Consider the following 60,948-nt stretch of genomic DNA (forward strand, 5'->3'; position numbering starts at 1 on the left):
CAGACCGGCCTTCCTCATGATGCACTCAGCGTATAGGTTAAATAAGCAGAGCGACAGTATGCAGCCTTGTCTCACTCCTTTCTCAATCGGAAACCAATCAGTAAGATCATGCCCAGTTCTGACTGTGGCCTCTTGCCCTTCATACAGGTTCTTGAGGAGACAGATGAGGTGAATTGGAACTCCCATCTCTTGGAGAGCTTGCCACAATCAGCTGCGGTCTACGCAGTCAAACGCTTTCGCACAATCAATAAAGCAGAAGTAGAGGGGTTTCTGGAACTCTCTTGCTTTTTTCATGATCCAGCGAAGGTTGGCATCTGGTCTCTAGTTCCTCTGCCCTTGCGAAACCCAGCTTGCACGTCCGGTAGCTCCCGATCCCCATACTGCTGCATCCTACCTTGGGGATTTTCAACATCACCTTGCTAGCATGCGAAATAAGTGCGATCGTGCGGTAGTTGGAACAATCTTTGGCGCCGCCTTTCTTTGGAATGGGGATGTAAGTAATCACAACCGTCTTATGTTGGGTTTGGTCATCCGGGTCCTTCTTGTACAGTTCATCTCTGTATTCCTGCCGCCTCTTCTTTATCTCTGAGGCTTCCGTGAGGTCCCTGCCTCGTTTGTCCTTTATCACTTCCATCGTAGCATAGAAGCTTCTTTTGATATCTTTGATTGTCTTATACAGAGCTATTGTGTTCCTCAATTGGCTGTTGTCCTCAACTGCTTGGCACTGTATGTTCAGGAAGGCATTCTTATCTCTTCTTGGTATTTTCCGAAAATCCGTATTGAGAACCTTGTATTTTTCTCTTTTCCCCATAACTTTATCCATCCTCCTTTCCTCAGCTATTTGCAAAGCCTCTTCAGATAACCAGTTTGCTTTCTTGCATTTCTTTTGCTCTGGAACTACCTTAGCAGCAACTTCTTGTAGTATATCACGAACATCAGTCCACATCTCTTCAGGATCTCTGTCTTCTAGATCTAATTCTTGAAATCGATTCCTCACTTCCATAGCATATTCTGATGGAATTTGATCCAGATCATACCTGAAAGGCCTTCTAGTTTTCTACGTTTTTCTCAATCGAAGCTTAAATTTGGCAAGAAGAAGCTGATGATCGGTGCCACAATCGGCCCCAGGCTTTGCGTTTACTGCTTGTATAGAGCTTCTCCATCTCTGCCGGCAAAGAATATAATCGATCTGATTCCTGTACAGACCTTCCGGTGAAGTCCATGTGTACAGGCGCCTCTTGTGCTGTTGAAAATGATTATTCGCTATGGTCAGGTTGTTTTCTTGACAAAACTCTACTAGCCTCTGCACAGTTTTATTTGGCTCCCCAAGACCGAACTTGCCTGTAATTCCGGATATTTCTTCACTCCCCACCTTGGCATTCCAGTCTCCTGTGAGAAAAAGGACGTCTGATGATGGAGTGCAGTCTAAAATGCATTGCAGGTCAGCGTAAAATCTCTCAACGTCAGCTTCTTCAGAAGTAGTGGTTGGTGCATAGACTTGGATAACTGTTATGTTGAAAGGGTGACCTTGGATCCGAAGGGAAATCATTCGGTCGTTTTTGGGGTTGTACCCTAGCACTGCTTTGCCCTTTCTTCTGTTTACTGTGAGAGCGACCCCATTCCTTCTCCTGGATTCGTGCCCACAATAAAATACATAATGGTCGCCGGAAATAAATTCTCCCATTCCGGTCGACATGAGCTCGTTGATACCCAAGATATCAATGTTCAATCTGCCCATTTCTCGCTTGACGACATCCAGTTTACCTTGCGTCATAGATCTTACATTCCATGTTGCTATGTGATATATCTCCTTGCAACATCGGACTTTCCGGTCGCTTGCCGACACATCCACAACTGAACGTCCTTTTGGCTTTAGCCCAGCCGCTTCACTCGTCCTGGAGCTACTAGGAATCGCCCTTTGTTCATCCCCAGTAACAAATGGGACGCCTTCCAACCTGGGGGTTTATTTTCCGGTGCCATATCATTAATGCTACTGTGACTCGTCAGAGGGGTTTCTTGGCAGGAAATACTGGAGTGGGTTGCCATTACCTTCTCCAGTGAATCACATTTTGTCAGAACTCTCTGCCATGATCTTTCTATCTTGGGTGGCCCTACACAGCAGAGCTCACGACTTCATCGAGTTTCGCAAGCCCCTCCGCCACGACAAGGCAGTGATCCATGAAGTAGACCGGTTGGACTATGCCGACTCAAACTGCATTTCACCAGCTAAGATTCTGGGGATGGCGAACGCTATTTAAAGCGCGAAACTGTATCCACGATCAGCTCTTATCTCGTCTGAGTCCTTGTTCCTGACTCAGCATGTAAAAATGTGTGTAGCATTTCGGGCTACTGAAGTGCGATGAAGGGAAAGCCTTTGTTTGAAACGCACCTGATTCCCGCCTTACTGCGTCTGCTTCTGTATGCTGTGGGGTGCGACGTTCGAGGAAGCGGCAAATGAAAGGCGCAGCACACACGCCGCGATCGGACGCCAAGTGGGGTCATCTTCGTATCCGTGAATCGCTTGGTGATGCCACCGGTCATGACCAGACGTGACGTCACGACCGAATGTGATGTCAACGATGACGTCAGTTCAGGCTATTATACGTGACAGGATTTGACGTCATGAGGACGTCACATTCGGACATGACGTCACTTCCGGTCATGGTCGAGGCCGTTACCAGTCGATGATGTGACAATCTCCCGGCATCCCGCGGAATCTCACGAAGTGCGACACTTCTCGCGGACGGACACTCATGAGCCTAAGGCTTTCTCCTTAAAAGGTTGCATATAAACTTGCATCTTCGCCAATCCTCCCATGCTGCTTCTTAGTTCGTTGTCTTGTCCAGTTGGTCACCCAGCTAGAAAGTCTTGGCCCCCCACCCGATTGCTTCAGCGCTAAGGAGCAATGCGCCGTATTGCGCGTATGCCGTAGGAGATAGCGAGCGGCACGCAGATTCTATTCCGAAAGCCTGAAAAATAACACTGCTCTAATTCCAGGCTTATATGGCTAAAGGCAGCCGGTGGCCATATCGTCTGCGTATGTTAACAATATTCGGGGCTACGAATATTCTCACAGAACTGTTGCCATCTGCCAGGTGAGTGTACAGTGACAGGGTTGTCTCAGAAGAGAAAGCAGCAAGGTTATTGCTATTCTCTAGCAAACTGGGGTAATTCGTGGGAGAGGGTAACGTATTCTGTACGGCGGAGGACGGAAACAGAATCGGCACAGGCCTCCACCACATGATAACGACTATGCCGCACACCCACACAGATGTTTCGAACGATGTCTACATGCAGGAGTTTAAACAAAGGAAGCGTTTCTGTCAACCAATAGATCATGAACAAAGATTCAAGTAACGTATTTAAATTGGCCAAATTCTAAGTATGTGCGCTAGCAAGCTGCATTCATTCCACTTTCGGTTCGAGTTTAGTGTTTCCTGGTTAGGCTTCAGGCATGGATCGGAGAAATCTTTGATTGCTGACTCTATTTATAGCACAGTGTAAAACCTTAAAAGCGTTATGTGAAAACAATGTGTTCTGCATCCATTGCACGTTATGGCAGTTCATGAAAACACGACATGAAATACAGAGGACGAGGGAATGGCAGTTAATAACGAAGGGTGATCGGTTTCACATACTGCTCTGATGGAGTGGTTGTGAAGATATATGTTGGCGCCGCCACAGGTTCGGAACTCAGGCTCGGAGCTGTTTGGTTATGTTTATTCCTTTCTTCGGGTGTAGCAGGAATGGAACAAATACGCAAGTAGCGGCTTATCGTCGGAGTGCGAGTTCTAGTGCTTAGTCACTAGAAAAATGAAACAAGAGCCACCACAGCGACTGAAACGTGTTGAATTAGGAAACAAGAGAAACAACCACAAACATGTCATTGTTTTGTTATGCACGCAAGTATAAGTATACTGCTTCAGCAAATAGGTAAGAATGCTTGTCAGAGTGTGATATTTTTTTTCGGGGTATTTGCGAGTTTAAAAGTTGGAATCTGTAACAAAGGAGCAGTACTCAGTAGCCATCCCCGCAGTGAAGCCACATGGCCCCAAAGAAAACTACTCAGGAGCTTCGTAGGTAAAGAGAAATTAGTTCTGGTCCAGGATTATATCTCGAGACCACCACTTGTGTGGAGCAGTCACTTTACGAACTAAGCTAACCAGGACGGCTAGCGTATGGCACGTAGAGAGTGAATTAATCAGCATGAATTATGAGCCCTGTTAGTATCACGTTTGATCCCCTTTTAAGAGAGTAAACAAGCAACAAAGGAGATATCTGCAATAATAACGCAGGTACATGGCTAGAAAAGAAAAGTTCTAGCGAATTTCTTATAAAATTGTAACACTCTGTCGCTGAACTGGTTAAATATAACCACTGCATGTTTTTCTATAAGCTACTATAACCGAGAGCTTCCAATATCACGTATCTCACAAATTTCAATAATAAATTATAGAACAAAACACAATTTGCAAGAAACCAAAATTTATTACTTCCTAGAGTACGAACAAATTATGACAAACAATCTTTCCATTTCTCTTCTATCATGCATCTGGAACTCGTTACCATCCATCATCAAATCACTAAACAAAAACCGATTTACCTCCGAAGTTAAAAGTTTTCTTTTATCTACTAACTCAATTGGCAGCGATTGCTTATTTTCAGCTATGAATAGTATATACGTGTCTGTTTTCAGATGTTAGAAATCTGTTGTGTTATGCCTTTTTGTACATATGTGTTATTACCGTTTGATATCCTGTTCGACTTATCTGCTCGGTTAGTTTTGTTTTTCTAAATAATGATATTTCTTTTTATTTATAGTATCTATGCATAATCGACGTTTAATTTATCTTACTATGGGTCATTGCTGTTTTGCACATTGATTTTGATCTGTCATCTATAGGAAGTCCCGCTATAGTCACTGACTCTGGGACCTCCTTCCGTACGTATACGCTGTAATGTACGCTATGACATTATAAATTTAATTGAATTGAAATTTATCGCTGGACACCGCCATACTCCTCATTGGGCAGTTTTTTGCTGTTGGCGCTGACGCGTGGAAGCCACAATAGACCGATATTTAAGCAGTACAGAGAGGAGGCGTTCTGACGTTCCCCTCCCCCGAAGAAAGGTTGTCGCCCGTGTTCTCGCCCAATAGAAGCGTTCCTGGGAGCAGTGGAGCATTCGCGCCGTTCCAAGATGGCCGAATGTACACGTGGTCATCGTGTATGACCTGCTGACAGAGGTGTACAGGCTTTTCGGAACAAATAGGAGGAAACGGGGACCTGTAGAAAAAAACTTTTTCTTCCACGGGAGGCCAACACATCTACAAAACTGATGTCCACGTGATGGAATTTGAGCTTTAGCGAAGAGAGTGTAGGGTTCGATCTTTTGGTTGTTCGTTTTTGAGGGTGGTGACGTCGGAAAAGATGACACCGATGCACCTCAGTTGTCAAAGTTATCGGCATCAGACTCCATCGTAGGAAAGGGCAGGCGAAAGAACAGTCTGCATCAATGGGCTGATGACCAGTTTAGCAGGTGAAGTCATGCTCTTCAAACCACAGGGCCCATCGTTCAAAGTGGTCGCACTAGTCCCTGAGATTAATTCCGGCAGAAGGCATGGGGATCCGTGATGACGTGAATGTGAGTCCATAAAGATAGGAGCCAAAGCACTGCGCAGTAAAGACGACAGCTAGTCATTCCTGGCTGTGTAACGGTATAATTCCGCTTCGGCTTACTAAGTATTAGGCGATAGCCTTTATTGGCTCATGCTCGTGGATCGTGTCCATCCATCCGTCCGTAACGCCTTCGTTACGTGGTAGCCTATAGCTGGCAGCTGACATGGCCGAGCACTAACTGGGCTTTGGGCGTCCTGATATTACGTTTGGCAGCTGGAGCTGCCTATTCAGGCCTCCCCTTAAATATGAGAGGGTGATGTCAGAATCGGCATGCCAAGACTCTTCCATTCACATTATCCCTAGACTACGAATGCACGGTCATATGGCTCGGTTAAATCGGGCCTTTACATGTTGGCTGGTAGCTTACGCTATCGCGTCAGCGCGAAGGTAGGAGTGAAAACAGACAGGAAGAGGTGCTATAGGGAAGGGCTGCGGGCCACCGCGCGATAGAGACTTTCGCCTTATCGCAGTAGAGTGATCCAAAATGCAACTAAAAAATTTTAAGAGAGAAATTACTCATTTACATCCACCCAAGCGCATCCATACGGCTACAAAGAAAGACTATACAGCTTTCTCAGAAACTTCGTGGTTAATGAAAAGTTCGTCCTGCTCTGGAGATCGAACTCGCGACCTTTGCGTTTCTGGTGGAGTCACTACCACCTGAGCTAACCAGGATTTTTTTTTCTTTATTAACCTGAGCTAACCAGGACGTTCCAGGACGTTGAGCAGGAGGAACGGTAAGGCGACAGCGAATCGATTAGTAACTTGAAGTGGGAATAGTGTTGGCGGAATACTTAGGGGAATCCCCCAAGGTGGAATAGATTATATTTAGGGAGAAATTGCCCCTTGACAGTCACCAAAGCGCCGCCATAATCCTACAACGAAAAGCTGTACAGCTTTTCATAACCGACTTGTATAACTAACATTATAAATGTGGGTTGTATTAACTAGGTAAGACGCTATATTAAAGAGCTGGTATAATGGTGCAATGCGAAAGCGGATTTCGTGATTCTTTCGCAGGTAAATAACCGATGTGAAGTTGGTGACCTGTGTGCAAGTGCAGGTCGATTACATAAATGCGGACACACGGCCTACGAAATAAATGCAAGTTCTCTAATGGTGATAGAGTTGAACGTTGAGCTAGTTGGTCACACCTTTGCTCTGCCGCCTTCTTCCAAGTGATTCTCTAACGGGCTTGCATAAGTGGTCGGCTAACTGTTTTGCACTGCATGTCCGCTTACCCGCGCCATTCTGTCCGGTGGCTAGTGCGAGAGCATTGTCGAGAAAATGAGATGAAAGAAGAAGAAGAAGAAAATAAAAACAAAGGCTAACGATCTAGTGCGGATAATACTCCCTTAAATGTCGTAGCACGTGGGGTCACGTGATGATTAATGACTATTGTACACGGGCGAGTAAATCGGGTGCTGGTGAACGTGACCGCAAACAGCGGTCTCTATGGCGACAATGTCTGATGATGAGGGAGGGAGAGCTTTTCTGTCAGAACAAAGGCCACCACTGCGTGTAGTAGCGAGGCAGGGTCAAGAAAGTCAGGTCATGATCTAAGCACTTCTATGGCCATGGAACCCATGACCTAATAGCCACGCATGACTATCCATGACCGAACCCGAGTAAACATGCAAACGAGGGAACATTTGATGCGGGGAGCTTTATGAAGCAAGAAGCGCGTTTCGAAATGCAGCAAAATGCTCTGCGATTTCTTCTATTAGAAATCCTGTTTTGCTTCTTGTTGTTTAGTTACGGCAGACGCTTCTACCTGTTAGCCAGGTGCAGGCCGGTGCACTGCGCACATCGATGACTTGTGCGCCTCTTTGCTATGCCAAATACAGGCTTAATTAAGTGGTTCACTGGTCAGGTGCATATTCTTGATTTGGCACAAGAAGGCCTGAATATCCTCTATTCTTTGTTGAATTGCACCGCGCAGACATTAAGTACAAGGAAAGAACAGCGATTAACGATGCCGACAACAACATCGTAGCCAGTAACACATGCACTTGGCTGTAGAATACTTGTTCAAAATATGACATTTGAAACTTGTTTCGGAGGATTGTGAAAAGGAACGGAAGTCTTGCGGAACTTAAACGAAAATTGAGGGATTCCTTTTTGCAGAATGACATTTTTAGCTGCAAGTGAATGAGGTATACACAACTATTCTGCTTGGCAATAAATACGCTGTTCATTGATAATGCCGCACCAAATAGGTGCTTAATACACTTTTTTTCTTTTTTAAAGGTTCGCTTGCTTTGTGCTTGCAGTGCAGTGATTTAAACGCTCATTTTCAAAATATGGCGGTATTTCAAATCTAGAACAAATCCTGCGAGGATACGCTTGGCCAAAAGTGCACATAGACGCAATGACTGTGAACCAGGGTTATAGTACGACAGCTAATAAATATGTCTTTTTTTCTTCGGCTTTCCGTACACTGAATACGAAGGCACGTGGTTCGTGCGCCTGACCACTCATGATCTTCTTAACCATGTTTTGCCACGTTTCGAAGAAAGGATATCAGTTCAGCCATGCATCCGGTGTTGCAGCGGTTGCTCTGAACCTGCGCATCGAAGAAGCTACAGAAGAGAACTAGCACAGGCTTAAATGGTGCGGGCGCGCTGGGGAAGTCGGCGAGTAGGAGTGCCACCAGACGAACCAAGGAATAATAATAGAATCGAACGATGAGCTAGTTGGTCATACATCTCTTGGATGAAGGCAGCAGAGCAGCTAACACCAACACAAAGCACAAGAGGCACACACACGCACACAAGGACTACGCTGCACTGACAACTATATTCACTTCTTCCTTCACTTTACGTCAGCCAACTTCTTTCTCGTCGTTAACATGCTGCCGGTTTGCGCAAAAATTCTACTTCCTTCTTCAACAAAACCACCGATGGCATGCTGACACATTGGTCTCCCAAGTCACAGATTGCATATGCTTCATAAATCTCTCTGGCTAACTTATCCTTCATCCTTCTCATAACCTTAACATTGTGAAGATCAGCCGGACATTTTTGGTCTCTACAATCAACGCAGACTTTGCAGTGCACAGCCAGATTTGTGCCAGACTTGTCCAATATTGCCTTAGCGTACTCTCTAATCCTTTCATTGAGGCATCTTCCTCTTTGTCCAATATATTTCTTTCCACAATGCAAAGGAATCTCATAAACAACCCCCTGAATACACTTAGAGTGTATTCAACAACGACAAGAAAGAAGTTGGCTGACGTAAAGTGAAGGAAGAAGTGAAGGAAGAAGATGTGCGGTTTCCAGTTAATATAGTTGTCAATGCAGCGTGGTCCTTGTGTTCGTGTGTGTGCCTCTTGTGCTTTGTGTTGGTGTTACCTGCTCTGCTGCCTTCTTCCAAGAGAACCAAGGATTCCCCCACCGAGGTGTCATGAAAGCCGGCGTACATTTTTGTTAAGCCAGTGCGGCGCGAAGGAAGCCCGCGTGGCACCGCATGACTGTTCGAGAACATTGGAATGTATAGGCGTCTCTAGCCTTGACGCGCGGAGAACGCGTAAGCTTGAGCGCACTGTCACTTTCTCCACGCCTCTCTGAGGTGGCAGGCAGCGCCGGCCGGCGGAAAAGCTGCTAGTGAGACTCCAGAATATTTTGCTGTGACTGACCAATGATGACGCGCTTCTCGGTGGAAGGATGAGATGACACGTGCACTTATGCACTAACAGACAGACGCGGCGCGCCCTGTAAAGTGAAGTCGCGTTGCTTCGGGAAGCTAGCTAGTGTTGCAGTGAGTCATTAGTCAAGTCTTACTGCTTGGATCCCCAAAGTCAACCTGCTCTTCTCCAAGCCCACACATATGCGAGTGAGCGGCGTCAGACTACGGGATGGTCACAACGTGACTCTCCAGACATCGGTCTGTGACAGTGCCGAGTGAAGAATCAGTGCATATCTTGCCTGTTGTTATTTTTGTGAAGCCTCCGTGTTTGTAATAGAGCCTCTTTAGTTGCACGCTTTGCCTTGCTTCCTGACAACCTGTTGCATGGGTTCAAAATATTAGTGTGAATTCTTCTGCATTGTCTCTTGCTGTATGAAGTCGGTTTTGTTCTTTAACTCTGACTGTCGCCCTTTCTTTGTCTTGAACCGGTGAAATATGGACACCAAACGACCACCCTCTTTTGTCACTATAGGTAACTGGGTTCCGGCGGGTGTAGGTTAAAACGTCCCTGGAAACAAATGGTGACAAAAAGTGCTTTAACCGGGGGTGTTTCGGTGGCGTAGCGGTAGAACATCCGCCTCGCATGCAAGAGGACCGGGGCTCAAATCCGGTGCCGCGCAATTCTCCACCAGATAAAAAAAAAGAAAAAAAAATCCGCGTGTCGATGGAATTGCACAAACAGGTTTGGGGTGCGATCTGATGCCGGTGAACACCTCCGGCAACGCACTCCCTCATCAGAACAGGAGTTGGCCACCCTGGTGCAGTAATTGGCCGCAACCTCTCATGATAAGCTCCATAAAACCCCGGCCCTCAGTCACCAGCTGCTGCGGAACAACGGACCACGGTGGTGGTCAGACCTGTGACGCAGCAGGGGGTGCTAAGAACTTCTGGCTCCGCTGGACAGGCCGCCATTGGAAACTGACCCTAGCAACGTTTAACGTTAGAACCCTAGCTAGTGAAGCTAGTTTAGCAGTGCTGTTACAGGAACTAGAAGGTATGAAAGGGGATGTCATAGGACATAGTGAGGTTAGGAGGCCGAATGAGGCATATACTGTACTGAAGGATGGGCATGTACTCTGTTATCGAGGCTTACCAGAGAGGCGACAACTAGGAGAAGGTTTCCTTGTCAATAAGAATATAGCGGATAATATAGATGAATTCTGTAGTATTAATGAGAGGGTGGCAGTCATCGTAATTAGGCTTAATAAGCGGTATAAACTGAAGGTTGTACAGGCCTTATGCACCGACCTGTAGTTATGATGACCAGGCAGTTGAAAGCTTCTACGAAGATGTAGAATCGGCAATGCGAAAAGTAAAGACGCAGTATACTGTACTAATTAGCGACTTCAATGCCAAGGTAGAGAAAAAGCAGGCAGGAGACCAGGCAGTAGGTGACTATGGCATTGGTTCTAGGAATCACAGGGGGGAGTTACTAGTTCAGTTTGCAGAGCGCAATAACTAGCCATGAATACCTTCTTCAACAAGCGGAAGAACCGGAAATGGACATGGAAGAGTCCTAAAGGGGGACTAAAAATGAAATCGACTTCATAATGTGTTCAACCCCCGCCATTGTGCAAGATGTAGAGATAACAGGGAAAGTGCGATGCAGTGACCACAGGATGGTGAGGTCCCGAATTAGCCTAAATCTGAAGAAGGAACGAAACAGATTAGTAAGAAAGAAAGCCATCAACGAATTAGCGGTGAGGGGGAGGACAGAAGAGTTCAGGATCTCGCTACAGAATAGGTATTCAACTCTAAACGAGGATGGCGACATTACCCTAGAAGCAATGAACAATAATTTCAGAGATATCATTATTGAGTGTGCAGTAGACGTAGGCGGTAGGATAGTTGGAGAGGATACCGGTAAGCTGTCTAAGGAGACGAAAGATTTGACTAAGAAAAGCCAGAGTATGAAAGCTTCCAATCCAACAGACCAGTTCGAATTGGCCGAGATATCAAAGCTAATCAATAAGCGCAAGATGGCTGATATAAGGAAGGATAACATGGAGAAAATTGAGTATGCTGTAAAGAACGGGGGAAGCCTTAAAGCGGTAAAGAAGAAATTGGGCATAGGCAAGAACCAGATGTATGCGATAAGGGACAAGGCGGCCAACGTCATCACGAATATGGACAAGATAGTGAAAGTAGCCGAGGAGTTCTATACAGATCTCTACAGCAGCCAAAGTAGTCAGGAGCGTAACGAGATTGGCGGCAGGGAAAAACAGTCAGACGTTCCACCAGTGACGAAGGACGAGGTCAAGAAAGCACTAGAAACTATGAAAAGGGGGGAATCAGCTGGAGAGGATCAGATAACTACAAATTTGCTAAAGGACGGGGGGGATATCGTGCTAGAAAAACTGGCCACCCTGTATATGCAGTGCCTGGTGTCATCGATGGTACCGGAACCATGAAAGAATGCAAACACTATTCTGATTCATAAGAAAGGGTACTCTAAGGACCTTGAAAATTACAGACCAGTCAGCTTACTGTCTGTTAGGTATAAGGTGTTTACTAAGGTAATCGCTAATAGACTCAGGACAACCTTAGACTGCAATCAAGCAAAGGATCAAGCAGGTTTTCGGAAACGGTACTCTACTTTTGATCATATCCATACCATCAATCAGGTGATAGAAAAATGCTCGTAATATACCAGCCCTTATACATAGCATTCATTAATTACGAAAAAGCATTTGACTCAGGTGAAACAGTGATGCAGGCATTGCGAAATCAGGGGGTAGACGAGCCGTACGTGAAAGTGCTGGAAGATATATATAGTGGCTGCAGAGCAACCATAGTTCTGCATAAAGAAAGTAACAAAATTCCCTTAACGAAGGTGTTAGGCAAGGAGACACAATCTCCCTAGTACTATTCACAGCTTGCTTAGAGGAAGTATTCAGAGACTTGGAATGGGAGCAGTTAGGGATAAGGATAGATGGAGAATACCTGAGTAATGTGCGATTTGCTGATGACATTGCCTTGCTAAGCAACTCGGAAGATGAAGATGAACTGCAAATAATGATTGATGACGTAGACAGGAAAAGTAGAAAGGTAGGCTTGAAAATCAATATGCAGAAGACTAAGGTAATGTTCAACAGCCTCGGAAAGGAACAGCAGTTTACATTAGGTAGCGGAGGTAGCGAAGTACTGGAAGTAGTAGGCGATTATGTCTACTTAGGACAGGTGGTAACCGCAGATCCGGATCATGAAATGGAAATAACAAGGAGAATAAGATTGAGATGGAGCGCATTTGGCAAGCACTCGCAGATTATGACTAGCTGCTTACCGGTCGCTCAAGAGGAAAGTATACAACAGTTGCATCTTACCTGTACTCACCTATGGGGCTGAAACGTGGAGGCTAACCAAGAGAGTTCTACTTAAGTTGAGGACAACGCAGAGGGCTATGGAACGAAAAATGGTAGGGGTAACATTAAGAGATAGGAAGCGGGCAGAGTGGGTCAGAGAAATAACTCAAGTTACCGACATTCTAGTGGAAATTAAGAAGAAGAAATGGGCATGGGCAGGGCATGTAGCGCGAAGAGAGGATAACCGATGGCCGCTGAGGGTAACAAACTGGATTCCAAGGGAAGGAAAGCGTAGCAGGGGGCGGCAGAAAGTTAGGTGGGCGGATGAGATTAAGAAGTTCGCAGGGGTCAAGTGGATGCAGCTAGCACAGAACCGGGTTAAGTGGAGAAATATGGGAGAGGCCTTCGCCCTGCAGGGGGTATAGTCAGGCTGATGATGATGGTGATGTTTCTTCGGGGGCCATTTTCCCGGGGACCATACACTCCGTGTCCTTTTTACAGGAGCTGGTCACACAAGTCGAGCACGGGGTCATTTGTTAGACCAGAACAGCTACCCATACACACTTTAAGGTTTTCTGGGAGTGTACGCACAAACTAGTTGTGCATCGTTAGTAAACACAACTGTTAATGAATGACGTGAGGTCGTTTGCTACTCACATAAAGCCTACGATTTCTTGAATTTGTCAAGAATCTTGGCTTCGTAGTGATGATGGACGAAAAGCATCGGATAAAGGCAGCTGGACCAATATCTAACGATTTTATACCTATGGTGACCAGTGCGCTTGGAGCGAAAGACAAGGGAGTGAAAATGTGAAGGCATGGAACTGAGCGCGTTGGCAGAGATCATTAGTGCGTCAGTTAAAGTCTCTGACTGCCTTTTCACGGCCGAAACGCAGGACTCGAGCGCCTCAATTATGTCAGTGATGCTGTTACTTTGCAGCATGCTCTGAGCCAGTACCTTCAGAAGCACCTAAATGCGGTCAACTTGAGTGGAGCGTTTGCTGTAAGGAATGCAGCGGACATTGTGAATTTCCTAGGTGTTAATGCTCCCATAGGTTACATATTTTTGTTCGTTACTTAAGCTATGTTTCGTTTTCGGCCATATGAACCCTAAAATACTTATATTTGTAATTTTGTAGAAGAGTCTGTGGAGTTTTAAAACTATTCGTTTGTTTCAAAAGGTAATTCTGTGCGAATGCTACAGTTTTATTTCATCGTAGCCTTCATATTTTTTGGGAACAAATTTTATTGGAATACAATTGAGGACTCCGTATTAGGTCCGACGCTGCCTTCTAAATTTCAATATTTTTTCTCCTTTGTAGACTACGCCCTAGAATAAATTTTTAACGTTAAAGGGGCAGCAAAAGATTTTATATTGTTTGGTGCTTTTCTGATAACTTTTAAAAATATCACAACCTTTCTTACAGATATTCTGTGGGTAGTGGTCTAGCATACTTTGAACAGAATTGAAGCGGTTTGCTTTGCGTCATGTTAGAAACAGAAAAAAAAAAGAAAGAAAAAAGCGCGAATGGGACAAGGACAAGAAGGAAGGTAAGCCAACAGGACTGGCGCCAACTATCAACTCAGGTTTATTGCACCGCACCCTGCATTCATGCATATGACTCAGTCGTACCACTGCAGCGAAACAGAAGGAAAGCACACACACACACACAAAAAATGAAACTATCAACCGCAATCCGAATACAGATTATAGGCGAACCTGGTGACCGGCAGGAAAACACAGTTAGGTACTTGCCTGGAGGTTAGGTGCATGTTAGGTGCTTTTTGGTTTCTTAAATAACGTGTTTACTGTACTGAGATGTTTCCCTGCTGGTCACCTGGTTCGCCTGTAATCTGTATGCTGATTATGGTTGATAGTTTTCTGTTTTGTTTTAAGAATGCTTTCCTTGTGTTTGCCTTCCGTGACAAGGCTGCGTATAAAGACCGGAAATGGTAGAAGCCACTTTAAAGAACGGTTGGGTATTGTCATCGCTACTAACATTATCGTCATCAGTAACTAAATAGTACACTGTCATTGTCATAACTGTACGTCATTATCATCCTTCTATCATTATTATTATCGCTAACTGCATCGTCAGCGCTACTTGGAGACACGATGTGTCCGGTGATATTCGATCACCGCTTACTTAGAGAAAATATTTAAAGGGCTCAGTTACAAACAGTTGCCCATAAGAGTTAGCAAGAAAATCTTAACCATCGGTGATTCACTGATGACATCGCCTTGCTAAGTAAACCAGGGGGAAAAGTTCAAAGCATTGTGAATTACCTAAAAGAACAAGAGAACTATGAGTAAAAAAAAATGGAAAACTGGCACGCCGAAAATTAAAGCGTGGTTGTTCAGAAGCCAGGAGAAGTTTACAATAGGCAGCGGGGCGCTGGAAGTGGCGAGGGAACACTACTCTTCCAGCAGGAAGTGACAAAAGATCCAGGCCGGGACCAAAATAAAAAGAAAAGGGTGGAGCGCGTTTAGAAGGTACTTTCACATCATTAACTGCAGGTTACCAGCATTTATCAATGGAAAAGTACAGAGATTGTTTCATACCATGCTCTACAAGGATGAACACCAAAATGTTCAAAACGTCTCAACCTGCAGTTTCTTGTAGACGGTTTTTCGGTGGGGTATTTACGTTAGAGAGTGTAATAGTATTATATTTATTTAGGCAAATTATGCCTGCAAAATGACTGCCAGTCTAACGATGGACAAAGATTACTCAAGCAAACCGGAACAATGTTAGGTGCATTCTGATCGGCTTATTAGCAAATAAGAAGCGTCCTTGCCGTAATACTGCTTTAATGCACTTTTATGGACATTTGGTACATTTTAATGTCTATAGAACCCTTGAATATTATACATTTTGTTCGTTTTTCTATTTACTGCAACAGTAGCGTCTGCAGCGAGAAGAACCGGTAAGAATAAATTCAGCCAACCTGAAGGGCTATCGTCGCTTACCTTTAAAAGTTTCAAAGAACACTAATACTCCAGTGAGCCACACTACGCGTCAATTCACACCAATATATGCTACAACTAAAATAAAAAGGTCTAAATACACAGCATTAAGAAAACGAATATTTGGCCTAGTTTCCGTTTCTTATAACGAAATATTGTCGCAATGTTCGAAATGTAAAATTTTCACGGCTTTGTAGTCAAAAGCTCCCGGAGTCAAAAACCTATTTGATGATCAGAAAATCCAACTGCTCTAGTGCGTGCACTGTAAAAAAATGTGCCTTAAATTGTCATTTTGTATGTCGCTTTTTATTTGCGGCCGTGGAAATATGACGACATCCTGACGAATTTTTCTTATTTTTTTCTCGTGTCATTTCTTGCATACCTGCCTTGGAAGACCTGGTTTGAGCATAGCAGTATACTGCTATTCTGTAATTATTGTATTGTACACTCCCGTTTTATGAGCCCCCGGCCAACAAAATAAATAAATAAATGGAGTTGATGTGAACCTACGCCCACACGGATGCAGCTCTACGTACCTTGCAAATGGTAGCTTGAATTTGCCTTGTCAGGATGCTCGCCTTAATTTCTACTCTTTTATCAAATAAAGCCAGAATGATAAAAGTCTCAATGCAGTGAAACCGAACAGGACACGTGAAGTTTTAGCTCCCAGATATATGTTCACAGAGACGACGACTTGCTATGCACAGCGCGAGAATGCATTGCAGTCTTCACCGGAGGTGGTCGGTCGCGGGTGCGTCAAGCAGGTTTTGTCGCACAGCCGGTAAGAGAATACTTTAAGAAATCTATTGTAAGCTACTTTCAGGTTGTCAAATTTGGGAATCCACCACTTGAAGGCATGCATCACACACTGAAAAATTTTAGCCGCGTTACTTCTGTCAAACGTGGCTGACGGCTCCTATGTAAATATTGCGTATTTTGAGTGACACAGAAAAAAAAAAAAACCTTGATATTGTTACGAGGCGGCAAGTCGATGAACAACGGAAACAGAACATGACCGATGGCGATGAGAGATAATGTTTAATGAATGTCGGCAGGCCTAGCGAGAGCGCACTTGACCACGACACTGCCCGCTTCTTCCTCATCCGTAACACTACCCGGAGCCACCTAGGGATCATCCCTATCGTGAACGAATAAGTCGATGTTGATCAGATTCATGGCATGATGATAATCTTGTTGCGATGGGTGAATACTGAAGATGAGAAAGGCGACGGCTTGCCATCACGAAGATGACCGATGAAGCCGGTTTCGGTGAATAGGCCGCCATGACCCAACGGCGAGTCCCATGCAGGCATCAAAGGGCACGGGAAGGCGCGATGTCTTCACGTGTGAATCGGGTCGGCGTGTTCGTCTGGTTGGCGCCTCGCTTCGGTCGGACCTTCCAGTCGGGTCTTTCATTTGCTGTTTCTTGTGACGTGTCCTTACGTGCTGGTGACGGCTCGCGTCGGCTTGGGGCCTTCACACCTGGCTACTTGTCTTTCATCGCGTCTTGTCAGGACGGAGAACTAGAACTGGGGAACAGCCAGGCGATGCTCCCAAGGAACTCGCTGCCAACGACGGAAGCAGAGTTTGGGAGTCCAAGCTCCGTACCAGGATGACGTGAGATGAACAAACCCAGGACGCTCCACAAAAATGTGACGAGGCGGCAAGCCGATGAAGAAAGATGAGCGAACGTAACCCATGGCGATGAGAGATGACGTTTAATGAATGTTGGTGAGCCTAGCGCGAGTTCTCCTGCCCACGCCACTGCCCTCTTCTTCTTCCTGGTGTGTAACATTATAACTTTCCGTACTTGATTCCTACGTGAAACTCCTAGATTGGGATCCGCTCAGCGCCCAAGTTCTTTTTTTTTTAAATGTGAAAACACTACAGGCAAGTGTTAGATGATTTGTGTAGACTCTGAAACTCCGAATTACTACTTCTGCCATCAATATACGTTGCGCTGTGGTAGAGTGCAGTTTTCAGCGATAGAATGCTATAAGGAAAATCGAAGCGTTTGATGAATTTCAGTATAACATTTTACTCGAGATTGGGGAGGGAAAGGGCGGGTGGACAGAGGATAGCTATGTATACGGAAACAATTTCATTAAATTTACCCTAGTGGTCTCGTGATAAGAGGAGAAAGTTTGACAAGTTGGTTGACATTCATGGCTGAAAAAGGCGCAAACTAGAAACAAGGACGTAGAAAGTCTTTGTCATTCTTTCTCTGTCCTTCTTTCCAGTTTGCATCTTTTTCAGCCATGAGGGTCTCATGAAAGAATTTATTTTTTCCTCATTGGTGCTTTTATGAGTACTGAAACCCATGCTCTGCAGTAAATGGTGGTTTTAGGCAAACTGTACGGTCCGGGAACGACCGATCAAAGCAAGGGGCTATCTTGCTCGACCACCCATAACACGGAGAAAAATTCGGCATGTGTTTCGAGTCTGCGGCATCGTTTCCCTTTGCGATACGTGATCCAGACTCTCAGAGATACGAGTCTCTTCGAGAATACCAGAGCACCAGCCCTTACCTTTCGCGCCCCCCAGACCACTTCGAGATCTCCGACTCAGTAGACAAAGTCCGCAACAGGCCATTTCTGCCAGCCGCGCGAAACACGTATACTAACAAAGCCATCATCGTCAGACACGAACGAAAGCACCGAGAAATGGCTGGCACAGGGCGAAACCAGTGGCCGGGAGAGGGGGACACACAGAAGGTCGCGTAGCACATTCCCGGCTGACCTGTAGAGTCCCCCAGGGAAATAACTGAGTCGGCAGCCGGCTCTAGCAACCGGAAGATGGAAAAGGTTCTCACGCTGGGATTTCCGGAGGATGCCAGACCCCACATACACATACGCACACCTCCAGGCCAAAGCCCAGCAGAGTAAATTGATACCGCAGCTTGACCGTGTACGTGCGTAAGACTGACCGCAGGGTCTTGAAGGAGGTAGATCCCTCTTTTCGCCGCAATCCGTCTTTCCAGATCGTGTCTCCACTGAGAGCCGGCCAGAAACTAGGCCCATGTCTGGAAAAAAGTACACAAACTTTGGAACCATTCCTTCCTTCTCTTTTCGACTTGATCCCTCCCGTATGAGTTTTGATGTGACCTGCCTTCGCTCATATTGGAGTCCACGTGATTAATTTTGGATAACTCGAGCTCTGTTTACTGCCCGCGTATTATGTAATTAAGGGTTTGCCTCTTCACGCTTATTATGGCATATGAGGTTAGTGTCACAAAGCCACATTGCCTGTGAGGACCGCCGTAGATAAGAGCGGGAACAAATTCGGACTTTCGTTGCTTATTTAGCGTGCACCAACATCGCACATTACACGGGCGCGTTACGTTTCGCCTTCATTCAAACGCGGTAACTTCGCGTGGAATCACACACGCGTTATCAGGCTCAGCAGTCGTGGAACTTAACCAATGAGGCATTGTGGAGGGACTTACAGGGCATCCTATATCTAATCAGCGGCGAAGCCAGTCGGCGGCGTTTTTGTCCACGAGCGGTGGACCATGAACCTCAGAACGATCAAGGAAGATTGGGACGTCATCACCCTGACGACCAATCAGGAGCCGATGTCTATTCGAAGGGTGTCGACCTATGTGACGTGTATGCGATGCGAACTAAGGACCACCGCATGTCTCAAATAAACAAACTTAATAAAGTATTTGACTTAGCTTAAAACACTCTAGGAGGGGACTCGAGGCGACGAAGCGTTGGTTGCCAAAGATTTTGACTAGGCCACCTATATAACGCACGATTATACTACTTTCAAGGACTCCCCCCCCCCCCCATCACAGCTTAACAAAAAAAAAAAAAAGTCAATAAAAGAAAGTAAAAAAAAACAAATCTAATAAAAATACGCAAAATAAAATGAACAAAAATGGCGTTCATGGTTCCGCCTTCAGAGCAGTAGCTGTATTAATTGCCCACTTTAATTTCTTCTCTTACGCTTGTTATTTTGTCGTTTTTGTCATATACTTTGCTAAGTATTGCATTCATTAAAAGGAAGTTGAAACGATTTTCAAACTGCATAAAGTTCAATGGTTGGAAAGAGGTGCTTGTTTATTGAAGTGTGCTAATTCTTTATGAAATCTATCGATAAGAAAAACCGAAATCTCTTGTTAAAAAACGTGCCGCGGTCACGCCCTTGTCGGTGCCCGGAGCGGCAGTGGCGGGACGCCCAAACTGGGGAACAGGCGGATGTGACGTCAAGCGCGTAATGCCAGGCGGCCGGCTAGGCCGGCCGTGCGATTTTGTCGCTTCCTCCGATCCATACCGTGCTTTTGTGATTGACGGATCAGCGCAATCTTCTGCTGGTGCCATTTGTTTTCTCCATTTGGTCATTCTGTGCTGAAGGTTCCCCGTGCTCAAATGTTCCACGAGGTCAACCACCACATGTGCAACTGTTGCGGAGTAGCGCGCCGCGAGCTTCGACGCCCTGTGACTAGTGAGCCTCTTTGGCTTAGTCATAAAATGAACGTCGTTCGATAATAAAAAAATATTTTTCTCGCGTCTTAGAAAACAAACATTCTGTGTGAGTGCGTAAAGCGACTAGTGGCTATCAACCCGGCTTTCCGTTATGCGAACATCGGTGGTCCAGACGACATAGTTTCCCGGATAAACTTTGAGCGCAGTGGGTCTCAGCTATGAAAAGGAAAAAAAATTCTTGCCTTTGAGATGAGCTTTGTTTTGCCCGCATGATTTTCGTGCCGATGACGGTAATCGAATCTTGGCAACGATTGCGGCCACTTGGGATTCCAATTAAATCAGCACAACTGAAGTTCCGTATCGTTCTGTCATTGTTCCCGCACCCAATAGGTAGAGGGCTGGCTTCACCGTCGTTACGCGTAACCGAGGATACCGAACCTAAAACGTAATTCGCGCCTCACTATTACTACACAGCTCGCCGACGTTCCCGGCTACGTCAAAAGTTACCAGCAAACGAAATGCTTGATAGGTAAAACGAAGCTGCATTTGCAATAGTTATTGATTAGGCATTGTCTGAAAGTCGTGCGGCTCACGCGGCAACAGAGCACTCAAGCATCGTCCGAAGGCAGCACTGTCTCAACATGCTGCGCCTCCCACAAGCTGTCTGTGGATCCCTTGTGCTAGCGTTAAGAAAGCGTATTAAAATTTAATGGTATCAGAAATAGGAAGCCCATTGATGTCATCATCATCATCATCATCATCAGTCCGACTATACCCACTGCAGGGCGAAGGCGCCTCCCATATTTCTCCAATTAACCTGGTTCTATACTGGCTGCATCCACTTGACCCCTGCTAACTTCTTAACCCCTTTCCGCCTACCTAACTTTCTGCCACCCCCTGCTACGCTTCCCTTCGCTTGGAATCCAGTTTGTTACTCTAAGCGACCACAGGTATCCTTTCTTCACAGTACATGTCCTGCCCATGTCCATTTCTTCTTGATTTTCATTAGAATGTCACTGACTTGAGTTATTTCTCTGACCACTCTGCACGCTTCCTATCTCTTAAAGGTCCACGGAAACGGCCCCCAAGAAACCACTGATAAACGTGTTCAGTGTGTAGAACACATCCTTTTGAGCATTAACGCAAAGTATAACTCCTTGGAACAAAGCCAGCGAGTTATTATTAATTTTTAAAAACAGCGTTTTTTGAAATTCGCGGGCAGAGGAAATGTCGCTTGGCGGTGTCGCATGGAACTATTTCCTAATCCCATGACGTCACGGGTCGGTTGACTGGCAAGGCTTGCTAGAAGCTGTCATTCGCTGCGGTCACTGCAACCATGACGTCACGAACACACTTCCGGTAGCTGCGAAAGTCGTCTGCTCGTACGCTGCTCGAACTGCTCGAACTCTGTGCGGGCTGTTACAGCTCGCCGCCCTTATCGGTTAGGTGGCCATTGCCCATTAAGTGCAACAACCGAAGCGACGCAGGGATCGGCAGAACGAAGCTGCATTTACAAATATCTTATTTATATAACGTGGTTTCAGGAGTATCGGAGTGTCGTCCGACGAGGCGTCAACAGCACGGTCAAGCACCGCACGATGGCAGCACCTCCTTGACCGCCGTAAACCTCACCGCTGTGGCCCCTCCTCCCGCATCCTGTTCGCGAACCACATGGCGGATCGTTAGCACCGATGTCCGAAATAAAGCGTGCTAAAATTTGTTGGCGTCAGGAATATTGAGCCGAATATCAAGTATGAAGCCCTCGTGAGGATCGCTGACCAGCAGCAAATTGCTGGTAAGAGCGATAGCTTAGACTTAGACACTTAGACACCTGGCATCCTTGTGTCTTAACCAAGAAAGCACTAGAGTCGTAATCATACAAGCGACTTATTCAAGTCAGGACTGAAGCCCAGTCTTGACTCCAGTCTTAAGCGGCCATGCTAGTGGCCTATTCTTTAGACTCCAGTTAAGTCTGGACTTAGCTAAGACAGTCTTAAGATTGTTTTGTGCAAGCGGGCCCTGATGTGCTTTTGTTGGCTTTCTTTAAAGTTTTTTATGATTTCAGCAGCTGTCCTGCTATCGGATGGGAGACTTTTTAGTCTTTGACGTATGATTTGGCTTCCAGGGATGGCATTCTGCGCATGTGCGCGGAACCTATGAGCAGGTAGCTATCTGCCATCTGCTCGTGGGTATGAGCCTGAAAATGACATAACTTTTGTTCTCTAACATTCGTAGTGTTGTTAATAGGCGTGGTGATTTGTGTATTCTAATCGACACGTTCAATTGTGACATTCTGGTTATCACTAAACCATGGCCTAATACAAATATATCAAACGACGAAGTACTAATCTGTGAAAAGAATTTCGTTAGATACCGATGTGACCGTGGCGACAGAGCAGGAGGAGGTGTTCTGATAGCCGTTGATCTTCATCTGCATTCTTTACACGTGCCACTTGCTTTTTCTTTGGAAACTGCATGTGCCTGTATACACATTATTCATCGAGATATACTCTTCTGCGCGTGTTATTGCCCTCCAAATGTTTCATCGTAATTTTGTAGTGACATTCATGACGGTCTTAACCGAATATTGGTTGGATTTCCTTGTGCGCTAATTTTTTATGGTCCGATGCATCGCCATCCGCTCTCTATTCGTCATCAGACATAATAGGATGTATAAATTTGTGTGCAGACTTCAACTTCTCTAAACTAATTACCCAGCTAACTCATACCACACTTACTTGCGCTAATATTCCTGATCTTGTTCTCACTACGTTTCCTGAACTGAGCTTAAAAGCATTAACACACGTCTTCGACTTAATCCAAAATACATCAGAGGTTGCTCGAAAGCAGATTATTCGGCGAAAACGCTGAGCTCGAAACCTTTTTAGATGATTATATGCCAAACTTTTCCAGTCGTACAGTGGAAACGAACTGGTACCTTTTTTAAAGAAGAGGTTAATATTGTGGTGCAAAAATGTACATCTTTACATGTCATATCATTAAAGCAACGTTCCCCCTGGTTTACTGCCTCATTGGAACGTCTTTTAAGTAAAAAAAACTACTTTATCGTCAAATTCACAGTCAAATTCGGCAGTCTTTCTCATCACTTGGATTTATATCGTGCTACGGCCTCTAATTATTGAAAAGCATTGAAAGATGCCAAAAGAGTCGTTTTCCACAGCACGCTTCCGTAAATATTGACTGACAAAGACAAAGCAATTTGGAACATTGTTGCTGGTCCCAAGCATAAAGAAATAGCTCTAAATGGCAGCAGCGGCGCAGCCATCCATATATAACAATGTCCCCAAGTGATCAACGATGTCTAATCTAAAGCTTTTTTACAGCGATCGCTGTTTCCGTGCCTTCCTTTAACTCGGTGCAGTATCCATTAATGGGCACAATTGTGATTGACAGTGTTGCCGAGCGAAATGTTATTAATAATGTAAAGGTTACTTAGTCTTCGGGAAACGACGACATAACCTCGAAATTAAAAAAAAAAAGAAGTTATTTCTTTTATTCACCTATGTGCGCTCTTTTCGCAGTCTTTGCACTCAAGACAGCTACCCTGGGACTGGAAGGTGGGAAAGGTGGCGCCAAAATTGAAGTCTGGTGATGCTCACTGTGCCCTCAATTACAGACCCATATCATCAGAAGTGTCCCATGCAAACTGTTTGAACACGTTATATAATATGTAATTTGGTTAAATTCCTTGAAGATAGACTTTATTTTTTCCTCATCCCTATGGCTTTCGTAAATTATTTTCATGTGAGACAGCTCATTTCCTCCACCCATGATTTATTTGACGCATTAGACAAGGGGCTTTTCATTGACTGCGTATTCCTGGATTTTAAGAAAGCTTTTGATCTTGTTAATCATCAACTACTGTGTTTAAAACTCAGCAAATTGAAAATAGACTCAGATATTCTTTCATGGATCGATTGTTTTTTGCTTTACAGAACTCAATTCGTCACTGCAAATAACGCTGATACTTCACCATGTTCTGTAATTTCAGGCGTGCCTCAAGCTTTGGTATTAGGATCGTTATTGTTACTAACATACATTAATGACCTTCTTGACTGTATTACCTCCACAATCAGGCTCTTAGCAGATGACTGTGTAATTTACCGAGTAATTAGTTCCGTTTCAGACCCTCTCATATTTCAGTGTGACTTAGATAAGGCATCTAGTTGGTGTAACCTATGGCTCATGACACCGTGGCTCATGACATCATGGCTCATGACATCATGGAAGACGCATGTTGATTATATCGTTAACAATGCTAACCTCAGGCTTAGTTATTTGCGTCGTAACTTTTATATGACAACATCTTCTTTAAATATACTAATTTACAAAACCATAGTGCGATCAAAGTTAGAATACGTGTTCCCTGTGTGGGATCTAGGTCTCGAAACCCTTACTAATCAATTAGAATCAGTACAGAATAGTAGCGCTCGCTTTATTTGTGTAACTCATCCCGCACTGTTAGCGTAACTGCAATGAAAAAAACTGAATCTTCTAAGCTTTTCCCTTCGTAGAAAACTATTGCGTTTCACTATATTTACTATCACAATCACTAGTTAAAAGGGGACCTTTTTTCAGAGCCATGTCACCTCGCACAGATCATCGTCATAAAGTACGCATTCCATACTGCCGGACAAATGCATATTTTAACTCATTTATACCGAAGACAGCCAGCGATTGGAACCACCTGCTCATCTTGGTGGCCGATATTTCTGACACGTGTTTATTTAAAGCTGCCGCTGAAAACTGTGTGTTCGAATGATCTGCCTTATTCAATCTGATCTTGTATGTTGTGCAAGCTTACGTTTTATTTTTTGTTGTTGCTCTATTACATTTTTCTCTTTTTGTTTTGCTGCGTTATGACTGCTTTTATTCCACTCCGTTCTGGCGCCTCTCGTGGGCCCCAAAAGTATTGGAATATGTAAAAAAAAAATAAAACAGTAGGCTTAGCTAAAGTCTGTTTTGGCTTCTGAAATAAAGTATAGCTAGGAGTCGGCGCTTGTTTCTGTGAATCTCAGTCCTCTCTCCACCGCCCCTTTGCGCTGTAACCTACCCAGCATGAACCACTTCTATAAACCAGCCCAACTGACATCCTACTTCATCCATGATGTTTTCTTCATGTGAGAAGCAGCCAGTCTGTCGCATTGCTCTGCGAATGACATCGCCCTAATCGCCTGACAAAGTTGCACTTAAGACCTTAATACGCACGTTCTTCATCTTAATAAGCAACACAGCAAGACAGCAACACAGCAAGACGTGGAAAAGAGAAGTTAACGGAATCCTAAACGAATGTCAGTATTGCTTCGGCTTTTATACCTGTGCTTAGCGAAGCTTTAACGGCGCTCAGTATTTTGTATCTTCATCCGAACATGTCAAATGGACGTACAAATTTACTGAAAAAGACATTATTCCCATGAGGTGAAATATATTTCAACTTTCTGTAAATGACGTTTCCAAAGTTCTTGCTATATTATCATGCCCCGTGAAATGTCCTCAAGACTGTGAAGTCGTGTCTGTCAAGCGCTGAGCTGAAGGACAGGAGCTCAGCTCGAAGCTTTCATATGTATGAAAAAGAACTAGGCCTCCAAAATGACAAAAGGGACAATAATTGTGAAGGAGTGACGAATGGAAAACAACTAATTTTGTTTTACAAATCGAAGTACTTGTCGCCTGAGAATGATTCATTGTGTACATATATTGACCCGAGCGCACTTTTTGTGATGACCTCGTTTCTAATTACCACATAAACCATAGAGATCAGAACGTAACAGCACAGGGCTATTTCTGCGCTCTCCAGTGATGAGTTCTGCTTCTACCGAACTCAAACATTGTGAGCACGCAGGCGTACCAGTGAAATGCTGGTAAATGTATCGTTTCATAATAATCAGTCTGAATATACCCACTGCAGGACGAAGTCCTCTCTCATATTTCTCCAATTAACCCGGGTCTGTGCTAGCTGCATCCATTTGACCCCTGCGAACATCTTAACCTCATCCGCAGAAATTAACTTCTGCTGCCCCCTGCTACGCTTTCCTTCCCTTGGAATCCAATTTCTTACCTTAAGCGATCATCGGTTGTCCTCTCTTCGCACTACATGTCTTGCCCATGCCCATTTATTCTTCTTGATAACTACTAGAATGTAACTTGAGTTATATCTCTCACCCACTCTTCACACTTCCTATATTTGAATGTTACCGCTACCATGGTTCGTTCCATAGCCCTCTGCGTTATCCTCAACTTAAGTAGAACCCTCTTGGTTAGCCTGCACGTTTCAGCCCCATAGGTGAGCACAGGTAAGATGCAACTGTTGTATACTTTCCTCTTGAGCGATACCGGTAACCTGCTAGTCATAATCTGCGAGTGCTTGCCAAATGCACACAATCCCAATCTTATTCTTCTTGTTATTTCCTTTTCATGATCCGGATCTGCGGTTACCACCTGTCCTAAGTAGACATAATCGCCTACTACTTCCAGTACTTCGCTACCTAACGTAAACTGCTGTTCCTTTCCGAGGCTGTTAAATATTACCTTAGTCTTCTGCATATTGATTTTCAAGCCTACCTTTCTACTTTTCCTGTCTAGGTCATCAATGATTATTTGCAGTTCATCCCCCGAGTTGCTTAGCAAGGCAATGTCATCAGCAAATCGCAGATTACTCAGGTATTCTCCATCTGCTCTTATCCCTAACTTCTCCCATTCCCAGTCTCTGAATACTTCCTCTAAGCAAGCTGTGAATAGTACTGGGGAGATCATGTCTCCTTGCCTAACACCTTTCTTATGGGAAATTTGTTACTTTTCTTTGCAGAACTGTAGTTACATCTTTTCACAGGCAAGCCAAAATATGAGACTGACTAGCATGCGCGGATCAAGAAAGACGACCCGAAGCGCTCTTGTATATCCTTGAAAAATAAGGATAGGTGGATCCTAATAAATGGCGCAGTCAATGTGTGAGATATTATATTTCTAAAATTTCAGACCTCCTTCAAATACCGACCGAGGCGGAAAGCAGTGCTAGACGGAAAAGTCTTGCGGGCTAAGTGATTATGGCAGTGTTATTATGGAAGATTTTCTATTTGAAGCAGGCGCCTCATTTAGTAATAGAAAAACATGATATTGCTGATACCCTAAATGAGTTCTTCAAGTAGTCGTTCAAACATTTGCTGACGGAGAAAATTATGGCTTAAATGGGCATAACTGTCGGTTGCTATGTGCATAAACTCTGACATCGGCTACCTATTGAGCTCATGCAGTATATTTAGCTTGGTAAAAGAAAAGATAAATAATAAAAGCTGAAACATCGTATCAGTTCCATAACTTAATCTGACTATCTTGGTTCCCCGAACGAAAAGAAAAGGCGAACATATTGGATGACATAGAAGCACTTTCATTAAAGACTCCCTAGGAGGCGTAATGGCATAGTATCCCTATATATGTACTATTAAAGACCATGGTCCCGCAGTTTCTTCCAATGTGAAATTTATTCTACTGAATTTACTGCTCCTGTCATGTGCCATGGCATGTACATGATAGAAATTATTGATAAGCGCGTCTTTTGATTAGAAAATTGGTTATGAGCGCTTTTTCTCGCATTTCATCAGATTTCACCATAAAATTTAATATACCAACAGCTCCTTCACGACAGATGTAGTTTTCTGCTATTTGCGTGTAAAAATTGTGTGATGGCAAAAACCCTAATTACTCGGTGCGAGCACAGGGCAAGGTTTTAAAGTGAGACTTAAGTATGCAGTGGAAGATTAGCCACTCGTAACAATACGTTGATAGTGCCTGGTAGTACTCTGCTGATGCATCACCTTTTCTTACAGGAATTGGTGGGACTTAAAACAATCACACCACGTGAGTAGGACGTGCGAAAGCTTTTGAGCACGCAAGGAAATGAATGGTGACAATCCACAGCACGTGAGTGCAATGAAGTCTACACGCGAGACGGTCGGCTCGGCTGTGGTGATAGCTACACGCATGGTTACTTATTAAGCGTGGTTATATACAGAGAAATGGCTGCATGTGGACACCGGACTACGAAACACACAACCATTACCGAGTTGCAGTAACTTGAAAGAAAAGATGAAGGGCCTACAAAGATAAACCGTGTGTCAACAGCACAAATAAGTCCATTTGAAAGTGATTGTCACCACATCTGGCTTTCATTTGGACTGGACATATCATTCTGCTAAAATGTATTCTGAGTGGAAAAACAAATTCAACATTGCGATTCATTGTGCGCTTCTTCCATAAGCCATGAAAGTCCAATAATAATAATAATAATAATAATAATAATAATAATAATAATAATAATAATAATAATAATAATAATAATAATAATAATAATAATAATAATAATAATAATAATAATAATAATAATAATAATAATAATAATAATAATAATAATAATAATAATAATAATCAATCTTTATTTAATGTGCGCAGGAACAACCATGTGGTCTTAGTGCTGCAGCAGAAATAAAAAAAAGAAACAAAAATGAAAAAGCACAAACATGTTTACACACACAGAGAGAAAACAAAAAAAAGAAAAAATAATACATGAAATGAAACTGAGACGAAAAGTATCACGGAAAGTAAGCAAACAATGAGTAGCATCACTTATATACACAGTGAGAGAATTTTTGAGCACACCAGGAAAGAAAAAAAAAAGAACGGTAGATAGAAGAGGAAAAAAAAAACAACAACAAATAACTGACATTGATTATAGTAATATAGAAATATACATAAAATAAACAACCATTCCAGGCGCAACAAGTGCATGGTACTTAAAACACAGGCTAGAAATACAGAATAATACAATAAAGAAGTAAAATTGAACAAGGGACAGTAAGATTCGAATATAAAGTTTAAAGGTGAAATATAAGTAAGAAACGGATAAAAAGTAGTTCAAGATGCACACAGCATTGAACAGGAGAAAAAGCAAAAAGTGAAGTAAATACAATATTAAGGCTAGAAAGTGGGAGTTATATGTGATAAAGTACTATTTAGAATACAACGCTACGAACATCCAATGTAAATGAACAGAGCGAGTTTTGGAAGATGTCAAGGTGAAGACAAAAAGAGTTAAATAACCACTGCATCCTGTCCAGAGGAGAGTGGGAATGAAGAGGAGAAACCTGAAATGGTCTGAATTCCCTCATGCTCTTTCGCGGAACGAGCAGTAGGATGTACTCTAAGAGCTGAGGGCACATAATGTGGCCATGAAGGAGTTTGTACAGAAATATGATATCAAGTCTGATACGACGGCAATGAAGAGAAGGAAGATTCAGTTGGGCGCTCCTGGTGGAGCGAGAGGGGGAAGTTGCGCAAGGAAAGCGATAGTGAAATATCCGTAACAATTTTTTTTGTACTCTGTCAACCTTGCCCAAGTTCGATTTGCAAGTGCCATTCCAAACAACCGACGCATACTCCAAGACCGGCAAGCATATGGACAGGTACAGTTTTAGGAACGGAAGTGGAGTATGGAACTCTCTCGAGAAAGTCTGCAAACGAATCCGAATGTGCGCATCGCCCGCTCAGCAATGCGTTTAGTGTGAGAGGAGAAGCTGAGGGTGCGGTCAAAAAGTACACCAAGGTCATTAAATTCATCAACCCTGTCCAATAGCACAGAATTCACAGAATAATGATAGAGAAAACTATGTGTTTTACGAATAAAGAAGACAACCCTAGTTTAGGAAGAATTAAGGGTAAGTCGATTCTTCGCACACCAATCAGAAAAAGCAGATATGTCCGATTGCAACAACAAGCAATCTTGAAAAGAATGTATTACCTTGAATATTTTTATATCATCAGCATAAAGAAGAAACGAGGAGTTCTTTATCACCGAGGAAACATCATGCGGGCCTAGTACTGAACCTTGAGGAACTCCACTCGTTGCAGGGTAAACGAAAGAAGTCTGTCCATTGACATTGACAAAGCAGAAGCGATCAAGGAGATAGTTGCGTAGGAGGGCTACGAGTGAGACTTCAACGCCAGAGAGTAGAAGTTTTTTCAAGAAGTAGTGAGTGAGTAACAACGTCGAAAGCTTTGCTCATATTGTCGCGTAAACAGCGACCTTTACAGTTGCGTCCAAGGTCCAAGGCGTGGCAAAGGTTCCACGAACAGCGTCAGAGTTCAGGCTCGAGGTTAGCACACTTCTTCCTCTCACACTTCTGCGCTTCTTTGTCGTCAACGCATGCTACATTAGCCCCCCCCCCCCCCCCCCCGTGCGAAAAGCATCGTCCCGATGCTATATTGGAAGAGGGACAGAGTAAAAGGGGCCGCTATCTGGCACGAAAAGGCTTCAAGCGGACCACGTGGACCACTTCAGAACGCTTGGGACGCCGGGGCTCTGGTTCCTCGTGCGGAACGACTTCATAGTCCAGTTCACTGACGCGTCGAAGAACGCGGTAGGGGCCGAAATAACGGCGCAAGAGTTTTTCGCTGAGTCCGCGTCGTCGAATGGGGTACCAAACCCAGACAAGGTCACCCGGCAGATAGTCTGCAGTCCGCCGCCGCAGGTTGTAGCGTTGTGCATCTCGGCCTTGCTGCTGCTGTATTCGCACCCGTGCAAGTTGACGGGCCTCTTCGGCACGCTGTAGAAAAGAGGCGACATCATTTGGACCTTCGTCTATGTGGGGCAGCATGGCGTCGAGCGTGGTCGTCACTTGTCGGCCGTAAACTAGGCTGAATGGAGTCATGTTGGTAGTTTCCTGAACGGCGGTATTGTATGCAAATGTTACATACGGCAATACGTCGTCCCATGTCTTGTGATGGACGTCCACATACATTGACAACATATCGGCAATGGTCTTGTTCAAACGTTTTGTCAGGCCGTTTGTTTGCGGGTGGTATGCAGTCGTGCGACGATGATTGGTGCGACTAAGAACAAGAATATGCTGGATGAGCTCTGCAGAAAATGCAGCTCCTCTGTCAGTAATGAGTACTTCTGGTGCGCCATGTCTCAGGACAATTTGAAGAACGAAAAATTTCGCAACTTCAAAAGCGGTAGCACAAGGAAGAGCAGCGGTTTCTGCGTAGCGAGTCAGGTAGTCAGTAGCTACTATAATACACCTGTTCCCACAGGTGGAAGTAGGGAACGGTCCGAGCAAGTCCATCCCTATTAGCTGGAATGGTCTGGACGGTGGCGTAATGGGCTTTAAAAGACCGGCTGGCCTCAGAGGTGGAACCTTTCGACGTTGGCAGTCACGGCAAGTTCGAACATAATGCGTTACATCGCTTGGCAAACGAGGCCAGTAATACCGTTCTTTAATTCTGTATATCGTCCGAGTGACTCCCAGGTGGCCGGATGTGGGTTCGTCGTGGCAGGCTTGAAAAATCTCATCCCTTAAGCTTGCTGGTACAACGAGGAGGTATTGGCGACTGTTGGCTGTAAAATTCTTCTTGACGAGAACGCCATCACGGAGACACAGAGAAGACAAAGTACGACGGAAAGGGCTAGGGACCATGCTGCCGGCACCTTGAAGAAAGTCGATTACCTGGCGAAGTTCGGGATCATTCCGTTGGGCATCGGCAAAATTGTCTGAGCTAATTGCACTCAGAAATGCGTCGTCGTCACCTGAGGCGTCCGAAGCTGGTTGTACAGGAGCACGAGATAGGCAGTCAGCGTCTAAATGCTTACGACCTGACTTGTAGGTTACAGTGATGTCGTATTCTTGAAGTCGTAGGCTCCACCTGGCGAGACGTGCAGAAGGATCTTTAAGGCTTGTCAGCCAACAAAGCGCGTGATGGTCGGTCACCACTTTGAAGGGTCTGCCGTACAGGTATGGTCGAAACTTCGAAATAGACCACACGATGGCCAGGCATTCCTTTTCAGTGGCAGAGTAGTTTGTCTCAGCCCTAGACAAAGCCCGACTAGCGTAGGCGATCACACGTTGTTCACTGTTCCGTATCTGTACTAGGACAGCGCCCAAACCGACATTGCTTGCATCCGTGTGGAGTTCGGTGTCTGCGGTTTCATCGAAATATGCTAGAACTGGAGGTGACTGCAGGCGACGTTGAAGCTCCTGAAATGCGTCCATTTGCTGGTTGCCCCATGTGAACGTCATATCAGCCTTAGTAAGAAGTGTAAGGGGGGCGGCTATTTTAGAAAACTTTTTAACGAAACGTCGATAATATGCACATAGCCCAAGAAAGCGTCGCACCTCTTTCTGGTCCCGCGGCGTCGGAAAATTGGCGATGGCAACTGTTTTTTCGGGATCCGGCAGAACTCCCGCTTGGTTCACGACATGGCCCAAAAACTTCAGCTCTTCATAAGAAAATGGCATTTTTCGGCTTTCAGAGTGAGGCCCGACGTTTGGATGGCGTCTAGTACTGCGTCTAGGCGACGGAGGTGCTCCTCGAAATTCGGGGCAAACACAATTACGTCGTCCAAGTATACAAGACATGTCGTCCACTTCAGATCTCCAAGAACGCTGTCCATGAGTCTCTGAAAGGTTGCGGGCGCGGAGCAAAGGCCGAAGGGCATGACTTGGAATTCGTATAGCCCGTCAGGTGTAATGAAAGCAGTGTTTTCGCGGTCCCTATCATCGACCTCTATCTGCCAGTATCCAGACTTGAGATCCATGGAGGAGAAGTATCTTGTGTTGCACAGACGATCTAAGGCGTCGTCTATTCTGGGCAAAGGGTAAACATCTTTTTTCGTCGTAACGTTGTTCAGTCGGCGATAGTCTACGCAGAAACGAAGTGTGTCATCTTTTTTCTTCACAAGTACCACAGGTGCAGCCCAGGGGCTGCGGGAAGGGCGAATGACATCGTTATCGAGCATTTCCTTCACTTGGTCTCGGATGGCAGTACGTTCTTTAGGGGAAACTCGGTAAGGCGACTGGCGGAGTGGTCGAACAGTTTCGTCTGTAATGACGCGGTGCTTTGCAAGGTGGGTTCGACCGACGCGTGATGATCTGGCAAATGCATTAGAGTAGCGACGGAGGAGGTGCCGTAGTTTCTCTCGATACTTTCGAGGTAAGGCCGGGTTTATATCGTACAGAGGTTCAGTGTTGTCGGAGGGTTCTGTTGCTGAAGCGCTGGTGAAATTGCATTCATAACTAGTGTCAGTTATGGCGTCGAGATATGCGACAGTTGTCCCTCTGTTCAGATGTTGATGTTCATTGCTGAAGTTCGTGAGAAGAACATCAACTTTGCCATTTTCAACAAAAACAACTGCCCTGGCAACGGCGATGCCTCTTTCAATAAGCAGTTTCTGTTTTGTCTCGACGACACCTTCTGTATCTTGGATTGGGAGGGAACCCACGGAGACCATAATGCTTGAACGTGGGGGCACACTAACATGGTCATCAATAATGTGGAGTGCAGCGGGGAGCAGGCTGTTGGATTCGATAGCATTCTCAACTGAAAATCTCACGGACTTATTCTGCAGATCGATAATGGCGCCATTTTCGTTTAAAAAGTCCATACCGAGGATGACGTCACGGGAACACTGAGCCAATACGATGAACGTCGCCAGAAAAGTTTGCCCTTGTACAGTGATCCTCGACGTGCACACTCCCGTGGGCATAATTAAATGTCCGCCAGCTGTGCGTATTTGCGGGCCACCCCATGATGTTGTGACCTTTCTGAGAGCTTTGGTGAAGTGTGCACTTAGAATTGAATAATCAGCGCCAGTGTCGACTAGAGCAGTGACGTCTACGCCATCAACGGAGATCTGCAGGTCGGCAGTTTGTTGTGTCGGGCGGCGACAGCTTCGTGGGGTTCGGTCTCGACTTCGATGCTCTGAAGGAGTGGTGGGGCGAATGTCGGCGTCGTGGTTACGTTGAGGATCAGCGGAATTTCGCAGCGGCGTCGATTCTGCTGGTGGCCGTATGTAACGAACTGTAGTTTGCAGTGAAGAACTGTCGTGGGTCTGTGGAGGATCTTGAAAATTTTCGCACTGTAGCAGCCGCACCTCCAGAGGCTGCTGCATCTAGTTTCCCCTATGGGGACTTTGGAGTTGCTCCTGGCGTCCAGGAGAGCTGTAACGGCGAGGCGACGGCGATCGGAGGCGGCTTGGGCCTGTGTTGGAACGCGAAATGTATTCTGCGATTTCGCGTGGCTGCTGACCAGGCAACGGACGACGGGCATCAAAAGAAAACCCACGGAGGCCGAGTTCCCTGTAGGGGCAGCGGCGACACAGGTGTCCCGCTTCGCCGCAATGGTAGCACAACGGTTGGTGATCGGGCGTTCGCCAGATATCGGTCCTTCGGCGGCGTACGCTCGGCCGTGAAGACACATGGGCGACCGGTGCGCGAGGCTCGTAGGATGCTGTCGAAGGCGGCAGGTAGCGGCTGGTGACCGCGGCGTAGCTCAGGGTCTGGGGCAGCGGTGTAGCTACGACGGGTTCAGGCGCGGCGACGGGTGCGGGCCCGGTGACGGGTGCGTGCACGGTGACGGGTGCGGGAACACCCAGCGCCTGTTGTACTTCCTCACGGATGATATCGGAAACTGTGGCAACCTGTGGCTGTAGAGGAATCCGCAGGTATTTGGCCACCTCTTCCCGGACAATCGCCCGGATCGTATCACGCAGCGATTCTGACGAAAACTGTACGGCTCCACCTGCACTCGCGGCGTTCATAGACACTGTAGTGCGCTGGTATTGCCGGGCGCGCATGTCAAGTGCCTTCTCGATGGTAGACGCCTCACTTATGAATTCGGCGACAGTTGTTGGTGGACTTCGCACCAGGCCTGCAAATAACTGCTCTTTAACACCTTGCATCAAAAAGCGCACTTTTTTCTCTTCCGACATGGTTGGGTCCGCGCGTCGAAAGAGTCGCTTCATCTCTTCGGCGTAGGCCGTAACAGTTTCATTCGGATGTTGTATACGGCTATTTAAAAGCAATTGCGCTTTTTCCTTGCGAAGCGTGTTGGTAAACATACGCAAGAATTCTGCCTTGAATGTATCCCACGTTCGGAGTCCGGCTTCTTGATTTTCGAACCATGTCCTCGCAGAATCCTCCAGTGCGAAGTAGACATGGCGAAGCTTCGAGTCAGCGTTCCAGGCGTTGAAGGCAGCCACCCGGTCGAACTGCTCCAGCCAGTCTTCAGCATCCTCATGTGGCAGGCCGTGGAAATGTGGTGGATCCCGCTGGTGGTTGAGCAGGACAGGAGTTGTCGATACCGGGGGATTCATCGCGCTGAGAGAAACGCTCCTTGTTGGTCTGTGGTCAGGGAGAGGACCACACTCGGGAGGCAGACCTTGCAGTCGGCGGCTGCTCTGGTGTACTGGGGTCTCCACCTTAGGGGTGCGTCCTGGGCTTATAGGGGGCGTCCGGCTCATGAGAATCGTACCCGGCACCTCCACCAGATGTCGCGTAAACAGCGACCTTTACAGTTGCGTCCGAGGTCCAAGGCGTGGCAAAGGTTCCACGAACAGCGTCAGAGTTCAGGCTCGAGGTTAGCACACTTCTTCCTCTCACACTTCTGCGCTTCTTTGTCGTCAACGCATGCTACAATATCACAGTACACAGTGTCAACCTGACCCCTCTGAAGGACTGCTGCTAGGGCATACGTCATAAACGTGACTAGGTTGGTAGAAGTAGAGCGACCCGACATGAAGCCATGTTGATTCGGTACTATGATATGTTTGAGATGGAAGGAAAGTACACTGTGCAAAGCTAATTCGAAAAGCTTAGTGGTTGCACATAGAAGAGAAATCGGACGATAATTGGAAACATCAGATTTGTTTCCAGACTTGAAGACAGGAAACACGCGTGACATTTTCCACACGCGAGGAAAGGCAGCATTTTTTAAACAGTTATTAAATATGGCAGTCAGTACTGGTACAAAGATATAACTGAAGGCTTTTATTATGGCAGCTGGAATGCCATCAGGTCCAGGAGACAAAGATGGTCTCAGACGCTTAAGACTCTCAGTTATCAACTCCTCGTCAAAGAGAATGGAATTAGATAGTGCACCAGATGGCAGGCAAACGGAATCACAATGTGGATATTTGTAAACGGAGGAAAAATGTTGGGCAAAACTGTCGGCAACATCCCGAATTTCCGAACCCTGAGAGTCAACTAAGCTGATACTTAAATCTGATTTAATGGAACGCTTGCGAACGTAACGCCAGAACTGACTAGGACGATTTGAGGCACTCCTCTCTGAAGACTCAAAATAGGAGTCGTAGTCCCACTTGTATAAGCGTTTGCAAAGAGAACGCACACGGCGAAACTCATCTGCCCAATTGTGAAACCCAGGGCGTTTCGCTTTACGATGGGCCTGTTCCTTGAGTTTTAACGCCGTTATTAGTCCCCTTGAAAACCAGGAAGGGAACTTCCTACGCGTAGGAGTATGCAAAGGTATGTACCGACGCATACCATCAAGAACTATTTCTGTAAAGCGACTGACTTGTCCATCTGAATCATTAATGTAATTTAAAAGGGACCAGTCGACGGAAGAGAAGAAATTGAAAAGACCGACATAATCACCACGTGCATACGCGAAACGGGGCGAATTCCTCACCCGATCTGAATTAGTAGAAGGTGAGGCAGAGACAGCAGTAGTAACTAGAAGCGGAGGGTGAAATTTGTCACAGCGAGTCAGCGGTATGTCTGAACTCGAGACTCGAACACTTTCAAAATTCGGTAGACAGATGTCAAAAATATTACCACAGCAGTTTTCAATGAAATTGTGTTGCTGCAAAGAGTTAAAGGCTATAAAATCAAGTAGAGCGTTACACTTACTTAATATGTAATGATTGTTGTGAGAAGAAATAAATGAGTTCCAGTTGATACCAGGAGTATTTAAATCGCCTAAAATAAGAAGTTTGTGTTTGCTATGACGGGTTATAACATGTTCGATTGAGAGCCGAACATCATCATAGGCTGAAGGAGGAAGATTCGGAGGAATGTAGAAATCTGCAAGTAAAAGTTTTTCATGTCGATTTAAAGCGAGCTCGAGCCACACACATTCTTCAACAGTTTCCAGATCGGAACGTCGAACACACTTCAAAAAACTGTCAATAGCAATGAGCACTCCACCTCCTCTTGATTTGGGACCTGTTTCAGGGCGGTCGCTACAAAAAACGGAGTAATTATTTGGAAAGAAATCATTGGAAGGAATATCACTTGACAGCCAGGTTTCGGTAACCACAACAGCGGTATAACAAGAGGATAAGACGCTAGAAAAAAATTCAGATCCCTTAGTCCGAAGACCTCGGGCGTTTTGATAATAGATGTCCAAATTAGGGGCCACTGCAAGTTTGCTTCAGTTCAGAGGGATGAAGCATATCATCGTAAAGCTTCCCACGAAAGTCCTTCTATATGCAACCCATCGGCCATATCGAAGGCTCAACAAGCTTACTGAAGGATTCTTCATCAACTTCAATATGGAAGGATGAGTAGGAGTCGTACCTTGTTTTCAGCTGCCGGCAGGAAATGGGGGTAATATTCACTGATTTTAGATGGTTGGTAAGGTCTACCGATGTAGTATCGGGACTGAGTTTAGAGACGAAAATAGTCTTCGGACGCTTCTTTTGGTAAATGGCAACGTTCAGGACAGATGAGCTCGATGCGCCAGTAATGGCTCGACTTCGGTGCTTCTTCATCGCACTAGGTGGGTTAACCGCACGGGGAGGAGCAGAGGCAGAAGATGAACAGGTAATATCGCCAGGAGTCATCCCTCGATGAAGATCGGCGGAGTAGTCCACAGATGGCTGCTCCTCACGGGTAGGATTGCCCACGGAGACAACGAGAGGACGCTCGACGAGAGGACGCTCACACCGCGAAGCAGCGCACCGCACAAGCTCCTGGCGTAGGCCGCGAACATCGGCACGTAGAGAGGCAATGACCTCGGCTTGTTGTACGAAAGCCCGCGAGTTCTCTCCACGAAGGCGCTCGTTCTCTTCCCGTAGCTGGGCAACCTCATCGCTCAGAAGAGAGATTCCCTCAAGCGCGTCGAGGAGGAGAGCCCGTAGCGAGGCAAACTCACCGCCATGTTCGTCGGTCGCAGTTGAAGGGGGAAAACCGGCCGGGTAGCTGGCCAGGAGCGGTGCGATGGGAGAAAGGAACGTATACCTGCCGGCGCACCAGCGTCGCTAAGCCTAGACCCGTCAGTCGACGACGACGCACACAAATTGCACACGAATGGCCGAGAGCCGGACTTCAAGAGTTGCAGCTCATCATCCGCCCAAGTGACGCACGTCGTGTGAACACGTTTCTCACAGTCGACACAGCGTAAAAACTGCTGCTTGCCAAAAAACGGATGAGAGCACAGCGCACATGCGTCCTTACTGGGCGCCATCTTGGGAAAGAATAATAATAATAATAATAATAATAATAATAATAATAATAATAATAATAATAATAATAATAATAATAATAATAATAATAATAATAATAATAATAATAATAATAATAATAATAATAATAATAAGGAAATATGGCGATAGCTACGAGATTTCGTGTTACTTCTTGACGAATAATTCCTGGGTTCGAATTCGTTCCGCTGCAACGATGTTTTTTCGCCCGAGCTCGGCACACGTAAGCGACAACATTGTCGGCTGGTCTGTTGCATTAGTTTTCTACGATGGCTATTATCACTGGAGTCGAGCGGAGAAGAAACGTTACTAAAAAGATTTGCAGCGCTAAAAGACGACACAGAGAAAAAAGATGCACAGGACGGCGCTACACTTTCAACAATGCTTTAATTCATGCAAACACACATAATATATATGCAGCGGGTGATGAGAAGTTATCATGAGATGAGCTATAATCTTCCATATTTATCTAAGGCATATTCATTAACGTGCAGCACCATGGTGACAGAACTCACGCAGCCAGACCCAGTTCTTTCAATATGATATGATTCTATGAGCTGTCGGGCGATAGCGTCCTTACATCGTTTTAATACAGTCATGTCATACAAAAGGGCTCAACACGTGCCATCATTACATTTTCCGCAATGTAAGGGAAGGTTGGAGCCGATGCCAGTCCTTAGCGAGTTCTTGTGCTCCCGTAGCCTGTCATTAATACATCGGCCTGTGCATCTTTTTTCTCTGTGTCGTCTTTTAGCGCTGCAAATCTTTTTAGTAACTATGAACCAACAAGCCCAGCTTGGAGTCTTGCTGAGAAGAAACGTGAATATACGAATAGTTTCTTGCACTTCGGAAGTTTAGAACTGCACCTTATAATGTTCCATAGTTGCCTGACAACTGAGTGTGCTTCTTAATCAAAATGTACGTCATTTTTCATCACGAATCAAAATTGCAAACTGTAGTGTTTTAGGAAGAGCGAATGCCCATTGTTTGTAAAGTTAAACTGAATTCACGGGTTGGGGCCATTTCAGCTCAAAGGAAGTTTAAAGGCCGTTATCTTCTATTGACTTCCTTTTGGCGGTAAGGTTTGGACTCCAACGACATCTCGGTTTTATAAGCAGGCTGCTTTTCGCGTTTTATTTTGTTCCGTGATATTACGAAGCTGTACGAGGCGAGAGACTGGTTTATCATATAGACGTGCCACGCTCTGGGATGCTTCCGCTAATTGCACTTAAATCTTAAAGTATAAATTATAATTACCCTCACTGTAAAATTAGGGTAACGTACATAGTATTTGAAGTAAAGCCTCATACCAATCTTTTTGTAGTCAGAAACCTTTCGTGCACGCAAAGCGATCACTCTGCAGTATCGGCTATACAGGGCAGAATATTCATCGACAGGTAGGAAACTAAATAAGAGCCGAGAAAGCGTCTGGAGGCTCTTACAAACAACGGATTTTTCTAATCCAGGTACGCTTAGCCAGTGGTACCCAGAGCAGTTCTCATTATGCCAGGATAGGGCAGATCTGGTACATTTCGTATGGGCATAACCAGAAACCCAAAATTTAGATCAATAGACAAAAAGAATTTCGGGAGACTCTACTGTTGAGCCCACACCCTGAAACTTAGTTAAGTTTAATCCCACTGGCCGAGCACGCCGCCGGGGTACAAGAACTTCAGGCCGCTGTCTGGGCGGATAGGTGTCTGCATGTGTCGGATAATAAGGTTTTACCGCTACATCTAAGTGAACACTTAAACAGCACAATTGTGCAGCGGCTAGTGGTTTTGTACACCTTCCTAGTTATAACGACAGAAGTTAGAAGTCAGCTCCCACTCGACGGTTGAACGCATAAGCTTGACTTTTGCGACAGGAGGCACACGGCGCATTCGACGTCTACTGTGGGTTCCGCGTCTATGTGATTGCAAAACTAAACCCTTTGTCGCGAGTTGCCGCATATTATTCTTTTGCTTTTTGGCCATTTAAGTCGCATTATCCCAACTGTCAAAGCGGGAAACATGTCTGGCGTGCTCAGTGACTGCGAAGAGGAAGGAGAAACAAGAATAAGAGAGCACCGAAAGATTGTTTCACGCCAACGGAGGAGAACGCCAAACGCCAGCCAGAAACGACGCCTCCCTGCTGATGTCGCGTCACATCACGAAGCCAGGACGCCTGCGCAGCTCCCGGGATCAAAGGCTCGGCGACCAACTGAAAAATTGGGCCGCCTCACCCACGCCCTTTATGTAATCTCTCATATGCGAGGCAGACATTTACACCCCCTCTATTCCTCCTCGGCGTTTTCCGCATCGTGTCCTCTTCGCGCGCTGGGGCGACTGCGAAACGAGCAAATAGGGAAGGAATAGAAAAGCTTCATAATCCTCGCGGCTTTGTGCCGTCGTTCTAAGCGGGCGAGACGCTAGTCAAACGGGCGTCACGTTTTGCGGCATGCAAATTTCCGGCGTCCACGAGGGACTAGCGGCGAAGCGAAGCGTTATCTTTCCGCTGCTTGTCGCCCTCCACTATGATGGCGTGCAAGAACGCCAAAGCCCGACGCATATGCGGCAGCAAAGTTTGGGCTTTCGTTTTAATCGGCCTTAAATCACAACGGAGATGAAAAAAAAAAGAGAACACATTATTGACGCACTCTAAGCGATGGTAAAATGAGGGGTAAGGTGCGTAGGGATATAAAGGAAAATTTCAACACAGTAGGGAGAGAGCGGTAAACAATACTGTTAGAAGGAAATGTGTTTAACTGGGAAGCCTATATATGAAACACGAGTAAGATGCAATCTTACAATGTAATGAGAAATATGTCACTTTTCGTGCTGCGTCCAATACCGGGTACAAGAGATTGCGGACATTTGGGTGGGATTACAATTACCAGGCTGTAATCGTAAAACGGAAGAAGAGACATACGTATATCGCACACAGTGGAGTTGGCAACCCACAAGAACAAGTGCGATAAAAAATATATGACCGTAGCTTCCCCCCTTTATCCATGATTAATGTGCATGGACGAATATTGCCTTCGACGAGGCAGCGCATCGCATTTTGTGGCCGTGTTTATAGTCAGGGAAGATGGAAAGTAAAATGAGAGTACTCGTGGCAGTAACTTGCCTTTACCCAGGTACTATTCCGCGATTGTGATAATCATACAGAGTGCTGCTACAGTATGCGTTTTGTCTGTTTCTGTATCACGAAATTCGGTGAAGGACCATAGTTCACGACGTAGTGCGAACATCTGACCTTCACGAATTCGCTATTTTATTCTGAGCATCCTTTATTGAACTAGTTGGATTCTAAAAATGCAAGGTGATATTGGCCACGTGTTTTTGCACAGTGTAATGCGAGGTTTGTTTAGGCGCAAGAGGAGCAGAACAACTTCCACGCACATCCCCATAGTCATCATCACTAGCCTTACTACAACTGCTGCAGGGCAAATGCCTCTCCCATATTCCTCAAATTAACCAGGCACTGTGACAGCTGCATCCATTTCGTCTCCACAAGCCCCGCCGTTGTGGTGCAGTGGTAACACGCCCGACTACTGTGCCGGAGTACCCGGGTTCGAACCCGACCTCGGCAGCTGCATTTCGATGGAACAAAACGAAGAGGCGTCCGTGTGCTGTGCGATGTCAGCGCACTTTAAAGATCCCCAGGTGATCGAAATTTCCGCAATCCTTCACTAGGGCGTCTCACATAGCCCCAGTCGCTTTGGGACGTTAAACCCTACAAACCAAACCAAACCAAACCAAACCAAACTTCCTAATCTACTGACCCCACGCAAGTTGTTGTCGTCCCCAGTAGTCCTCCATTGGAATCCAATATCTATTCAACCGGTTATGTTGCCTTCGCATCCCTTGAAACCGAGACTGGGATATAATTCAGACTGGGGTATAATAAACTGGTGATCCATAGCTTTTGGCAGCCTTTGTCGCACAATCGATGTTTCATCCGTTTTGTGAGTACAGTTCAGTAAAGCTGATTTGGTAATTACACCTAAGTGACTGCAGCCTTGTGTACACTTTAATGAGCTCGCGGTATTGCATGCAGCCCAAGTTACATATCAATCAATTGGTTCACATGAAGGGAAAGGCGCAGTATCTGTCACACTTGTTTCTGGGGATTGATTGATTTATAGGAAGGGAAAGACGCGGTAACTGTGTCACTTGTTTTCTGTGGACACCTCAACCGCGGAGTTAGGGAAGGGAGGAAGGTGGGAGTGAAAGTGGAAAGAGAGAAAGAGGAGCCGTAGTGGAGGGCTACGGAGTAATTTCGCCCAACTGGGGATCTTTAACGTGCGCTGACATCGCACAGCACACGGACGCCTCTTCGTTTCGCCTCCATCGAAACGCAGCCACCGAGGTCGGGTTTGAACCCGGGTACTCCGGTACAGTAGTCGGGCGTCTTACCGCTGCACCACCTCGGCGGGGCATACCTGAACCGCGCCGTAAGGGAAGAGAGAAGGGTGGGACTGAAAGTGGAAAGAGAGAAAGAGGAGTCGTAGTGGAAGGCTACGGAGCAATTTCGACCACCTGGTGATCTTTAACGTGCACTGACATCGCACAAAGCCGCTATTTTTTCGCAGCCGCCATGCGTTCGTTCTGCGGCAAACACTAAAAGGGGTGCTGGACGACGAGACCAGCGGATGTCATCGTCAGCAGCAGCAGTATTAGAGCGCAGCAGTCGCCTTACCAACACTCAGATCCCATCGACTGTGTGACAAATGCTGTCGCATGGACCATCAATTATACGCTAGTCTGAATTCCAGTCTCAGTTTCGAGGTCCAAAGGTCGTCTGTGCGTCTCCCTCGCATATTTTAGGATTCAGCTCGGAAAACAATTCTGTGCGCCTTATTACACCAATTGGTTGGACACCGCTTGAATCCATCAAGAGGTGGGCTACAATTTTGTAATCAATAGTGATTCTATGTGTCAACGCGCACCCATTCCCACGTAGATTATGTAAGGCCGGTCGATAGTAATAGTGGGAGGGTGGGAACAGGTGGATCACCGCCGCTTGTTGCGGGGGCTTGCCTGTCACCAAGTTTTTGTCTGTTGTGGGCCGTCATTGCACTCGCCACCGCCTCGGTTGTGGACGACGGCTGTTGTTGCGGCGCGCGTCTTTGTCTCCCTCTTCCTTTTCTTTCTTCTCTATTTTGTTTTCTGTCTGCACGAGTCAGCGGAGGTGGCTCAGCTACAGAGCCAGTAGCAGGCGCATGCATTTTAACGCGGTAGCGTTAAGGTGCTCGTGTCGCAGAAAAGCCGGTGTCGTCGGCGGCGTTGGCCGTGAGCGATAAATCCCGGCATGCACTTCTTAAATAAAAAGCAACTTCCAAGATGGGCTGGGTGGGAATCGAGCAAGGGTCCCCGGAATGTGAGACGGAGACGCCAACACTCGGCCACGAGTTCGATGCTTGAAAGCGGTACAAAAGCGCTTCTAGTGAATGCGGTGTTGCCTTAGAAACGTGCCGTAGAACGTTATACTGCGGTGTATATCGGTAATTATGAGCATGTTACTTACAGAAGTCGCAGTTACACGAATAGCGAAGTACGTTTCCGCTACATTTCTTCTGCGCTCTTCTCACGTCAATGCGATCGCCCCATCGTCGGCGTATGAAGCAGGATAACCCGAAAATAACACTTAGGGTCAACGGTAACGTTATACCAACGGTGGCAACCATTAGAGTTCTGGGATTACGAATTCAGGCCAACGGCAGGAACTCGGAAACGATACAGAGGCTAGACGCTAGCACCAGTCAAACCTGTAGACTCCTGAAGCGGATCGCAAACAAACATGCGGGAATGAAAGAAGCTAACCTCCTTAGGCTAGTCCAGTCTTTTATAATTAGTAGGATAGTCTACGTGGCGCCGTATTTATGGCTTCACAAGGCAGAAAAGGAGAAACTTGACGTTCTCATTAGTAAAAGGATAAAAACGGCACTACGTTTACCACCCAATACATCGACAAACAAGATTATGAGACTAGGGGTCTCCAACACCCTCGAAGAGCTCATTGAAGCTGCAAGGACTTCACAATACCAGAGACTGTTGCGCAGTCGTACTGGTCGAAGCATTTTGGAAAAACTGGGGTATGAGCCACAAGCATGCTCCAGACGTACAGAAAAAGTACCGAGACAGGTTAGGGACAAATTAAAAATACCTCCGCTCCCCAAAAACATGCACCCCGTTTACCATGAGAGCCGGAGGAGTGATAGAGCAACAGCGCTGCAAGCCCGTTTTGAGGGAAGACAGGACGTCTTATATACAGATGCCGCTCAATGCGCGAACGGTAGGGGACGTCTTTCAGTAGCAACTAGAGAAGACGGGGGCTCGGTAGTTTGCTGCAGCACCCGAAATTTGACCACAACGGAGGCGGAAGAGGTGGCCATCGCGCTAGCTCTAACACAACAACAGGTCAAAATTATAGTTACAGACTCGAAATCAGCGATTAGAAACTTTGACGCGGGCCGCATTTCGGCCATAGCAGCAAGAGTGTTGGCCAGTGGTTCACCACCGGCAGAGCATGGTCGCGCTCATTTGGACACCGGCGCACCAGTGGTTGAGGGGGAACGAGAAAGCGCACGTACTGGCCCGAGGATTAGCTACATTCCGTTATCCCAGTGACGAGGGGGGGCGCTGCGAGCGCGCGACGAGAGCAGACGCGTGTGTTTCGGCTCCGCCAATTTGCGGCTGGGGCCGCGTCCCAAATCATCCTACCCCGGCAAAACTGGCATCGATCGATCCGAAAAATCAAGCGGAACAACTGGATACAAAAGTCGTCCAGGTAGGCCGATTTTCTTCAAATCTACGGCCATTTTTCGACCGACCACGTTGGCGCCGTCGTTAAGCCTAACGGCGTCGCCGACGCCTGGCCTGGCGGAATCGGCCCTCCGAGGAAAAAATGGCGACTTCCGCGGATCAAATACGCGGTTACGACTCTGAGGCAATGTTGTGGACCGCGGTACCCGCCACCGGAGATACAAATTCGACGGTTATCCCGAAAATTCGGAGTCAAGCTTTGCTTCAAGCGGCTGCACGCCGCTCCCAAGACAAAGCCCAGATGGCGGCGGTCGGCACCGCCCCGGCCGCCATTTCGTCGGTCGGAAACATGAACGCTCCCGCGACGCGCGCCACGGGAAGCAAGGACAAGGCGTTCTCGAAGTGGAAGCCGCGTCCAATGCCCAAACCGGCTCCCGAAGACTACGTTATAGTCATAAAGCCCAGAGAAAGTGTTTCTCTTCACGAGGCGTTCACGGAAACTGGCTACGGCACTGCCATTTCGGCGTACCTCGGGCTGAAACGGGCCAGCGCCGCCTCCGTTCTAGCCTCACGAGAACAAAACATCATCATTTTGCATACCCCGGACATCGAGGCGGCCGACCTGCTCATCGGGGACTTCGCAGTAAACACCGAGAAGGGGTCGATCCCGCTTCGGGGTTACCTGAGACAAGACGGCGGCAACATATGCCACGGCGTGATCGTGGTCCGTAACTCGGACACCACAGAAACTCTCCAAGACCGAGTGTGCTGGCGCGCCGGCACCATCCTGGAAATCCGGAAATTCGGAACATCCAACAAGGCACGCATCACTTTCGCGGATAAAGAGAAGCCCCGTTACGTGCACTGTGACAACATGGTCGTTTCTGTGCGAAACTATTACAAAACTATTCCTGCGTGCGGCCAGTGTGGGGCCGTCGGGCATCGCGCGGATGCATGTCCAAACTTGCAGTCTGACACCTGTGGACTCTGCGGATTCCAAGCTCCGCTAGTGGAGGGGGTGCGGGCTCCTCACAACTCTGTTCCGCGGTGTTCTGTGTACGGTGGCTCCCATGTCACCAACTCTCGCGACTGTGCGGCAAAATTCCACACACCTAAGATAAAAAAGAAAAAAATGGCACCCAAGAAGAAACGCCGCCATGTTGGGCCTCCCGGTGATCAGCCTCGCCAGGAAATCGCCAACATCGAGAACCCACTTACAGGAGGTGCTGAAAAACGACCATCGAAGGTGTCGCCACCACACGGCGGACTGGCGAAACAAACGACGGAAACGCGCGGTGATACCAGGACCTGGGTCAACGCAGTCAAAAACGGACACCAGGTTAGTGGTTCGGGTGGGGCTGCTTCTCTCTCCCTCCTTTCCACTCCCTTCTCAAGGGCGCGTAGCGCCGAGCAAAATCAAATAGCAGCACTCGGGGCCCAAAACGAGATGCTGCTTAAGAAAAGTAACGAATTGAAATCCAAAATTAACCAGTCTTCTCCGCCCTCGCCTTCCGCGGCTGAGGTAATGGAGAGTGAGCTCGTGGTGCCAAAGGCGGTAACAAGCTTGGAGGCAGCATTAGAGGCCCGATTCGGGGCCACGGAGGCACGATTCATTGCCATAGAAAATCAAATTTCAATGATGGTCAACGCCATCTCCAAATTGCAAGAGACAATCCCCGCGATGATTGCCAAACAAATTTCGCATTCCTTACGCTCCTCGCGCAGGCCCGGCGGTCCCTTACCCGGCCGTCCTAACAAAACTTCTAGACGCACCCCTGAGGTAGACGATGACGACAACTGCTCGCTCTCCGGTATTGACGCTGCTCGCGCTCCGGAGCAGCGTCAATACAACCCCTCCTCAGCCTAAATGACCATGGCGAGCAGCCCTAAGATCAGGTGCTCCCCAAAATCCAATTCGGCCATCCCCGTCCAAATTGTCCAATGGAACTGTCGGGGCTTCCGTTCCCGCGCAAAGAGGGCGGATCTCCGACTTTTCCTTTCAACTTTCAACTCTCTTCCCGCGGTGGTTGCCCTCCAGGAGCCAGGGAGTGGCGTCACCCTCACAAATTACATCACCTTTCAGCAGGACCCCTCTTCCTGCGTCTGCGTGCATAAAAATTATACGGCTACTCTAGTTGACTTAGAACTTGACACTGAATATTCCTACGTGATGGTGACACTTCTTCCGCTCAAGAAACAAGGTGCGCCACTCCACGTACTCAACATCTACTGCTCCCCCAGACTCAAAAATGTAACGTTCGCAGCACTCTTTAGCCGCGCTCTAAAGGCTGCGGGCAGGGACTCCTTGGTGATTGTGGGTGATTTCAACGCCCACAGTACACTCTGGGGATACGTGCGTGAAGAGAAGCGGGGACGCAAGCTAGCGGAACTCGCGTCCACGCTGGGCCTGACTTTTCGCACTGACCCTGCATATCCAACGCGGATGGGTAATTCAGTGACCCGGGATACATGCCCGGGTCTCACCTTTACCAAAAACATTGTACACACAGAATGGATCAACACCGAGGAAACCCTCGGTAGTGACCACTTCCTTATCAATACCACTGTAAGAACTAAACCATTGGCAAGACCCCACGCACAAGCTCGGCTACCCGACTGGAATAAGTTTCGGCAAAGCTACATCAATTCGGCCTCTATCCACGAACAAGGATACCACACGTGGGCACAAGGATTGGTTACACATCTTCGTTTGGTGGAAACACAAATTCAGCTCTCGGAGGCCACTCCAGAGGTGGACAACCACCTTCTGCACCTTTGGGAAGCGCGGCACAGCCTCGTCCGCAGATGTCGCCGCCAAAAAATAACAGAAAGCTCAAAATTCGTATCGCCGAGCTCACTCAGCGAGCGGCAGAGTACGCGGCCCAACTCGCCGATTCAAACTGGGTAGACCGCTGCAACACGGCGGCCAGACAAATGTCGAGCCGGAGCACGTGGCGCCTTTTCCGTGCCCTAATTGACCCGACTCAAACCCGCGCCGAGACACAAAAACATCTCCAACGAGCTATTCATAGCTTCGATGGAAATACCTCAAAATTAGCATGCAAACTGCGCGAAAAGTATCTTTGCACTAAGCAGGACCCCGGAGGACCCGCGTACACGTATGCAGGTTCAGAGAACGCGGATCTGGATCAACCGTTCCAGTTGCATGATCTGAAGGCGGCCCTGGCTAAAATGAAACGAGGAACGGCACCGGGCCGGGACAAGATAACTGTGAAACTGCTTGTCAATCTTCCCGACCCCGCCTACGAAACCCTCCTCGCTTTCATAAACTCGATCTGGCTTGGTGAGGCACCTCTACCAATTGAATGGAAGACCGCCCTGGTAACTTTCATTCCGAAAGCCGGCAAAGCCATAAACACAGACAACCTCCGCCCCATCTCCCTCACGTCTTGTGCGGGAAAGCTGATGGAGACCATGGTGCGGGACAGGCTGTCTGGGTTTCTGGAAAATAAAAATACATTCGCAGACCCCATGTTCGGTTTCCGCCCGCAAAGGTCCGATCAGGATGTTCTGCTTCAACTCGACCGAGAAATTCTCAACCCTGTCGAATATCCCTTCAACGATAAGGCAGTGCTCGCCCTTGACTTGAAGGGGGCTTTCGACAATGTCACACACGAAATCATACTGCAAAATCTCTCCCAGACGAACTGTGGACATAACACATTTCAGTACATCAAGCAATTTCTCTCAGATCGGCAATCTTTCATCCGAATACAAGACGAAGAACACGGCCCATATAAACTGGGAACGAGAGGCACCCCACAGGGCGCGGTCCTCTCGCCATTACTTTTCAATCTGGCCATGATGAAACTCCCGGCTCAGTTGGCGACGGTCGAAGGCATCCAGCACGCGCTGTACGCCGACGACATAACCATCTGGGCCAAACACGGATCGGTTGGAGACATTGAGGCCAACCTGCAGCAAGCGGCGCAGATCGTAGACGCTTACGCCCGCCGCTGCGGCCTTCAATGCTCACCGTCCAAATCCGAATTTGTGCACATTCGCCCGTCGCCTAAGTGCACCACAAAAATGGAACTATTCCTGGCCAGCGGTCCAATACCCGAACACGATGAGATTAGAGTACTTGGTCTCCTTATCCACAAACATCGACGGGCTGATACAACACTAGCAAAACTGCGCAAGGTGGGGGACCAGGTGGGCCGGATGGTGCGCCGGGTTTCCAACAAACGCGGGGGGTTACGGTGCACAGACGCTTTGCGGCTGGCGCATGCATTCGTGACCAGTCGAGTACTCTACTCGACTCCTTACCTCCACCTGCGCAGATTTGATGAGAACGCTCTCGAAGTGATTCTCAGAAAGATGTACAAGCGTGCCCTCGATCTCCCGATCAACACATCCAACCAGCGTCTTATGGGTCTGGGGATGATAAACACATTCGCGGAGCTCCGAGAGGCGCACTTGACTAATCAATACACAAGACTTTCAAAAACGCCGTCGGTCGGGACGCCGCCTATTAGCCCGACTACACATCCACCACCCAACATTTACGGAAGAGCGCGTACGCATTCCTGAAATCTGGAGATACGCCCTGCACGTACGCCCTCTTCCGGCCAACATGACACGTGACGACCACAGTGGCAGGCGCCTTGCGCGGGCGGAGGCACTGGCCCGTCACTATGGGAACAAACACGGAATTTTCTACGTGGACGCCTCCGGCCCTCACCATGGGGGGTGGTACACAGCCGCAGTCGTCCATCAAAAAATTACGGTGAATGGCCTAACGTTCCGAGCTCAAGACATAACACATGCGGAAGAAGTTTCCATCGCGTTAGCCGCCGCAGACAAGGACTCACGAGTCATCATCACCGACTCGAGAGGGGCCTGCAGAAATATTAAACAGGGGTACATTCCTCTCTTTGCGCACCGCATCCTTCAAAACAGTGACTACCTCGGGGCCCCCGCGTCTCGAACGATTGTATGGGCTCCAGCTCACATGGGCCTCGAAGGCAATGAAACGGCCGACGCCGCCGCCCGCGCGCTCACTCTCCGGGTAACGCCTTCAGACCCTTATGATACGGATCTCGAACCCAATCCGGCTCTCACTTTTCGAGAAATTATTGAATTATTTCAATTCGGCCATGCAATTTATCCTAAGCCGTGTAAGGGTCTTACAAAGGTGGAGGAACGTACACTCCTCCGCCTTTACGCCAAAACGCTGCTGTGCCCGGCAGTTTTAAAACACTTTGATCCTGCCTGTACAGGAAAGTGCCCGCACTGTGCGGAGAAGTCTTCGGACATCTTCCATATGGTGTGGGCATGTCAGTCAACCCCGAACCTCACCCCCAAACCCAACCCCACCCGGGAGGACTGGGAGGCAGCCCTGCTCGGCTGCTCCGATCTGGCAAGCCAGAAGGCCCTGGTTCACCGAGCCCGAGCCGCAGCGGTCGCCAATGGGCTCCTGTAATGAGGAGCCCACCTAGTGTTTGCGTGAGGTTGCTCCGACTACCTCAAGCTTCCTCCGAGTAAAGGTTTTACACACACACACACACACAAACACACACACACACACACACACACACACACACACACACACACACACACACACACACACACACACACACACACACACACACACACACACACACACACACACACACACACACACACACACACACACACACACACACACACACACACACACACACACACACACACACACACACACACACACACACACACACACACACACACACACACACACACACACACACACACACACACACACACACACACACACACACACACACACACACACACACACACACACACACACACACACACACACACACACACACACACACAGTGACGACTTATGCGCAACCCCATACCCCTTGCGCAATGAGGAGCCCCTGCAGTTCGACGATGACCTTAACACCTACCAAGATATCCTAAATCATTACAAATTAGGCAGATCAGTACTACCAAAAGCGTGTAAGCAACTCACCAAAAGCGAGGAGGCTATGTGGCGTAAGCTACAGACTGGAGTATTCCCGAACCCCCAGCTTTACAGCAAGTGGCACGAGGAAATTTTTAGCCCCAGGTGCGAACGTTGCAATGGCATAGCGGACATGATCCATATGATATGGACGTGTCCTAGATTTGGAGAACCTGACCGAACAGATGAGTCCTGGGAGGTACTACTTCTCAAGCAGGACGAAAAAGGGCAACGAGAAGTCATCCGTCTTGCCCTGGCCGCTGCTAAGATCCAAGGGATCCAGGTCGACGGCTGAGGGGGAGGACATGGTTGGGACAGAGCTTCGCCTCGGATCCTCACCAACCTTTTGACGGGTGCAATAAATGTTATTTCTCTCTCTCTTTCTGCGCTCTGCGCACATGCAGAGCCATCTTGCGGCAAACACAGAAGAACCCCTCCTCGCAATGTGCGGCGCTGCCCCGACACGTGGCGCGCCACTCGCCCCTGACGTTTTGCCGTGCACCCTCACGGGTTGTAGAATCAAGCGTCTTTCCTTTCTTTAGATCACTATCTTCGCTCACTCGCTTCTCCCCTTCGGGCCGCGCGGGTACCGGTGCGAGGATGCCCCAATACCCTTGCGTTTAATAAGTTTTCTCGCTCTCTCCCCTTCCAACATCCAGCGTGCGTCACTCGAACAGTGGTGTTTAGGCGACGCGGTTCCTCTTTCCGCTCACAGCGCGATTGCTAGGTGCAGCGTCTGATGCCGGACGCCTCTGACGTGATCGCTGCGCCGTAGCGCTTCTGCTGGGAAAGCGTCCCCTGCGATGTGTGACTGACCGACATACTCAGTGCGTGTGAACGCTAAAGGAACACGGGAGCAAGAAACGTTGTAGTGTGCACAACACGGTGCGATAATGTAGATTGTGAGAAGCACTTGTTTGAATAAATAATTAGAAAAAGTTGTACAGTGCACTTAGAAGTGTTGAGTATGAAAACTGTCTTTGTGTGACTCAAGAGCATACCGAGCGAATGAGTGGGCGGTGCGAACGAGGTGCAATAACGCTATCGCGTTCCACTCTTGAAGGCGAAGCTTAAGCGTCCTCCCAATTTTTCATTTCCTTCTTCCTACAGCCACAACAACAACAAGGGGGAGGGTGGAGGCTGTCATTGCACCCGCCATTGCTTCGGTGGTGGACGACGGCTGTTGTGAGGCGCGCGTCTTCCTCTTCTTTTTCCTGTCTTCTCTATTATGCGAAGCATATTGCTAGAGATAAACCACAGCCCTTCGTGACGGTTACACGCCGTGCAAAGAATGTGGAATGCTATGTCACACCACGTGATACGCTGACGTCACGACAGAGGAGAGATGGGGGTCCAGCTCGCGCCGTCGGCTGCGGTTGTACGCCGTGCGGACTACGTGGTATGGTGACGTCACACCACGTGATAAGCTGAAGTCACGACAGAGGAGAGACGGGGGACCGGCTCGCGCCGCCGGGTGCGGTTGCACGCCGTGCGGACCACGTGGTATGGTGACGTCACACCAAGTGATACGCTTACATCACGGCATTCCAGGTCAGGCAGCAGGAGTGAGCGGCCGCGCGTTCGATGAGCTACGTCGAACGCAGCCGTTCAAGTCCAAGTTTCGACCTACGGCGTGCATTATACCGCTGGATTCGACTACACACGTGAAGGAGACCGCAAGTTCGGAGGAAGGCACACTAATTTGCCTATTTTTCGGCGGCCCACGCGGGACCGCTAGGCCTACCCATAGACCTAGCAGAAGAAAGACGCTCTCGGTGGCGGGAGCCACAGAAGAGCATGAGCAACGCAATGGAGCTGGTGGAGGGAGAGACTATCGACCCCGCGGAGCTAACTAAGGGTACGTGGTTTATTACGAAAAAGAAAGGCCGCGTAGTGCCCCTCGGAGAGGAAACGCGAACCGCGACCAAAGATGAAGAGCGGCGGACTACAGGTCACAAGGCCGCCATCGGAAGAAAGCTAGCCGCAAAATCGGTAGAGAAGCAGTCGGTGCAGATACCGAAGGACGCCGAAAAAATAATAATACGCCCCCGGGGCGGAGTCAGCCGTCTAATAGAAGGTGGAATGATTGAACAGGCTGAATCGATCGCCCGCGCCGCCGGCATCGAGCTCAAGGACGCCGAGAACGACATCTTCTCGGCAAATAGAAAGCAACAGTCCATACTAACCGCCACTACTAGCGAAGAGCGTGGAAGAAGATACGCGGCTTTGCGCGCAGTTCTTTGCGGCAGCGAAAATATAGAAGCAAAGGCCTATCCCGCTATGCCTGAAGATTGCGGCAAGGGAGTCGTGCACGACGTCCCCCTACGCTATTCCAACGAAGAGCTATTGGAGCGAATACGCAGGAGAAAGGAGAACCCTTCAGTGCTCGGTGTTCGCAGACTGGGAGCAACCTCCAAGACAATACTAATCCTCTTCGAAGATCAGAAGGTACCGCGCTGGGTGTACCTATCTCCTTTCGCGCAAAGATGCGTCTTGTACAAGAAGAAATATTAAGTTTGCCACGCGTGCGGGCGCTTGGGACACCGAGACGACGTCTGTCCGGATCCGACGAATAAAAAGTACCGCGGATGCGGCATGGAAAACCCGAAAGAAGGTCATCTGTGCGAACCGAGGTGCCAGCTATGCGGAAAGAATCACCTCCTCGGCGACAAGCGATGCCGGGAGATATATAGAACCCCATACATCACCAAAAAAAGACGTTGGGAGAAAAAACTGGGTCAGCAGGAACAACTGAAAATGGCTGATGCAACGCAAAACTGCGAGCGAGCGGGACGCTCAAGAACCAGAAATGGTGAAGAGGACCCCCGGCTACTAAGAAGGAGATCGAGATCAAACAGCAAGGACTGCCACCACTTCACAGCCAAAGAGGGGGACTTCCCAAGGCTGGAGGAAGGAGCCACCGCCAACTCTACGCGACGCCGCTCGAGCTCCGGTACCAGGGACCGTTCCAGCTCTGGACGAAGCCGCTCCAGTTCGAGGACCTTGGCCGACTCATCCACTGCCAGCAGCTCCGGGTGCTTTACACGGGACCCCAAGACGTCGTGGGGACCACCTGCACGCAGACGCAGTCCGAGCGAAGATCGAAAAACGGCAAGCTTCACGGTTAGCAGTTCCCAGGTAAATAGGGAGGCAGACGAGAGAACTAAAAAACTAGAAAAAGAGAATCGAGAGCTCAAGAGCATGCTCAGCACGCTCACTACAGAGATCCAAAATTTAAGAATGGAAAAGTGTACCCCCCTCCTCCACCGAGGAACCAACTGGTACCCCAAAAACAGGTACAGAAACAGATGCCCTCTTCCCCGCCTACAAAGGTCGTAGTCGCGCGCCCTGAGCAGAGGGATAATGAAGAGGAGAAAATGATTACTGAAACAATCAGGCCACCCCCGCAAAAACGTAAAGGGAACGAGACGGATCCGCTGGTGGCATTAGAAAGGAGACTGGACGCTAAATACGAAGCAAGATTTGAAAGAATCGAGACCCTCCTCACCCAATTAATGGGTGCGGTAAATCAAATGCAGACGCAATTCACCGCGATGCAGAACGCCTTCACCGAGAGGCTAACTACATTAGAAAAGACTGTGACCCCAATTCAACAAAATGGACAGGCGCAGTAAAAATGAAGACTCTCTGGTGTGGCAGTGGAACTGCCGCGGCTTCCAACGAAAGCGAGCGCTCTTGCAACAGCACTTAGAGCAGAGCGCAGAAAAACCTTTAGCTATAGCCCTTCAGGAAACAGGAAAAGGTCTACCAAAATTATCGGGATATCAGGCGTTCCACGGTGACCGGGGAGAAAAATCCCGCGTCTCCACGCTAGTTAAAAGACACATAGCGGTAGTCGAGCATGAGGTCAACTCACGAGACATCGAAGCTGTATTAATAGAAATTATCACTGGTCGCAAGGAAGAGGCTAGTCTCTTCATCTTAAATGTGTACAGCACCCCCCAGCAGAGAAAGGTACGTTTCCGCGCCCTCTTCCGCAAAGCGATCAAAACAGCAGGAAGCAATACTCTTATAATTCTAGGAGACTTCAATGCCGCCCACCAAGAATGGGGCTACAATAGACACAACCCCAAGGGTAGGCAACTGTGGGAGGACATACATGAGCTCGGCATCACCCTGCTGACGGACCCTGCCTGTCCGTCCAGGATGGGAAACAGCGTCTGTGCAGACACCACCCCGGACCTTACCTTAGGAAAAAACACGGGAGACGCAGTCTGGAAAAACACAGCTCAAAATTTTGGCAGCGACCACTTTGTTCTGGCTCTCACCCTCAGCAAGGGCGTCAAAACGCGTCGCCTCAAAAAACCCAAAATCACCGATTGGGACAGGTTTAGGCAAATCAGAGAAAACTGCGAATCGGGAGATGAAATCCAAAACATAGAGCAATGGGCAGAGACGCTTAAGAAACAAGTAGAGAAAGCAACCACGACCCTACGGGAGGACGATGCGCCGGTGACGGTTGACAGCAAACTCCTTCATATGTGGGAAGCAAAATGCGGCATGGAGAGGCGTCACCGGTCGCAAAGATGGAACAGGAACCCTAGGCGAAGGATAGCAAGATATAACAAAGAGATTGAAGATTACGCAGTAAAACTTTGCGAACAAAACTGGTGTAGTAGGTGTGACGAGATGGAAGGGAACATGAGCCTTGCTAATACGTGGAGCCTACTCAGACACCTACTTGATCCTGACAATTCGAAAACTCAATCGGGCATAAGACTGACGAAAGCCAGACACGCGTTCGAGGGCACGGACGGGCAACTCATGGCGAAACTAATTAACATGTACGTAGGCGACACGCAAACCTTACCCCTGCCGGATTACGAAGGACCCTTAAACGAGGCCCTAGACGCGCCGATCACGGAGGCGGAGGTTCGCGCCAAAATATTAGGCCTAAAAACAAAATCGGCTCCCGGCCCAGACGGAATCACAAACAAGGTTCTCCGAAATTTGGACGATAATTCCATCCGCGCGCTCACCAAGTTCATGAGAATCGTATGGGACAGAGGCTGCCTCCCACAACTGTGGAAGACGGCAACCGTAATTTTGATACCGAAGCCAGGCAAACCCCCTAAACTAGAGATCTTACGACCAATCTCTCTAACATCCTGTATAGGGAAATTGATGGAGCGGGTAGTCCAAACGCGACTAACGCGTTTCATGGAGCTTAACGACCTGTGGCCACACGAAATGGTTGGGTTCCGGCCTGTGCGCACAGGACGTAATGCTCCGCTTGAGACACAATATCATAGAAAGCGAAACCAGGGACGCGAGGGTACTACTAGGTCTAGACCTGACAAAGGCGTTCGATAACGTAAAACACGCGGCAATTCTTTCTGGTCTCCAAGAATTGGGGGTCGGAAAGAAAACGTACGACTACGTAAAAGACTTCTTGTCGGGTAGAACAATAAAGATAAAGTTTCAGGACATTGAATCCTCCACCGTCAAACTAGGAAGCAGGGGTACGCCACAGGGTTCGGTGCTGTCCCCGTTCCTCTTTAATGTTGCCATGCGAAACCTCCCGGCAGAACTGAGGAAAGTGGAAAACTTGAAATTCAGTATGTACGCGCACGACGTCAACCTGTGGGCTACCCAGGGGAGTGACGCGAGCATCGAGGAGCGCTTGCAAGCGGCGGCGGACACCGTCGTGTCCTACGCGGCCGAAAGGGGCCTCTCGTGCTCTCCACAAAAATCGGAACTGTTTATCTACAACCCGAAGGCGCTCAGGTGTAAACGCCAGATAAACATCAGCGTAACAGTAGACGGCCAAATAGTGCCAAAAGTCGAACAAATTAGGATCTTGGGGCTGTTTCTACAAGCAGATGGGTACAACGATACAACGGTAAAGAAACTGAACGCGTACGCCACGCAAGTCACGGGTCTGTTCAGGAGAATCGCACTAAAGGGTCGGGGCCTTAAGGAACGAAGCCTCCTGAAACTAATGCAGGCTTACATCATTAGCCGCATATGTTACGCCACACCATTCCTAAACATTAGATCAGACGAAAGGCAGAGAATAGACGCACTCATCAGACGATGCGCGAAGAGAGCTCTGGGACTACCCATCTCGACCTCGACTGAACGCCTCCTCGAAATGGGGGTGCACAACAATTGGACGGAACTAGCGGAGGCTGTGCGCATGGCGCAACTACAAAGATTGAGCAGAACCACCACGGGCAGAACCATCCTCGGCTGGGTGGGACTGCAGTCAGATAGAGGAACAAGCCACAAAGTAGACATTCCACGAGAGTGTCGCGAATATATAATAGTGCCCCCCCTACCTAAAAACATGCACCCTACGTACAACAAGGAGAGGAGACAAAAGAGGGCCGAGACGCTCGCAAAGAAAGCGGGGAAAATGAAGCCGGGGGAGGTCGCCTACGTGGACGCGGCTAGCGGGAAGTCGGGGGCGGCGGTGTTTGTGGTCGTCAACGGCCGCGGCGTGCCCGCCGCCGCCGCGTCCGTTAGAAGCCGAAATGTAGACACGGCTGAAGAAGTTGCAATAGCGCTCGCTTGCGTTGGAACGGAAGCCAGCATAGTTATTAGTGACAGAAAAACAGCTGTCTGGAACTTTGGAAAAGGGAGGGTCTCGACGGAGGCAGCCAAAATTTTAGAGAAAGGAAAACTTGAAAGAAAGATTCGAATTATTTGGTCCCCCGCGCACGAGTCCGTCCCCGGCAACGAGGCGGCGCACGAGCTAGCCCGATCTCTCTACTTCCGGGCAGCCGTAGAGCCGCCTAATTGCGATGGGATGGACGAGAGGCTGCAAACTTATAAGGAAATTTTAGAACAATACAGACTTAGCAGAAGGTCCCTGCCACCACCGGACCGAACGCTAACTAACAAGGAGGCCGTCGCTTGGCGGCGCCTGCAAGCTGGGAATTTCCCAAGTCCCGTCTGGCTTTTCCACACGCAAGTGGAGGAAAAGGCGGACGATAAATGCGAAACCTGCGGAGAAAGGGGTACTCTTGATCACATAATCTGGCAATGCCTTGATTCCCCTGGCGCCAAGGAAAACATAAACAGTAGAGAAGCCTGGGAACTGCTACTGCGGAGCGAGTCCCCCGCCAACCAGCAGCAAGCTGTCCGCCTGGCGGCTGAAGCCGCGAAGAAACACTGTCATTTCGCCTGTCTTTAGTCGCGGAGGCCCCGGCCTCCGTCCCATAGGCCTGCGTGCCGGGGGCGGGGAGTAGGGGGCCTCCTACATCGGTGGAAAAATAAAGTTCGTAACAACAACAACAACGCTTACATCACGACAGAGGAGAGACGGGGACCGCCTCGCGCCGTCGGCTGCGGTTGCACGCACGCGGAGGAACTGTCGTTTCCACAGATATACTTCGGCCATGCGAGATGCATTAAACCTGAAGCAAAGCCCACTATCACGATCATGGCCACGTCCGAGATTAGGCGTAGTGATAGAAGAGGAGCTTTACCGATGCATGTACTTTATATGGCCATGAAGGCGATACGTCATCGCGTGTGTGATAACCTTAATGCCGTCTTCAAGAATACCCGGGGAGTAGATAAGTTGACCAGAGAAGATGTGGAGAATCCCGAAAAGGTCGAAAACCTCATTGAGAGAGATATGGGTTTCATGAAAGGTGTACCCAATACTATACAATACTATACAATATGTAACCAAGGAAAGAAAAGTTTAGCCAAGTGTAACCATGGAAAGCTGAGCTTAGCAATCAATATGCTTCGCATCTGACCAGGCTTAACCAAGCTAAGCCTCAGCCATATTTTTCTCCTCTGTCCGCACGAGGCAGGGAGGTGGCTCAGCTACAGAGTCAGTAGCAGGCCCGTGCATTTTCTTTTCCTTCTTCCTACAGCCACAACAACAACAGGGGGAGGGTGGCTGTTTCTGATCCTAAGGGGCTGGGACGGTAGGTCGACGCCTCTTGCGGCGGGGGCCGGCCAGCCACCGAATTTTTATCTGTTGTAGGTCGTCATTGCACCTGCCACCGCTTAGGTGTTGGATGACGGCTGTTTCGGCGCGCGTCTTTCTCTCCTCCCTTCTCTTTCTATCTTCTCTGCTTTCTTCTGTCCGCACGAGGTAGCGGAAGTGGCTCAGTTACAGAGCCAGTAGCAGGCCCGTGCATTTTCTTTCCCTTCTTCCGACAGCCACAACAACAACAACAAGTAGGTAATATGGGTGTTAAGGGTGGATAATCCTGGCCAAGATGGGACTGGGACAGGTAGGTCACCCCCGCCTGCGGCAGGTGCTAGCCTGCAACCGAATGTTATCTGTTGTAGGCCGTCATTGCACCCGCCACTCTTTCGGTGGTGGACGACGGCTGTTGTTGCGGCGTGCGTCTTTCTCTTCCTCTTCTTTTTTCTGCCTTCTCTATTTTCTCTCCTGTCCGCACGAGGCAGGGAGGTGGCTCAGCTACAGAGCCAGTAGCAGGCCCGTGCATTTTCTTTTCCTTCTTCCTACAGCCACAATAACAGTAGGTAATACATATAGTAGGTAATGCAGAGAGGTGGTGAAGTGGGGCTGTTTCCGGTCCTACGGGGATGGGACTGGTAGGTCAACGCCATTTGCGGCGGGGGCTAGTCTGCCACCTAATTTTTATCTGTTATAGGCCGTCATTGCACCCGTCACCGCTTAGGTGGTGGACGACGGCTGTTGCGTCGCCCGTCTTTCTCTCCCATTTCTTTTTCTTCTTCTCTTTCTCTATGTCCGCACGATGCAGCGGAGGTGGCTCAGCTACAGAGCCAGTAGCAGGCCCGTGCATTTTTATGCGCAGCATACTAGCCGCACAACCGAGCTCTTCCTTGCTGCGCCGCGCGCGGCCGCGTAGCTACCACTTGACTTACATCGGCGCACCGCCTGATATGACGTCACAACAGCTGTGAAAGCTGGGGCTCAACTCGTGCGCTCGCTTGCGGACGCGCAGCCTCCGCCGGCGGCCTAACTCCCGCTCCTAGCGCTAGGAGATACTGACGTCACGCAATCGTATAAAAGGCGACGCACTCGTTGAGTCAGTTGAGCAGCGAGATGTCGGCCAAGGAGAGGGCGGCTCGCCAGACCGCAAAGCGCAGACCAGCAATGAAGATTCAATTAATGTACTTGCGAATGGATTGCCTGAACGGACTGACAAGAGAATGCTTATTTGCACCGGGGATTTCAACAAAGATCCAAAGAGAGATCCTACATTTGTGGAAGCTCTGGAAGCCAGATATTCCCTTGACTTGTGCTCATTGCAGCCGAAGTCTACAACCCACTGGGGTAGCAGCTTGGACTGGATCCTGCATCGAAATTTGTCAAAAAAATATGATATAAGCGATGTTCAAACAAAGAGCCATTACTTTACTGATCATCATAGTGTATTTATTGGTTTGAGAAAAATAAAGGAAGAAGCAGAGTAACACATGAGTTGTTCTTGTCCATGAAATGGCTAACCAGGTATAGCCAGGTAATGTTTAATTTTTTAGGCTAGTATGCTTCGCATCCTAGGCTTAACCATAAGCTAAGCCAGACCAATTTTTTTTCCTTCTTCCTACAGCCACAAAAACAACAATAAGTAATGCAGTGGTGGTGTGGGGATTGCACCCGTCACCGCTTAGGTGGTGGACGGCGGCTGTTGCGGCGCGCGTCTTTCTCTGCCACTTCTTTTTCTTCTTCTCTACTTTCTCTATGTCCGCACGATGCAGCGGAGGTGGTGCCCCGCCGGGGTGGTGCAGTGGTAAGACGCCCGACTACTGTGCTGGAGTACCCGGGTGGTGGTGGTGGTGGTTAAAAACTTTATATTTGGGAGCCTTAATGGATTACATGCTAATGACGGGTCGGCTCTTGGCTGCGTGTTGTGGCCGGAAGCTGGTACTTCCCAGCGATACC

The 60,948-nt window shown here is 47.8% G+C and overlaps 1 protein-coding gene across 1 annotated transcript; it reads left to right on the forward strand.

The window, feature by feature from the left end:
- Positions 1-45,251: 45,251 nt before the first annotated feature.
- On the forward strand, positions 45,252-60,343 carry LOC146180818 (uncharacterized). Its single transcript, XM_084575662.1, has 2 exons — positions 45,252-46,572; positions 60,318-60,343. The coding sequence occupies exons 1-2, from the start codon at positions 45,252-45,254 to the stop codon at positions 60,341-60,343; spliced, it is 1,347 nt and encodes a 448-aa protein (XP_084431788.1).
- The last annotated feature ends 605 nt before the right edge of the window (positions 60,344-60,948 follow it).

This window comes from Amblyomma maculatum, chromosome 8 (genome assembly GCF_055883805.1).
Source record: "Amblyomma maculatum isolate TAMU_Amacu chromosome 8, ASM5588380v1, whole genome shotgun sequence".
Taxonomy (NCBI): domain Eukaryota; kingdom Metazoa; phylum Arthropoda; class Arachnida; order Ixodida; family Ixodidae; genus Amblyomma; species Amblyomma maculatum.

Bases quoted from the DNA above. Each gene is read 5' to 3' on its own strand.
- LOC146180818 (XM_084575662.1), top strand. From the start codon at position 45,252: ATGGCGACTTCCGCGGATCAAATACGCGGTTACGACTCTGAGGCAATG. The intron at 46,573-60,317 runs GTAACGAATTGA...TGCTCATTGCAG, and splicing joins CGAGATGCTGCTTAAGAAAA to CCGAAGTCTACAACCCACTG.